General features: G+C 36.0%; 5 protein-coding genes, 1 long non-coding RNA gene and 1 pseudogene across 11 annotated transcripts; all 7 read right to left on the reverse strand.

The window, feature by feature from the left end:
- Window positions 1-2,518: 2,518 nt before the first annotated feature.
- Window positions 2,519-3,171, reverse strand: LOC137836581 (FBD-associated F-box protein At4g10400-like). The gene is made up of 2 exons (XM_068645243.1): window positions 2,761-3,171; window positions 2,519-2,671 (listed from the first exon to the last, which is right to left on the reverse strand). The coding sequence occupies exons 1-2, from the start codon at window positions 3,169-3,171 to the stop codon at window positions 2,519-2,521; spliced, it is 564 nt and encodes a 187-aa protein (XP_068501344.1).
- A 2,454-nt stretch (window positions 3,172-5,625) lies between these two features.
- Window positions 5,626-9,286, reverse strand: LOC137836582 (putative disease resistance protein At3g14460). The gene is made up of 4 exons (XM_068645244.1): window positions 9,281-9,286; window positions 8,499-9,131; window positions 6,145-6,309; window positions 5,626-6,051 (listed from the first exon to the last, which is right to left on the reverse strand). The coding sequence occupies exons 1-4, from the start codon at window positions 9,284-9,286 to the stop codon at window positions 5,626-5,628; spliced, it is 1,230 nt and encodes a 409-aa protein (XP_068501345.1).
- On the reverse strand, window positions 7,470-13,592 carry LOC137836758 (putative disease resistance RPP13-like protein 1). 2 transcript variants are annotated; one of them, XM_068645484.1, is made up of 4 exons: window positions 9,987-13,592; window positions 8,431-9,563; window positions 7,837-7,965; window positions 7,470-7,736 (listed from the first exon to the last, which is right to left on the reverse strand). In XM_068645484.1, exon 1 carries the CDS (start codon window positions 13,414-13,416, stop codon window positions 10,051-10,053), a length of 3,366 nt encoding a protein of 1,121 aa, XP_068501585.1. In that variant the 5' UTR covers window positions 13,417-13,592; the 3' UTR covers window positions 7,470-7,736; window positions 7,837-7,965; window positions 8,431-9,563; window positions 9,987-10,050. The 2 variants fall into 2 exon arrangements, with proteins under 2 accessions (XP_068501585.1, XP_068501584.1); XM_068645483.1 differs by having other exon boundaries at window positions 8,431-9,544; window positions 9,987-13,591.
- Window positions 13,593-15,437: 1,845 nt separating this feature from the next.
- On the reverse strand, window positions 15,438-20,004 carry LOC137836761 (putative disease resistance RPP13-like protein 1). 5 transcript variants are annotated; one of them, XM_068645489.1, is made up of 4 exons: window positions 16,580-20,004; window positions 16,244-16,313; window positions 15,966-16,146; window positions 15,438-15,832 (listed from the first exon to the last, which is right to left on the reverse strand). In XM_068645489.1, exon 1 carries the CDS (start codon window positions 19,540-19,542, stop codon window positions 18,205-18,207), a length of 1,338 nt encoding a protein of 445 aa, XP_068501590.1. In that variant the 5' UTR covers window positions 19,543-20,004; the 3' UTR covers window positions 15,438-15,832; window positions 15,966-16,146; window positions 16,244-16,313; window positions 16,580-18,204. The 5 variants fall into 5 exon arrangements, with proteins under 5 accessions (XP_068501590.1, XP_068501589.1, XP_068501591.1 ...); XM_068645488.1 differs by having other exon boundaries at window positions 16,244-16,340; XM_068645490.1 differs by lacking the exon at window positions 16,244-16,313.
- LOC137836583 (putative disease resistance protein At3g14460) lies at window positions 16,647-18,057 on the reverse strand. Its single transcript, XM_068645246.1, has 2 exons — window positions 17,972-18,057; window positions 16,647-17,877 (listed from the first exon to the last, which is right to left on the reverse strand). Exons 1-2 carry the CDS (start codon window positions 18,055-18,057, stop codon window positions 16,647-16,649), a joined length of 1,317 nt encoding a protein of 438 aa, XP_068501347.1.
- A 2,525-nt stretch (window positions 20,005-22,529) lies between the features above and the next one.
- LOC137836763 (uncharacterized) lies at window positions 22,530-23,532 on the reverse strand. Its single transcript, XR_011085343.1, has 3 exons — window positions 23,111-23,532; window positions 22,945-23,019; window positions 22,530-22,744 (listed from the first exon to the last, which is right to left on the reverse strand). It is a non-coding gene; the product is annotated as an uncharacterized lncRNA (long non-coding RNA).
- Window positions 23,533-48,964: 25,432 nt separating this feature from the next.
- Window positions 48,965-54,271, reverse strand: LOC137836759 (putative disease resistance RPP13-like protein 1; annotated as a pseudogene).
- Window positions 54,272-59,157: the final 4,886 nt, after the last annotated feature.

The raw sequence follows: 59,157 nt of genomic DNA on the forward strand, positions 1-59,157 counted from the left end.
CTAATGATTGGATACCAATTTAAGAACTATTATTAATAATATAAACTAGTTTAGATATCAATAATTTTTTTTAGTTTATAAAATGATATCTAATTTAATCAAATAATAATTAATTATTTTGGGAAGCCTTTGGGTAGCAGTATTATGGAGTATTTGGAGTCAAATGAATAATGTTGCTTTCAGGGAGGAGAAAGTGAATACTGAAGACATTTTTAACCTAGCAAGCTACAGGCTTGGTCATGGATGAGGAGGAAAATTAAATCCTTTAGCTGTGCATACACTGACTGGGTTTCAAGGTAGTGGTATAGTTGTGGTTAATCTTTGCAAGTATGTTATACAAGGGTATGTGTGTGTATGTGCAGGATAAACGCAAGGTTGCAGGAGTATGTTATGCGGAGGAAGGCTTCGAATATCAAGTAACCTTGGGAAGCCGAACACGAGAAGCACATAAGTGCAAGATCATGGGCTCGGTCAATGATATGGTTGAAGTTAGAAGGAGAATTTTGAAGGAGGATGTTAGGCGAGATGTTAGGAAAGGAAAGAGAGCTTAAGATGCATAACTCGGCAACATGCTTGATGACTGTTTGTAAAGTTCTTTTGTAGGTATGATTTTGCTTTTGTTTTGTCTTAAGGATTATGAGTGTTATTTTGCAGGTTTCTTTTATCTGTAGTGTAGGACATGTTTAAATAACAGCAAAATGGTTCTCTATAATATAATCTAAAACAGAATTTAAAACACTCATAAATGAGCTAGGTTAGTTGTTTTTATCTTTTATGAATAGCCTAATAGATTGGCAATGATCTTGGCTAGAAGCTAGGAAGGTTTGTTGTCTATCTCAAATGCAGGGAGAGCTGGAATGCCAGGATTGTTTTGGAGAAGCCTCTTTGAAGTTTTACCCCTAAAAGATGATGCAAAAATCTGTAGAAAAGGAACCATGTGCAGAATGTCATCCAGGAGTAGAAAGAGGACTTGGTACATGATACAGGGATGAGGAAGTTAGCACATCACAACAAATTACTTCTGAGGAATATCCTGCATCAGTTGTGGAAGCTCTTTCACTCAATCGAAGCACTTTTCCACATGACTTCGGTTTCGGGAATATGTACTCTTTCACTCAATGGAAGTTTTGTGATGGGAGTATAGCAGGAGAATATGTACAAAGGCAATACTGCTGTCTTATGCTTTTATGCTTCATAATCTGCATAAATTCTGCAGATTTGGTGCATAAGGCACCAATGCTGTCTTATGTAAAAACTGCAGTTTTGGTACATAATTGATGCAAGTTTGTGGAGCCTAGGCAATGGTGTACTTATGTCCAGCAGCTTCTAACGCACTGGTAGATTTAGTTTTGCCTAGTTTTTAGGCGGAAGAAAGGAATGCACGAAAGTGGATGTTCTTATGATTGCTGCAACCCATAGTAAGTACAAAGGCACCACTGCTGTCCTAGGTTTTTTTCTGCTGCATAATCTGCAGTGTTGGTGCATAATTGGTGCAAGATATGGAGCCTAGGCAGTGCTGAATCTTTGTCCAGCAGCTGGTTCTAATACCATAGCTTCATGCCATTTGTTTTTTAGGAGCACTCCTTGACTTAAGATACAATTATGTTACGTTAAAGCAAGTGTCTAAGCCTACGCTTTTGTGCTTGTTATTTTTTTCGGTTTGTATTTTTAAAGATGAGTTTTGTATATAAGGTTTGGGATATCATGTCCCTATTAATTCATTTATTAATTGCTAAAAAAAATTGCTAATTACCCATTGCGCATACCAATTATTAGTAACAAATGCATCATAGTTAAAAGATTTCACTGTTCACAATGACAGAAAAGTAGGATCACATTGGAATTCTATGCCAACCAAATCAACCTAATCAATCTATCAGTAAATATCAGTACATTTTAAGACTAATACTTCTAATTGAGACTAAATAATGTTTCTACCTATTTCTAATATTCCATGATAGAACATTGTGGTTTCTTAAAAACCTTCATCACTGAAATATGAAAATCCCTAAAACAACAACAAAAAAACCGGTAAAGTGCAGCAAAATTTTGATTAATTGAAACAAAGTAGATTCATTTGATAAGCAAAGCCACATTCTTGCAGTTACTACAGGAAATAAAAACAAAAAGAAACCATCACTTGCTCAGACCTTAACTACTCAAACGAAAGCGTACAAGTATCAGAACTCTTCATGCATGAGGATATATGACTAGTCAAATCATGTCTTCTCAAAGAATTACAAGCATAGCGGAACTTCATGGTCCGTAAATAATTTGCATTCTTCATAATGTATTCAGCAAATTGAAGATGGACTACAGAACCCCTGAAATTGTTAAGACGACAGGTTTTAAGGTGTAATGAAATGCATGTAGGAATAGGATCGGGGCATGGCAAAAGCGCTTCATTGCCTTCAGCAACTAATTTTTTTTTCCTGTTAAAAACAATTATAATACTATATTAATCCTAATGTTTTAAGAAAATATAACAAGAAGATTAATAATTGAAAAACTTAAATCATTAAACCTCATAAATGTCAATGACAAGAGCTTTGAGTTTTGGACAATGCTTGAGCAATTCCAAGACCTCAAACCATTTCGTACTAAGATTGAAACGGGTCAACTCAAGTTGAAGTAAATTATGAAGATCAAAGACAAGGTCATCTTTATATATCTGCAAGAGATACAAAATAATATCAAAACATCAGATGTTTTTTCCTTAAAAATGAAAAGTAAATAATAAAGAAAGTTTACACGGATTACCCTATCAGTGACCAAAACTTCAACATTCTTAATTAACTCCAATGGAACTAAATGTGTATGGATGTTAGCTCTTTTCAACTTGAGCAATTTTGGAAACTTTTCTGAAGTATTAGCGGCCGATTTCGGGGCTAATCCAGACCCAACTTCCAAATCCTCTAGATTAAGACACCCAGAAAGAAAACGTTTAAGATCTTCACATTTAAATGAACGAACAGATTTCAAATGCAAGATTTTAAGCAAGGGCAAATCAACTAAAGAAATATTTTTCGGTGCTATGATGGCCAACTTGAGAACTACAAGAGTTTTGCAGCTAAACACTGCAGAGGGCAGCTGAACAAACCAATCCAGATTGATATCGAGGTGTTCAAGTCTACCACTTATTTTCAATGCAGTCTTAATGCATGTCTCCATACTAAGAAAATCGTATAAACCGCAACTTGTAAAGCGTAATCTATGGAGGGGTTGATAAGTTTCACAGAAATTTAAAAAATAGTACACTGAGAAAATAAGGGAAGAGGAGATCAATTTTCGTAAGTCACAATCCATATAATCTATATATGGCGTACCGAAGTGGAAATCCAAAGAGGGAACAAAACGCCATAGAAGTTTCCAGCGCTTGGAGAGAACACTGGTTGCAACAACTTGTTTGGTTGGGAGAAAAGAGAGAATGAAACAAAGGATTGAGTCTGGAAAATTACTGATGATATCAACCATGGTTGAGATGCAAAGTATGCAAGGATGCTTCACTTTCTTATAGGAATAACTCATTGCTGAACGTGTCAAATGGGTTAACGAGACTTTATGTGTGCATTGGAATTGATGTGGATGCCATGGGAAATCTAATCCTTGGGGAGTGAAAGGAAAAGCTTTGAGAATTTCAATAGTCTCACTCTATATTGTATTAATTTGTATTCATTTTTTCTGGATTACGCTCTGATAGATTTCTATTAATATTTTTTACACATTTTTTTTACTCAAATAGGTAAATTTATATTTTTATTCGTGTTTTATTTGATAGGTAACAAATATATATTTTTAACATAATTCAAGGCCCTATTTAATATCTAGAGTCTTAAATTTTAAACTTATGACTTCTACAGTGAAATTAGTTTTTTATCAGTAAAAAATAAAATAACTTGACTACTTTTTTTAAGTGATACATTAACTATTGATGAAGACTAATACGAATATTTTCTTTTAATAAATTTGTATGTAGTGTTTTTGGTCCTAAATAAAATTTTCAAATTTCCTTATAATTTTTATTTATTTCAGTGTTGACATATTTTAAGTGATAAACATAATTTTCCTTCAGTTACATTTTGCATCCATTACCTTTTAATATTCCTTATTTAAGTGGTAAATGAAAGAATAAAAAGAAAATGTATTGGGTATGTTTTTAATGGTTAAGTAAATTTCAGTTATTATGAACAAGTAATATAAATTTAGAATATAAAGAGTGGCTAGAAAATTCAGTTTCTTATAGGAATAACTCATGGTTTGATAATGCATTGGCATTGATGTGCATGCCATAGAAACCTAAAGTTTGGGAAGTGTAAGGAAAAGCTTAGATATAATTATAAGATTAACGTTAAATATACAATATAAAAATATATAGCAATTGAAAACTAAAATAAATATAATTAAAATAATATATCCAAAAATAAAAGGTGGATTAAATATGATTTCTATCATATTGAAGTTGAGGTTGTTTATGTTCCATAATAGTATTTTTTTCTGCTTTGGTCCTTAGTAAAATATTTTTTGTTTTGGTTTCATTTACATTACTTTTTGGTTTTATTATACTTTACTTTTAAAGCATCTTTGTCTTTTTTCTACAATTGAATTTTTTTTAATAAGACTTATACTCTAATTAATATATTATTTGGTGGTTGAATTAACTCGTGAACAGATTTTCAATTGTTATACAAAAGAATCCAGATTCTCATTGTTTCTGGACAATAATTAAGTTAGATTAATATCTTTTATTTAGGTATAAAATTTGTTATTGCTCATTGCCCATTGTGCATACCCATTGTTTATGTGTTGTATTAATCTAATTGTTATCCATCTAAGAGGTTTTTAGAACTGGTTCATAGACATTTTTTTTTGTTAGGAATAACCTCATAACAGCAAAGCCAGTGTGTGCATTCTGTTCTGCATAATTCTGCAGACTAACTAGCCACTCTTAGTAGTGATTTTGTTGGGGTCTGAACTAAGATTTGAAAATGTTTAATGCAGTTAGCTAAATGGATATGACATTTGGGGTTGGAATATTTTGGAAAATGGAAAGATATTCTAGAATCTATGGAGGATGTAGTGGATAATAAAGCTATTAAGGATTCTTGGAAAGACATTAAGGTGATAAGAACATCTTCGTTCTTCACTTTCCCTCTTCTTTAGAGTTCTTCTGTTCGTGCTCTTTTTCTTACTCTGTTTACAGAGAGCATTTCACAGTGTTGTGTGCTTGGTCTTTTCGTTTGCTAAGGGTGTTTTCATCATTCTTCACACACGGTTCTTCATCATAGATCCATCACAGCAATTGTATTAAGATATATTATAATTCTAACTTGACAATATTGTAATTGAGTGATAGTAGGTAAATAGTTTCATGGGGATTGTACTACTTTCTATAATAATTACCACAAAATAACCAATACTAATTACTATTTTTCCAATGAATTTCTTTTACATTTTACAGTTATTCATAGAATTTAAACTATTCAAGAATGAAAAGTACAACCATGACAACATCCACTATTGGGTAAGAACATTATGAAACAATCTATTTAGAGACATTCGACAAAGAAGAAAATTAGATTAATTTGATAAATATACTCACTAATAGAAAAGTCACACGTTAACTTTTCAAATTGTTTTTTCAAATGATTGTGTACAAGTATCCGAAGTCTTGCTGCATGAGGATAAATCTCTTATCATATTCTGTCTTCTCATAAGATTTTTATATTCGTATCTGCGAATGCGGAATTTCATGATCTGTGAATAATTTGCATTCAGCATAATATATTCCGCAAATTGAAACTCAAATGCAGAACCACGGTAGTATTTAAGGCAACAGGTTTTAAGGTGCAATGAAATGCATGTAGGAACAGTAAGTGGGTATGGCAAAACTGATTCTTCTTCATTGCCTTCAATGCAAATGACAAGAGTTTGAAGCTTTGGACAATGCCTGAACACTTCCAAGACATGAAGCCATCCCTCACTACACTCCAAGGTGGCAAACTCAAGTTGAACTAAATTCTGAAATTCACAAACCAGATCTTCTTTATATATCTGCAAGAGAAACAAAATAATATCTAAACATCATAAATCACATTTTTTCCCTATAAATGGAAAGTAAATAAGAAACAAATTTTATAGAATTACTCTATCTGTGACCAAAAATTCAACATTCTTAACAATTTCCAATGGAACTGAACATGAATCGATTTTAGCTCTGACCAACTTGGGAAAACTGTGGAATTTTTCTCGAGTAATATAACCCACACACTTGACTTCCAAGTCCTCGACATTAAGACACCCAGAAAGACACTGTTGAAGAAGATCACAGTGAACTAAAATAAGAGAATACAAATGCAAAATTTTAAGCAAGGGCAAATCAACAAAAGAAATATTTTCCAGTAATGATGTGTCCAACTTGAGAACTACAAGAGTTTTGCAGATAAAAACCACTGAGGGCACCGCAGTGAACCAACCCATTTGGAGGTGGATGTGTTCAAGACTAGAACTTCTTCTCAATACATCCTCAATGCATATCTCGATACCAGTATGTCTATCCAAATCATCGAAAGGATCGAAAGAGGAACATATAAAGCGTAAGCTATGGAGTTTGGTCCATATCACGACCACGCAGAAAAAAGTTCACTGAGAGAAGGTGAGAAACGATCTCATTATTTTGGAACTCGAAATCCAAAGAGGGAACTGAACGCCATAGAAGCTTCCAACGCTTGGAGAGAGAACTGGTTGCAACAACTTGTTTGGTTGGGAGAAAAGAGAGAATGTAACAAAGAACTGAGTCTGGAAAATCACTGATGATATCAGCCATGGTTGAGAATGCAAAGTGTGCATGGATGCTTCCCTTTCTTATAGGATTAACTCATCGTTCAACGTATCAAATTAACGAGACTTTATGTTTGCATTGGAATTGATGTGCATGCCATGCCAAATCTGAACCTTGGGAAGTGAAAGGACAAGCATAGAGAATTTCAACAGGTATCATATTCAATAGTGTATTAATTTGTATACATTTTTTCAGCATTTTGCTCTGTTAGATTTCTTTTAATATCTTTAAATATAATGATTTTTTGTAATTCAATATTTTTGTGTTATTTTTTATATTGGGTTATATTTCTTTTAATATATTTTTTCACAACTTTTACTCAAACAGGTAAATTCAAATTTTTATTTATGTTTTAATAAATTACAAGTTACTAACTACTTATACGTCTAATAAAGATCATTGCAAATTAGTTATGTGAAAATACCTAAAGAAAACCGATAATGTGCAGCAAACTTTCATTAGATGGAAAAAAGTAGATTAATTTGATAAACACAACCACATTCTTCTAATATGTCAATTTGTCTGCCACTTCAACAGGTTCTAATTCTGCACAATATCTTTGTACCTTTACGATTACAATTTTCTTAGTTGCAAACGGTAACCCTATTATTGCTGATAATAAATAAATAAATAAATAACAAGTCTTCTAATAATATTATGATAAGCTTTAATGCAGATTTTCATGATCCGTAAATATTTTGCATTCTGGATAATATATTAAGCAAATTAAAACTCAACTACAGAACCACTGTATTTTTTAAGACAACAGTTTTTTTTTTTTTTTAATCAGCAATAAGACAACAGCTTTTAAGTTGTAATGAAATGCATGTAGGAACAGCTTGTGGTATGACAAAATTGCTCCTTCAACATCGCCTTCAGAATCTTAGTGAAAAGAGACCTGTGAAAAAACAATTATAAAAATATATTAATCATAATGTTTGAAGAAAACATAACAAGAGGATTCAAACTTCATACTTGAAAAGCTTAAATCATTAAACCTTGCCCATGACAAGAGTTTGAAGCTTTGGACAATGCCTGAAGACCTCAACCCATTTCTTATTATGCACGCGGTTCAACTCAAGTTGAACTAAATGATAAAGATCAAAAACCAGATCTTGTAGTTATTTCTGCAAGAGATACAAAATAATATCAAAACATTAGAAATCACATTTTTTCCCCTTAAAAATGGAAAGTAAATAAGAAACTCTTTTTTGAAACTTGTTAACTAAACTATAAACTAGCTTTTCTCACTTGAACTTTTCCTCTTCTTAAAAAGCTTTATGCACACTCAACACTCAAAGTTCTGTTTGAAAACATTGTCCTTTTCTTAGTTCTCCAACTACTGATGAACGACCTAATTTTAAAAAAGGGGTGAAATTGAACTAATGAGGTAAATGGAAGGTAAAGAGAAGTTTTAGAGAGGAAAAAAAGGAATTTGCAAGAGAGTGATAATTGAGAGGATGAATAAATTGAGAGAAAAAAGGGTTCATACCTAAAGGGTGATATTTTATTTTATTTGAAATTTAAGTATAAATATTATAAGATATAATATAAGATTAACAAAATACATATTTCTGGTCAAGAATTAGCACCTCTTGAAGTGGCAGACAAATGGAAATAGATCTGCATCTAATTTTGAACTTGTGTCTCATCTTATTACTGAACATCCAGTGAGCAATCTTTCCCCAGCCGAGATGAATTTGGGCAGACCCTCCGCTGGTAAGCATTCAAACCTGGGACAATCATAAAGTGCGAGAGAGGAGAGGTGGCAAAGACCCTTGTAGTCCAACGTTTTAAGATTTGGGCAATCATAGATGTGAACAGAGGTGAGAGAGTTTGGCAGCAAAACTTCACCAGGAAAACACTCTACGTCCAAATTTTCAATAGACAAGCGTTCAAGACATGTGTTGGAGTCCAAGGTCTCTCTCAGGGAAGCAATAAGTTTAAAACTTGAAAGACACAAATGTTTTACATTTAATGGCAAACCTTCATCTAGGTACATCTCCACTTTTGGACAATCAACTATCCCCAGCAGAGTAAGGGACGGAAACAGGACTTGCATGAGTTTCAGCAACAACTTTAAATTCTCAGCTCCCACTAATGATGCAGATGATCCTTCACTCAGGAATGATTCAAATTGAGGGCAATGAACAATAAATAGTTCCATGAGATGATTATGAGTCTGCTCCTGTGAAATTCTTCTTAGGTTTTGGCACCTTACAAGTTCAAGTGGATGGAGCTTTGGAAAGAAATCTAGCGGAAAGATTGTGAGAGAGTCGCAACCACCCTCAATCTTCACATATTCAAGGAAATCGCAATGAATTATGGGAATATTCACAAGTGGACATAAATGAAACTTCAAGCGACGATGTGTTTCCGCTAATCACGAGCTTATCACAGAAATAAATTTGTAGATCCTTTAAATGAAGAAGTTGGTCTGACAGGCATTTCAGCTTTTGACACTGAGTAATACAAAGACGCTGAAGACGTGGAAAAGAAGTGGTTTTACATTCCTATTCTTCCCATTCCTTCATCTTGTCGAATTCCAATCTCTTCAATGATGGAAATGAAGAGTTGCTCCCATAAAATTCAGCGCCAATGCTCACTATTTCATCCAATCCTATAATATCTAGGGACTTCAAAGATGAAAAAAGTCCAAGGGGAGGCCAACATAGGCAGTATTTACAATCCTGCAAGTCTACAGTCCTGCAAGTGTAGCATGAAACTGTAGAAACATGAAATAAGAAGATAGAAGAAAAAATGCGGCTACGAAAACAAATATACTCAGAAAGCTAGATAAATGAAGATGATGCCGCCATAATTTCCAACTACAGAATACTCTGTTCGGAATGGATGGCAAATGCCAGACCACCTTCACGATTTTCACAGTATTCTAAAAATAGGAAACACATTTGGTTGGAATTTAATTTCAACAGAAGAATTGAAATAATTTTGCACGAAAATAAGAATAAAATAAAAGTAATTGATTCATGAAAAACGTAGCTGAGCCATCCTCCTTTAATAAATATCATCAGTTTAAGTATAACATGTGGTACTCTTGTTTAGAAAATGGCAATTATAGAGTTACCGTTTGCAACTAAGAAAAATGTAATCGAAAAGGAACAAAGATATCGTGGAGAATTCGAACCTGTTGAAGTGGCAGACAAATTGAAATAGGTGCACGCCTGATTTTGAACTTGTGACTCATCGTATCACCAAACATCTAGATTTTGGATGTGAGCAATCTTTTTCCAGTCTTCTCCATCTGGACTCCGACAACGCTCCCTCAGCAATGGACAATTCGAGATTGTAAGAGAAGAGATGGATTTGGGGAGACCCTCCGCTGGTAAGCATTGAAGGCTGGGACATTCAGAAAGTGTGAGAGAGGAGAGGTGGCAAAGACCCTTGTAGTGCATCTTTCTAAGATTTGGGCAACATTGGATTTCTAGAGAGGTGAGAGAGCTTGGCAGCAAAACTTCATCGGGAATACACTCCATGTCCGAATTTTGAATAAGCATGGTTTCAAGACATGTGTTGGGATCCAAGCTCTCTCTCAAGGAGGCGATAAGTTTTAAACATGAAAGAGTCATATCTTTTATATTTAATGGCAAACCTCCATCTGGAAACAACTCCACTCGTGGACAATTAGTTATATGCAGCCCGGTAAGGGACGGAAACAGGATTTGCATGGGTTTGGGGAATGATTTAAATTGAAGGCAATCATGAATATCTAGATACATGAGATGATTATGAGCGTATTCCTGTGAAATTCTTCTTATGTTTTGGCATCTTTTCAGTTCAAGAGAACGGAGCTTTGGAAAGAAATCTAGCCGAAAGATTGTAAGAGAGTCACCTTCTCCATCAATATGTTGGATTTCAAGCGGCGATGTGTTCATACTGTTTCCGCTAATTGTGAGCTCATCACTAACAACTTCTTCCTTTAAATGAGTACCTTTCAGTTTGGGACATTCATCCACATAAAGCCATTTAAGACGTGGAAAAGAAGTAGTTTCACACTCCCATTCTTCCCATTCCTTCATATTGGAGAATGCCAGATTCTCCAAGCATGCAAATGAAGAGTTGCTCCCATAAAATTCAGCACCAATGCTCACTATTCCATCAAACCCTACAATTTTGAGGGTCTTCAGTAATGACAAAAGTCCAAGGGAAGGAAAACATAGGCAGTATTTACAATCCTCCAACTCTAAGAACACTAGATTTGATAACGAATTATTGAATAGCCAATTTGGGAATTCTGTACCGCTGTAGTTCCTGATTGACAAACACTCCAAGTGATTGGAAGGTTGTAGATTCTCAAGTACTTCCCTTTCTTTCCTTGGATCATCAGGGATGTTGTTCGACTTCCATTCTAACTCTAGCTTCACAAGGTGTTGTTTAGTTTTCAAATTTGTTTCTAATGCATCCAAAGGATTCACAATATTCTGCAACTCCTTAATTGATAGACTTCCATGAAGATTAAGTCCTCCAATCTGCTTAGTACTTAGCTCACTATTTCTATCGATGAAAAACATACTCAATACTTGAAGATTCTTCAATTGTCCAAAAAGCATTGGCATCTTTGTTAGTTTCGTATGTTTAAATTCCAGGCAACGCAATTTGGTAAGTTTATGAAAATTTAAGGGCAACTCCTTTAACCTTAAACAATAGTTCAACTTCAGTATTAGTAAGTTATAGAGCAAACATATAGAGTCTGGTAGTTTTTGTATATTAGTATACGAAAGATCTAATGAGTGGAGATGTTTAAGATCACCTATAGAATCTGGGACCTCTCGAAGATTTGAACAAAAAGAAAAAGATAAGACGCGTAAAAACTTAATCTTGGAGAATAAATCATGTATTGAAATCTTGAAATGCCATTGAGATCTCTCATATTGTGAGATAGGAAGAAATGAACGAAGTCTTTTAGCATCAATTAAACCCTCAAAACCATAAAAACTTTTGGCATCACATAATTCAAATGAAAAATTACGGGTTGTTTTCGGTATACATTGGCCTTTATCAATATTCAACCTGAAGCAGAAATCTGAAAAGACATATTTTGCCAAATCATTCAGAAGGTCATGCATTACGAAAATCCCTACGAAACTTGATTGTTGAAAAAAAGACCTTGACAATAGATCATTGAAGTACTGTTCACCAACTTCTTCTGGATGTCTAATCTGTTGTGGACTCTGTAGAAAATTTTGGGCCATCCATAACAAAATTAACTCCTCCTTCACAAATCCATAATCTTTGGGGAATAAGGCACAATAAGTAAAGCACTTTTTAAGATGAGAAGGAAGATAGCGATAACTCATAAATAGCGCTGGAATAATTTCATTTTTTTCTTTTGGTAACTCCCATATCTCACTTTCCAATATGCTTTTCCAATCTGAAATTGATGACTTTGTGCGTAAAAGACATCCAATTGTTTTCAAAGCTAAAGGTAATCCCTTGCACTTCTCAACTATCCTTCTACCAATCTCCTTTAGCTCATCATTCAATTCAAGATCATTATCCTTTAATGCGTGATTTTCAAAAACATTCCAGCATTCATCCTCTCCTAATTGCTCTAGAAGATGCACTTTAGACCTCATGTTAGAAGCAACGTTCTCACCTCGAGTTGTGACAAGAATTCTACTTCCTGGAGCCCCATAGCTAAGAGGAGTTCGCACAACTTCCCATTCTTCTCGTCTTTCGTTCCAAACATCATCCAAAACAAGAAAAAATTTTCTTCCTGACAATTTTTCTTTCAGTTTTTTGTGAACCATTTCTAAGTTCTCACTATCATCTTTTTGATTTGTGATTGCCTCAAGGATTGTTCTTGTCACCGTCAAAACATGAAAATGATCAGAAACACATACCCATGCTTTGATATCAAATTTTGCATCATGGATCTTTGGGTCATTGTACACATGTTGGGCGAGTGTGGTCTTACCCAACCCACCCATGCCCACAATGGAAAGTATTGATGGCTGCTTAGAATTGTGGGTTTCAGATTTGAGCCAATTAATGATTATATCTTTGTCAGCATCTCTGCCATAAATAACACTTTCAACCATCAAAGAAGATGATGGCAATTTCTGTGAAACTTTACTACCAAATCCATCACCAGAATAAGTACCCTCCTTCAAACCAAGAGCACCCTTTTGTTTTGCAAGATATTCTAGTTTCTCCAATACTTCTTTCATCTCTGATTCAATTTTCTTGTTAAATGAAGTGAAAGTAGAGTTGAAGAAATTTGATACCTTGGAAGTAAAGGTTTGAGGTTCGGATTGAGCTTGGACTTGGCATCTGGTGAGTTCATAGTCTATTTCACCCAAAAGATCCTCTGCATCAAAGACAGCCTCTTTGACAGCAAAAAGCCATGCTTTGACGTGTGGATCTGTGAACTGCTTTAGTTCAGCATCATCCGCGAGAGCATTGATGGAGTGCAACATGATGTTCAAATTTCCAAGGAGCTTCTCATCAAGTTTTCTTCCACGAAAGAAGTCCAGAAATTGAGGAGAAGCGAGCCTATCGAATGCAACCTGAAGAAAGGCCGAAAGAAGAGCACCACCAACAAGTTCTGCTGCCATGGTAATGATGGGAAGAATGGTAAAGAGTAAGTTGAAATGCAGTTTGTGAGAACTATTCAGCCGATGGATGCAATATGTATTGATAGGATGAGTTGACTTTAAGGATGGTGGAACATACTTTTCTTTGAATCTTTCTTAAAGCTTAATTCCACAATTATTCGTTGCATTCACACATTCATCCAATCATAAAGAGTGATTGATGGTTGGGTTTTAAACATTCGATTACATATTTTATGTTTGATTAGTTTTATATTCAATGGTTTTGGTGAGTTGATAAAGGTCGATAGACCCAAAGTGAAGCAATAATTGTTTATTTTCTGATATGATATCACAAACTTATTTAATGAATAAAAGTCTGATAATAATGGTGTGTCATACGTCGTTATTTATTGTTTTATCTGTAGCTTCAATCAGTGGAAAGAAGATACCCTTAAATATCGATCAAATTTTTAACAGTTTTTTTTTATGAATTTCAAGTTTTAAAATATTACTTCTGGATCAGAAATACAATTTTTTTCAGAATGTATACAGACTTTTAACATAAATCAATGTCTAGTTGTACATCAATCATAATAAAAGACTCATTCCTTCTACAAGAGTTATTGGAAATTTGAGGATCCATGGTGGAAGAGAATAACGCCACAAAGTATCAATTGACAGTGCAACAATGAGTTGAAATTGTCAATTGCATGAACTGATGTCTCCTGTTAAGAGTCCAAGAGGTGACAGTTTGAATATGTAAGATTTTTAGAAAGGTGTTGGCTCCCCAACATGGCTAAGAAGAAACTTCACACTTTTGTTAGTTGATGTTAGAGTCTTTGCACTTGTATGAACAATTTTTCGGTTGTAGGAGAGTCTTGAGATTGTGGAGTAACCAGAGGTAATAAAACAGTAAAACATAATTATTATAACTTTTTGAATGGGAAGAGAGATTACAAGGATTTGAAATAAAACAGGAGACATGGATTTTTTTTCCAAAGAATCAGAATTGATTGAGAATGGATACTTAATGAGATGCAATCTATTAAAATATGCTGAAGATTGAAAAGTGATTTCTTAAATACCTGTCATGCAGATTTTCAAAAAATCATGAGAGAAGCCAGCCTATAAAATGCAATGAGATTTTGAACAGTTAAATGTGTAAATGTGTGAATGCTGACAACACAACCATTCAGTCTCGAACCACATGCAGCACTGAGAACCACCCATAGATTCAATTAACAGTTGTACTTTGTGCCACCATCTTGGCAACAGTTTCCTCTTTATCCTCTGTGTGAGGAAGAGACTGATATCTAAGCTTAAGAAGTGGAATGGATGGTGATCTTCAATTTCTTTCATTCATATTTTATATATGGCTTCAAATCTTTAATTTCATCTAGCTTTTCTTTCTGTTAGAGGGTTAATGGCATATAAAGTGCTTGGGAAAAAGTTCATTTATCTTACTTTGATGGTTAGTTTCCAAAACTGAAAGTAGCATAATTAATTGAAACAGTGGCGTGCATTGCAGAAAAGTGCGTTCTGTTTTGTTCCTTGAAAACCAAATTTAGAAGCAAATAGACCCACAAAGAGGTTCAGCAAAACAGTTTAGTTAGAAAAATGAAGTTTAGAAGTCTCTAATAGTTCATTTCATTTTTTTAGTACATAACTAGTTCGCTGAACTAATCAATAATAGTTCACTGTTGACGATGATAAATTTGTTTTGTTTTATGCTGCCACAGGTAAAGCATGTATAATTTCAAGTTCTAAGAATGGATGGTTAGAAAAGCCTTTACATGTCACAATTCCTATTGCTTCAATCTCTCTCTCAGATGTAGTAATTTTCCTGGACTTGTTTAGGTACTCATCATCTCATGATCCAATTTCAAACCCCTCTACTAGTTTTCTCTTAATCATATCTTTACACATTGGTAGAAACAGATTATAATTTTCTCCTAAAGCAGATGACAAAACCGTTTATATATATATTGGAAGATAAATATGAATAAAGTGAAATATAATCTCTATTTGCCACATCTAAAATATATTGTAAAATATCTAATGTTGCTTCCATTAACAAACACGTATACCTTTTACAGTTTAATAATTACACAAGCTTTACATACCTAATCTACATGTCAGGTGACAGGTTACACAATCCTGCTTCAGCAAATTTTATAAATAAATGAAAATCTGAGGAGGAAAATCTAATGTCAGAAGTAAAAGGTATTTGCAATGCTCACTGCTTCAATGCCACTCCCAACACAGCATGAGGACAAATATAACTTCAAGTTCTATGAAAGGAAGTTTAAAAGTATTTACATTTCACAACTCCCTTTGCCTCAATTTCCCTCTCTCATGTAGGAGTCACAATTTCAAACCCTTTTACTTGTTTTCTCTGTATTTCATCGTCCAATGGTACAAACAGACTTTGAAAGGCCTGTGGAAGAAAACAGGTTACCATTAATTAGTTCTGAAGGTTTAGTAAATGCCGATTACAGAGTGAAATATTTGCAACTTAAGAAAATTGTAATTGAAAAGGCACAGAGATATTGTGGAAAATTAATTAGCACCTGTAGAAGAGGAAGACAAATGGGATTTCCTCCACATCTATTTCTGAACTTGTGCTTCATCTTAATTGAGACTTGAAACTTGAAAGAGACACATGTTGAAAATTCCACATCGAATGTCCTTCATGTGCACTCAAAACCCGCAACTTCATTTTTGGAATATTTCTACTCCAGTTTCAGTGATCTATTATTAAGTTTAAGTTCATTTTTTTTTGTCAGAAACTGTAGTAGCATGAAATAAGAAGATAGGAGGGAAAATGTGGCTATGAAAACAGATATACTTAGATGATGATGCCATAACCTCCAACTACAGACTACTCTATTCGGAAAGGATGCCAAATAGCAGACCACCTTCACGATTGTCGTAGTATTAGTATTCTAAAAATAAGAAACACATTTGATTGGAATTTAAATTCAATAGAACAATTGAAATAATTTTGCACAAAAATAAGAATAAAAGAAAAGTAATTGATTCATGAAAAACGTAGCTGAGCCATCCTCCTTTAACAAATATCATGTGCTGCCCTTGTTTGGAAAATGGCAATTACAGGTTTACCGTTTGCAACTAAGAAAATTGTAATCGAAAAGGTGCAAAGATATTGTGGAGAAATTAGAACCTGTTGAAGTGGCAGACAAATTGAAACAGGTGCACGTCTAATTTTGAACTTGTGACTCATCTTATGATCAAACATCTAGTTCCAGTTCTTGGATGTGAGCAATCTTTCCCCAGTCTTCGCCATCTGGATTCTGACAACGCTTCTTCAGCAATGAACAACGCCAGATTGAGAGAGAAGAGATGGATTTGGGCAGACCCTCCTCTGGTAAGCATTGGAGGTTGTGGCAATGTTGAAGTGAGAGAGAGGAGAGGTGGCAGAGACCCTTGAAGTGCATCTTTTTAAGATTTCGACAAAAATAGATTTTTAGAAAGGTGAGAGAGCTTGGCAGCAAAACTTCATCGGGAAAACACTCCACGTCCAACTTTTCAATAGACAAGCTTTCAAGACATGTGTTGGGATCCAAGGTCTGTCTCAGGGAGGCGATAAGTTTTAAACTTGAAAGAGACAAATCTTTTACTTTTAATGGCAACCCTCCATCTGGGAACATCTCCACTTTTGGACAATCAATCATATGGAGCCTGGTAAGGGACGGCAACAGGATTTGCATGGGTTTCGGTAACAACTTCAAATTCTCATTTCCTATTAATGTTGCAGATAACCCTTCACCCAGGAATGATTCAAATTGAGGGCAATCATTAATATATAGATACATGAGATGATTATGAGCGTACTCCTGTGACATTCTTCTTAGGTTTTGGCAGCTTCTTAGTTGAAGAAGGCGAAGCTTTGGAAAGAAATCTAGCCGAAAGATTCTAAGAGAGTCGCAGCCACCAACAATACACATTTCTTCAAGGAAATCGTAATGGGTCATGGGAATACTCACAAGTGGACATGACCAAATTTCGCTTATGACGACCTTATCACAGTAATTAATAAAGAGTTTCTTTAAATGAAAAAGTTGCTCTGACAAACCTTTCAGCTTTGAACAATAGTTCAACTTCAATATTAGTAAGTTATAGAGCAAACATATCGAGTCAGGTAACTTTTGTATCGCAGTACACCATGAAAGATCTAGTGAATGGAGATGTTTAAGATCACCTACAGAATCTGGGACCTCTCTAAGGAATGAACAACGACAAAAAGATAACATGCGTATAAACTTAATCTTGGAAAACAAATCATGTATGGAAATCTTGAAATGCCATTGACGTTCCCAAAATTGTGAGATAGGAAGAAATGAACGAAGCCTTTTAGCATCTGTTAAACTCCCAAAATTATCAAAACTTTTGACATCACAGAATTCAAATGAAAAATGACGAGTTGTTTTCGGTATACACTCGCCTTTATCAAATTTCAACCTAAAACAGAAATCCACAGACATATTTTGCCAAATCATTCAGAAGGTCATGCATGACGAAACGTCCAACAACGGTTGACTGTTGAAAGAAAGACCTTGATAGTAGATCATTGAAGTACTCTTCACCAACTTCTTCTGGATGTCTCATTTGTTGTGGACTCTGTAGAAAATTTTGGGCCATCCACATCAAAATTAACTCCTCCTTCACAAACGTATAATCTTTAGGAAACAAGGCACAATAAACAAAGCACCTCTTAAGATGAGAAGGAAGATAGCGATAGCTCAAAAATAACGCAGGGATAATTTCACTGTGTTCTTTTGGTAACTCTCATATGTCACTTTTCAATATGTTCTTCCAATCTGAAATGGATGACTTTGTGCATAAAAGACATCCAATTGTTTTTAAAGCTAGAGGCAATCCGTTGCATTTCTCAACTATCCTTCTACCAATGTTCTTTAGCTCATCATTCAATTTAAGATCATCATCTTTTAATGCATTATTTTTAAAAATATTCCAGCATTCATCCTCTCCTAATAGCTTTAAAAGATGCACTTCAGACCTCATGCTAGAAGCAACTTTCTCACCACGAGTAGTGACGAGAATTCTACTTTCTGAAGCCCCATAACTAAGAGGAGTTCGCACAGCTTCCCATTCTATTGGTCTTTCGTTCCACACATCATCCAAAACAAGAAGAAATTTCCTTCCTGACAATTTTTCTTTCAGCTTTTTGTGAACCATTTCAAGGTTCCCACTATCATCTTTTATACCAGTGATTGCCTCAAGAATTGTTTTTGTCACTGTCAAAACATGAAAATGATCAGAAACACAAACCCAAGCTTTGATATCAAATTTTGCATCGTCAATCTTTGGATCATTGTACACATGTTGGGCGAGTGTGGTCTTACCCAAACCACCCATACCCACAATGGAAAGTATTGATGGCTGGTTAGGATTATTTGTTTCAGATGTGAGCCAATTAATGATTATATCTTTGTCAGCATCTCTACCATAAATAACACTTTCAACCACCAAAGAAGATGATGGCACTTTACCACCTGATCCATCAACAGAATAAGTACCCTCTTTCAAACCAAGAGCACTCTTTTGCTTTACAAGATATTCTAGTTTCTCCATAACTTCTTTCATCTCTGATTCAATTTTCTTGTTAAATGAAGTGAAAGTAGAGTTGAAGAAATTTGATACCTTGTAAGTAAAGGTTTGAGGTTGGGATTGAGGTTGGACTTGGCATCTGGTGAGTTCATAGTCTATTTCACCCAAAAGATCCTCTGCATCAAAGACAGCCTCTTTGACAGCAAAAAGCCATGCTTTGACGTGTGGATCTGTGAACTGCCTTAGTTCAGCATCATCAGCTAGAGCATTGATGGAGTGCAGCATGATGTTCAAATTGCCGAGCAGTTTCTCATCAAGTTTTCTTCCACGAAAGAAGTGTAGAAATTGAGGAGAAGCTAGCCTGTCGAATGCAACCTGAAGAAAGGCCGAAAGAAGAGCACCACCAACAATGGTAGGAGTTGGAAATGAAGTGAATGGATTCAGTGCAGGAATGAAAGCTATAGTAATGAAATGATCAGTCAGAAAGGATGACTTGACTTTAAGGACAGAGGAACATCTTTTTTCTTTAATGGCTATAGTGATGTATTGATTCATCGGTTGTGATGAATGAAAGTATGAAGGGAAGACAGTTGTGGGCCCCAGTGAAGCAGTAATTGTTGATTGTTTATAAGAAAAGTGTTAACAGCTGTAATTCTTGAATGGATGTCTGATAATAGGATGAAATAAATGATCAGTGAAATCTGACAGTATTTCGAAACCAAAATTTTAATTGCTTGGTATAGTGATGAGAAGAGTAGTTAGGAAGGATGACTTGACTTTAAGAACATATTTTTCTTTAATGGCAACTCAACCAATATAAAATGTGAGCTGTTGGATATTCATTCAACGGTTGTGATGAATGAACAAATGGGAAGAGGGTTGTGGGCCCAGTGAAGCAATAATTGTTGACTGTTTCGGATAAGAAAAGTCCATGAATGACTGTAATCCATGAATGTATGTCTGATAATAAGATGAAACAAATCATCAGTGAAATCTGACAGTAGTTCTTGAATAATATCTGAGTTCAAATAATATCTTTTATGCAACAATTATATTATATTCATCAAATTTAGTTGATGTACTAATTCGCATCCTTTCGTTATTCACTTAATTTGGTATCTTTATCTCTTTATTTATCACTTAATATACCTTAAAAACATAAAAGATATATGATATGGAGGAGTTTGATTTATTTATTCATATACTCTATATACAGAGTAAAATATAACAAAATATCAAATATTAACAATTTCTCAATCTGAATTTTCTTAATCTAAATAATAAATGAATATATTTTTATCTTTATGTAAGAAATATTTTTAAAAAACTTAAGATTTCCTAAAAATATATTAAGCAAATATTTTCAATGTTGCTTTTCTGAAATGGTGCCTGATGTAAAGACATTATAAATGTATAAAATTTGGAGAGTTGAAGTCACAATCTTGCAAAGCATTTCCTAAGAATTATTTTAATCTACTTGTTCACTAGATCTACAACTTAAGATTATCTTTTAAGTTATTTTCTACATTTAAAAGGTTAGTGTAGTTTTTTGCATTTATTTGAATAATGTCGTGGTGTTTTCAATGTATAATAGTGTGATTAAAATACTATGCAAACAAGGTTTGTTTGTTTCTAGTAATTAATTATATAGTTTCGTGATTTTAGAATATTTTATAATATTGATAACTTTGTTTGAGTTTATTAAGACTTTTTTAGTCATCGTATGCCTATTTTTGTTGTTGTTAATGATCCATTATTTGTTTGTCAATGTATATTGTTCGATTTTATTTTATAATTTTGTTTATGAATTTTCTTATCCCGCAAGGTTATTTAGTTATTGCTTGTAATGTATGAGTGCTTTTTTAGAAGAAAATGTGTAAATATAGAATGAAATATGATGGTGAGATACTTCTTCTAAGCTAGATAGATGGAGTTATTTTTGAGATATTATGTATTCTTAAAGAAATTAGATATGTTTTTGGTGGTGGAAGTATGATGTTCTATTGATGGAGATATTAAAGACATTGAAAAGATTTTACCTGCATCTCATAGGAAATTTTGTATTTCACATGTATTCAAATTTTAGGAAGAAATTTCTAGGAAAACGTTGAAGAATATAACATTAAAAAATTTGTAACATTTTCAGATACAGTAATAGATCGTCCAGAAATTTGTATTTATTTAAATATTTTTTAATGTATTGATTTTTAAAGTTTATTAATGGCCTCATTTTTTTCTATTACAAAATGAACTTTAAATCTAACTCAACCCTAACTCAACTCCATAAAATCAGCTTATAAAGTTGAGTTTTGCACCCACTTATATACAATGAAAGGCTCTAATCTCTAGTCGATGTGGGATGTCAACATTTTCTTTACAATCCTATCTAGAAAAAAGTTAGATGATAAGTTTCCAATGAGCAACATCTAAACTTTGATGAGCATATGAAATTAGTGGGTTGTGTGGATAGCTATAAATTATATAAAATGATTATTTACATTGGCCACCATAATGGTTTTCTTACCTTTAACATGAATCATGGCAGCATGAGACACCACATTCATAGGAATTAATGATGACACAACTTTCCCATGCAGTCTTACTCTTCTTTTCTGTCCTACTAACCCACTCTTGGAACTCTCTTTTGTGTACCATTGAAACAACTAAGAAACATCATCACTCACATGGGCACACACATATATATATACACACTACATATAGCTAATCTTCAGCAGGTGTCTGCTACTGATATACTCCTACCACCACTCATTTTATAAACAAACTACTACGTCAGTTTTTATATATTATATATAGAGAGAGAAACTAAATTGATATATACCTGTTTCATCCACATGGTTCATGACTGTTTTATTAAAAAGATGAATGAATGATTTCTTTCGTATATGGCTTCCATTAGAGAGAAGAAATTGAACACATATTAAACGTTGGATCCGTACTTTACATAAAACCATCAACGACAAAGATGAGAAAGAAAATAGTTGAGAAAAATTGTGAATGACAGGCAGCTAGAACCATGTAGGTAATAGTGAAGTACAGGAAAAATCAAGTCCTATGTCAAACAGAGAATGTTTGTTATGAATTCAGAGAATGTTTGTTATGAATTCAGAGAATGTTTCATAACTATAATTTTTTGATACCTCAAGCAATGACTATATTAAGGAATTTCTATTATTCATGACATATAAATTCAAAATTGAACTCCAGTAATACTCCCACATGCTTTTGTTTGGTTAAGATCAACTACATGTTTTGACAGAAGCACAGTATGATTTGCAACATACTAAGAAAGGACCTCTCCAAAATCATGTTCAGAGAATAATTGAAGGACTTCCTTTATTTTTATTAGAAATCTGTTTCGAAAATTTTATTTGCCAGATCCCCTTCTTAATTATTTCAGGTGCGGCCTAAGAAATCATTGTGTAAACATATAAAGCAGATAGAAAAATTATTTGAAAATAACTTTCAAGTTTACCTTTGCTGGACACTCCTTCTCCCTTGTTTTATAGGATACCTCAAGTATGAAGAGTAATTACTATTTCTTTAACGTCTTATCTAAAGTAATTCAAAAGCATACCTGTAAAAGGAAAAGGGAAAATAAAACTAGTTTATATTAAATACAAGTTCCTTAGAAACTGAATTCAGAAGAAGCCTTTCTTAGTGTACCCAATGTTCACAGCTGTTTCCATTCATCTTGTCTCCAGTCAATACATCATGGGATTTTCAATATATCATGAACCTGTATTTTCATTCAAAAAGAATTAAGAACATGAGAATTGGTGTGAATAACTGCATTCTATTAAGTTTGTTTTTTTTTTTCAGAAACTTCATTAATCTAACGTACGAAGCATGGATTAAGAAGAAAGATGGATAGGTGAGGACAAGAAAATAAATTTACCCAAGTAGCAAGCCAAAGGATGATGATGGATGGAACTATACCTTCCAACTACAGAGTAATCTTTCAAGAATAAATGCCAAAAGCCAGAACTTCTGCACTTCACAATTTTCAGTGTCCTAAACATAGGAAACATATTTAGTTGGATTTCAATTTGCAACAAACAACATTGCATTTCAAAAGCTGTAGAGATATTTGGAGAATTGGCACCTAATAAAATCGGTGGATGTCTAACTTTTTAACTGGAGCTTTCATTAAATCTTCAGGTCTTCAATGTGAGCAACCTTTCACCAGTCTTTGCCTTGGTTTGAGCAATGGACAACCCCAGATTTCAGGAGTTGAAATGGATCTAGTTATACCCTCTGGTAAGCATTGGAGGTTGGGGCAGTCTTCAAACTTCAATTCCTGGAGAGAGGAGAGTTGGGAAAGACCCTTGTTGTCCAGTTTTTTAAGATCCCAGCAATCATTGATTCTTAGATAAGAATTACTAAACAGAGTGTTTGAATATCTCTAAAGAATTAAGGATCTTGGCTTCCAATTATATTATTAATTAGTATATCCATGAGATGATTATGAGGGTGCTCCTGTGAAATTCTTCTTAGGTTTTTGCACCTTCTCAGATGAAGTAAGAGAGTCACAGTCACCGTCAATCTCCATTTCTTCAAGGAAATCGTAATGAGTCATGAGAATATTCACAGGTGGACATGAACAAATCATCAAGACTTCATGCGACGAGGTGCTAATGACGAGCTTATCACAGTAACGAATAACTAGTTTCTTTAAATGAAGAAGTTAGTTTGACAGACCTTTCAGCTTTGGACATTCAACCATAGAAAGATGTTGAAGACGTGGAAAAGAAGTAGTTTTACATTCCCATTCTTCCCATTCCTTCATCTTGTAGAATATCAATGTTTCCAAAGACATAAATGAAGAAGAGTTGTTTCCATAAAATTCAGCACCAATGCTCACTATTCCAAAGCTGTCCAATTTCAAGGGTCTTCAGAGATGACAAAATTCCAAAGGGGGGCAAACATAGGCAATACTGTAAGAATACCAAATTTGATAAAGAATTATTGAATAACCAACTTGGGAATGGTGTACCACCATAGCTACTGATTGACAAACTCTATCATTAGGGATGTGGTCCGACTTCCATTTTAACTCTAGCTTCTCAAGGTGTTTATTTTCAAATTTGCTTCTAATGTATCCTCTGCCGCAACTTGTGAAATTCCGTCCTAATTTCTGCAATTTCATTTCGGGTTTGTATTGCGCTGAAAAAATTCACACAGGTACTTTCATATGTTGTTTGCACCCAGGTAAGGAGACACGTCCATAAAAAAATCACAAAAAGAAGATACAGGGACAAAAAGCCAGGACGTTTTGTTTTCGGAAAACCAATTTTGTTCCCTCTCGGTCTAGGACTTACGAAGCCTTACTCCTTGGGTATTTTGCTCTGAAATTTTTACCAGACATTCGTCACTGTGTCTATTGAATTTTGGCTGAGATTTTGAGCCCCAGATTCGTCCCACAAGACTGGCAATAAATTTTAAATTCATCACTAACAGAGCTGAAAGGAAGGTTCGTTTGTGTGCAAAACTGTTTGATTTTATTCGTGGGTGAATACTCATCCGTTTGACCAGAAGTTTGTTGCGTTTTGTCCAAAATTCAGTGGAAATTCTTACGTGGAATTTCAGGCAAAAATTATTTCGGGAGAATTTTTTAGAAATTTTGTGCAAACAAAGACTATCCTCTACAGAAACTTGTGAAATTCCGCCCTAATTTCTGCAATTTCATTATGGGTCCGTATTGCGCTGAAAAAACTCACACAAGTGCTTTCATATGTTGTTTGACCCAGAGAAGGAGGCACGTCCATAAAACAATCACAGAAAGAAGATACGGGGAAGAAAGGCCTGGACGTTTTGTTTTCGAAAAACCAGTTTTGTTCACTCTCGGTTTGGGACTCACTACGGCTTACTCCTTGGTATTTTGGTCTGAAATTCTAACCAGATATTTGTCACTGTATCTATTGAGTTCTGGCTGAGATTTGAGCCCCAGCTTCGTCCCACAAGACTGGCAATAAATTTTTTATTCATCACTGTCAGGGCTGAAAGGAAGGTTCCTTTGTGTGCGAAACTATTTTTTTCGTTGGTGAATACTCATCCGTTTGACTTGAAACTTGTCGCGTTTTGTCCCAAATTCAGTGGACATTCTTACGTGGAATTTCAGGCAAAAACTATTTTGGGAGAATTTTTCAGAAATTTTGTGCAAAACAAGGCTATCCTCTACCGAAACTTATGAAATTCCGCCCTAATTTCTGCAATTTCATTCCGTGTCCGTATTGTGCTGAAAAAACACATACAAGTGCTTTCATATGTTGTTTGCACCCAGGTAAGCAGGCACGTCCATAAACAAATCACAAAAAGAAGATACGGGGAAGAAAAGCCAGAACGTTTTGTTTTCAGAAAACCACTTTTGTGCACTCTCGATTTGGGACTCACTAAGACTTACTCCTTGGGTATTTTAATCTAAAATTTTTACCATACATTCTTCACTGTGTCTATTGAGTTTTGGCTGAGATTTGAGCCCTAGATTCGTCCCACAAGACTAGCAATAAATTTTTTATTCAGCACTGCCAGGGCTAAAAGCAAGGTTCGATTGTGTGCGAAACTGTTCGATTTTTTTCGTGGGTGAATACTCATCTTTTTGACCTGAAATTTGTCGCTTTTTGTCCCAAATTCAGTGGACATTCTTACGCTGAATTTCAGGTAAAAACTATTTCAGGAGAATTTTTCATAAATTTTGTGCAAACCAAGCCTATCCTCTACCGAAACTTGTTAAATTTTGTCCTAATTTCTGCAATTTCATTATGGGTCCGTATTGCGCTGAAAAAACTCACAAAAGTGCTTTCAAATGTTGTTTGCACCCAGTTAATGAGGCACGTCCATAAACAAATCACAAAAAGAAGAGACGGGGAAGAAAAGCCAGGACGTTTGTTTTTGGAAAACCAGTTTTGTTCACTCTCGTTTTGGGACTCACTACGGCTTACTCCTTGGTATTTTGGACTGAAATTTTTACCAGACATTCGTCACTCTGTATATTGAGTTTTGGCTGAGATTTAAGCCCCAGATTAGTCCCACAAGACTGGAAATAAATTTTTTATTCATCACTACCAGAGTTGAAAGGAAGGTTCGTTTGTGTGCGAAACTGTTTGATTTTTTTCGTGGGTGAATACTCATCCGTTTGACCTGAAATTGGTCGCATTTTGTCCCAAATTCAGTGGACATTCTTATGTGGAATTTCAGGCAAAAACTATTTTGGGAGAATTTTTTAGAAATTTTGTGCAAACAAAGACTTTCCTCTACCGAAATTTGTGAAATTCCGCCATAATTTCTACAATTTCATTCCGGGTCCGTATTGCGCTGAAAAAACTCACACAAGTGTTTTCATTTGTTGTTTGCACCCAGGTAAGGAGGCACGTCCATAAACAAATCATAAAAAGAAGATACGGGGAAGAAAAGCCAGGACGTTTTGTTTTCGGAAAACCCGTTTTGTTCACTCTTGGTTTGGGACTCACTACGGCTTACTCTTTGGGTATCTTGGTCTGAAAATTTTACCAGACATTCGTCACTGTGTCTATTGAGTTTTTCCTGAGATTTGAGTCCCAGAGTCGTCCCACAAGACCGGCAATAAATATTTTATTCATCACTGCCATGGTTGAATGGAAGGTTCGTTTGTATGCGAAAATGTTTGATTTTTTCATGGAGGAATGCTCATCCGCTTGACCTGAAATTTTTCGCGTTTTGTCCCAAATTCAGTGGATATAATTACGTTGAATTTCAGGAAAAAACTATTTTGGGAGAATTTTTCAGAAATTTTGTGCAAACCAACGCTATCCTCTACCGAAACTTGTGAAATTTTGTCCTAATTACTGCAATTTCATTCCAGGTTTGTATTGCGCTGACAAAACTCACACAAGTGCTTTCATATGTTGTTTGCACCCAAGTAAGGAGGCACGTCCATAAACAAATCACAAAAAGAAGATACGGGGAAGAAAAGCCGCGACGTTTTGTTTCCGGAAAACCAGTTTTGTTCACTCTCGGTTTGGGACTCACTACAGCTTACTCCTTGGGTATTTTAATCTGAAATTTTTCCCTGACATTCGTCACTGTGTCTATTGAGTTTTGGCTGAGATTTGAGTCCCAGATTCGTCCCACAAGACTGGCAATATATTTTTTATTCATCACTGTCAGGTCTGAATGGAAAGTTCGTTTGTGTGCGAAACTGTTTGATTTTTTTCGTGGGTAAATACTCATCCGTTTGACCTAAAATTTGTCGCGTTTTGTCCCAAATTCAGTGGACATTCTTACGTGGAATTTCAGGCAAAAACTATTTCGGGAGACTTTTTCAGAAATTTTGTGCAAACCAAGGCTATCCTCCACCAAAACTTGTGAAATTCTGCCCTAATTACTGCAATTTCACTCTGGGTCCGTATTGCGTTGACAAAACTCACACAAGTGCTTTCATATGTTGTTTGCGCCAAGGTAAGGAGGCACGTCCATAAACAAATCACAAAAAGAAGATACGGGGAAGAAAAGCCACGACGTTTTGTTTATGGAAAACCAGTTTTGTTCACTCTCGGTTTGGGACTCAGTACGACTTACTCCTTGGGTATTTTAATCTGAAATTTTTACCAGACATTCGTCACTGTGTCTATTGAGTTTTGGCTGAGATTTGAGTCCCAGATTCGTCCCACAAGACTGGAAATATATTTTTTATTCATCACTGTCAGGTCTGAAAGGAAGGTTCAATTGTGTGCGAAACTGTTTGATTTTTTTCGTGGGTAAAATACTCATCCCTTTGACCTGAAATTTGTCGCGTTTTGTCCCAAATTCAGTGGACATTCTTACATCGAATTTAAGGAAAAAACTATTTCGGGAGAATTTTTGAAAAATTTTGTGCAAGCCAAGGCTATATCCTCTACCGAAACTTGTGAAATTTCGCCCTAATTTGTGAAATTTAATTCTGGGTCCGTATTGCGCTGAAAAAACTCACACAAGTGCTTTCATATGTTGTTTGCACCCAGGTAAGGAGGCACGTCCATAAAGAAATCACAAAGAGAAGATATGGGGAAGAAAAGCTAGGACGTTTTGTTTTCGGAAAACCAGTTTTGTTCACTCTCGGTTTGGGACTTACTACGGCTTACTCCTTGGGGATTTTGGTTTGAAAATTTTACCACACATTCGTCACAGTGTCTATTAAGTTCTGGCTGAGATTTGAGCCCCAGCTTCATCCCACAAGACTGGAAATAAATTTTTTATTCATCACTGTCAGGGCTAAAGGGAAGGTTCGTTTGTGTGCGAACTAGTTTGATTTTTTTCGTGGGTGAATACTCATCCGTTTGACCTGAAATTTGTCGCGTTTTGTCCCAAATTCAATGGACATTCTTACTTGGAATTTCAGGCAAAAACTATTTTGGGAGAATTTTTCAAAAATTTTGTGAAAACCAAGGCTATCTGTTACCGAAACATGTGAAATTCCGCCCTAATTTCTGCAATTCCATTCCGGGTCCGTATTGCGCTGAAAAAAATCACACAGGTGCTTTCATATGTGTTGTGCACCAAGGTAAGGAGGCACGTCCATAAACAAATCACAAAAAGAAGATACGGGGAAGAAAAGCCAGGACGTTTTGTTTTAGGAAAACCTGTTTTCTTCACTCTCGGTTTGGGACATACTACGGCTTACTCCTTGTGTATTTTGGTCTGAAATTTTTACCAGACATTCGTCACTGTGTCTATTGAGTTTTGGCTTAGATTTGAGCCCCAGATTCCTCCCACAAGACTTGCAATAAATTTTTTATTCATCACTGCCAGGGTTGAAAGGAAGGTTCGTCCGTGTTCGACCTGTTTAATTTTTTTTCGTGGGTGAATACTCATCCGTTTGACCTGAAAGTTGTTGCGTTTTGTCCCAAATGCAGTAGACATTGGTAAGTGGAATTTCAGGCAAAAACTGTTTCGGGAGAATTTTTCAGAAATTTTGTGCAAACCAAAGCTATCCTCTACCGAAACTTGTGAAATTCCACCCTAATTTCTGCAATTTCATTCCAGGTCCGTATTGCGCTGAAAAAACTCTCACAAGTGCTTTCCTATGTTTTTTGCACCCAGGTAAGGAGGCACGTCCATAAATAAATCACAAAGAGAAGATATGGGGAAGAAAAGCTAGGACGTTTTGTTTTCGGAAAACCAGTTTTGTTCACTCTCGGTTTGGGACTTACTACGGCTTACTCCTTGGGTATTTTGGTCTGAAATTTTTACCAGACATTCGTCACTGTGCCTATTGAGTTCTGGCTGAGATTTGATACCCAGATTCGTCCCACAAGACTGGCAATAAATTTTTTATTCATCACTGTCAGGGCTGAAAAGAAGGTTCGTTTGTGTGCGAAACTGTTTGATTTTTTTTCTTGGGTGAATACTCATCCGTTTGACCTGAAATTTGTCGCGTTTTGTCTCAAACTCAGTGGACACTCTTACGTGGAATTTCAGGCAAAAACTATTTCGGGAGAATTTTTCAGAAATTTTGTGCAAACCAAGGCTATCCTATACCAAAACTTGTGAAATTCCGCCTTAATTTCTGCAATTTCATTCCAGGTCCGTATTGCACTGAAAAAACTCACACAAGTGCTTTCATGTGTTGTTTACACCCAGGTAAGGAGGAGCGTCCATAAACAAATCACAAAAAGAAGACACGGGGAAGAAAAGCCAGGACGTTTTTTTCTCGAAAAATCAGTTTTGTTCACTCTCGGTTTGGGACTTACTACGGCTTACTCCTTGGTTATTTTGGTCTGAAATTTTTTCCAGACATTCTTCACTGTGTCTATTGAGTTCTGGAAAAGATTTTAGCCCCAGATTCGTCCCACAAGACTGGCAATATATTTTTTATTCATCATTGTCAGGGCTGAAAGGAAGGTTCCTTTTTGTGCGAAACTGTTTGGTTTTTTTCGTGGGTAAATACTCATTCGTTTGACCTGACTTTTGTCGCGTTTTGTCCCAAATTCAATGGACATTCTTACGTGGAATTTCAGGCAAAAACTATTTCGGAAGAATTTTTCAGAAATTTTGTGCAAACCAAGGCTATATCCTCCACCGAAACTTGTGAAATTCCACCCTAATTTCTGCAATTTGATTCCGAATCCGTATTGCGCTGAAAAAACTCACACAAGTGCTTTCATATGTTGTTTGCACCCAGGTAAGGAGGCACGCCCATAAACAAAGCACAAAGAGAAGATACGGGGAGGAAAAGCCAGCACGTTTTGTTTTCGGAAAACCAGTTTAGTTCACTCTCCGTTTGGGACTTACTACGGCTTACTCCTTTGGTATTTCAGTATGAAATTTTTACCAGACATTCGTCACTATGTCTATTGAGTTCTGCCTAGGATTTGATCCTCAGATTCCTCCCACAAGACTAGCAATAAATTTTTTATTCATCACTGCCAGGGCTAAAAGGAAGGTTCATTTGCGTGCGAAACTGTTTGATTTTTTTTCGTGGGTGAATACTCATCCATTTGACCTGAAATTTGCCTCGTTTTGTCCCAAATGTAGTGAACATTCTTACTTGGAATTTCAGGAAAAAACAATTTCGGGAGAATTTTTCAGAAATTTTGTGCAAACCAAGGCTATCCTCTACCGAAACTTGTGAAATTCTTCCCTAATTTCTGATATTTCATTCCGAGTGCGTATTGCACTGAAAAAAATCAAACAAGTGCTTTCATATGTTGTTTGCACCCAGGTAAGGAGGCATGTCCATAAAGAAATCACAAAGAGAAGATATGGGGAAGAAAAGCCATGACGTTTTGTTTTCGGAAAACCAGTTTTGTTCACTCTCGGTTTGGGACTTATTACAGCTTACTCCTTGGAGATTTTGGTTTGAAAATTTTACGAGACATACGTCACTGTGTCTATTAAGTTCTGGTTGAGATTTGAGCCCCAGCTTCGTCCCACAAGACTGGCAATAAATGTTTTATTCATCACTAGCAGTGCTGAAAGGAAGGTTCTGTTTGAATTTTGTTGTGGGTGAATACTCATCCTTTTGACCTGAAATTTGTCGCATTTTGTCCCAAATTCAGTGGACATTCCAACGTGGAATTTCAAGCAAAAACTATTTCGGGAAAATGTTCAGAAATTCTTCCCTAATTTCTGCAATTTCATTCCGTGTGCGTATTGCACTGAAAAAACTCAAACAAGTGCTTTCATATGTTGTTTGCACCCAGGTAAGGAGGCACGTCCCTAAAGAAATCACAAAAAGAAGATACGGGGAAGAAAATTCAGGACGTTTTATTTTCGGAAAACCAGTTTTGTTCACTCTCAGTTTGGGACTTACTAAACCTTACTCCTTGGGTATTTTGGTCTGAAATTTTTACCAGACATTCGTCACTCTGTCTATTGAGTTCTGGCTGAGATTTGAGCCCCAGCTTCGTCCCACAAAACTGGCAATAAATTTTTTATTCATCACTTCCAGAGCTGAAAGGAAGGTTCGTTTGTGTGAAAAACTGTTTGATTTTTTTCGTTGATGAATACTCATCCGTTTGACCTGAAATTTGTCGCGTTTTTTCCCAAATTCAGTTGACATTCTTACGTGGAATTTCAGGCAAAAACTATTTCGGGAGAATTTTTCAGAAATCTTGTGCAAACCAAGGCTATCCTCTACCGAAACTTGTGAAAATCCGTCTTAATTTCTGCAATTTCATTCCGGGTCCGTATTACGCTGAAAAAACTGACACAAGTGCTTTCATATGTTGTGTGCACCAAGTTAAGGAGGCATGTCCATAAACAAATCACAAAAAGAAGATACGGGAAGAAAAGCAATGACGTTTTGTTTTTGGAAAACCAGTTTTGTTCACTCTCGGTTTAGGACTTACTACGGCTTACTCCTTGGGTATTTTGGTCTGAAATTTTTACCAGACATTCGTCACTGTGTCTATTGAGTTTTGGCTGAGATTTGACCCTAGCTTCGTCCCAAAAGACTGGAAATAAATTTTTTATTCATCACTGTCAGGGCTGAAAGGAAGGTTCGTTTGTGTGCGAAACTGTTTGATTTTTTTCGTGGGTAAATACTCATTCGTTTGACCTGAAATTTTACGCGTTTTGTCCCAAATTCAGTGGACATTCTTATGTGGAATTTCAGGCAAAAACTATTTTGGGATCATTTTTCAGAAATCTTGTGCAAACCAGGGCTATCTTCTACCGAAACTTGTGAAATTCCACCATAATTTCTACAATTTCATTCGGGTCCGTATTGCACTGAAAAAACTCACACAAGTGCTTGCATATGTTGTTTGAACCTAGGTAAGGAGGTGCGTCCATAAACAAATCACAAAAAGAAGACACGGGAAAGAAAATCCAGGACGTTTTGTTTTCGGAAAACCAGTTTTGTTCCCTCTCAGTTTGGGACTTACTACGGCTTACTCCTTGGGTATTTTGGTCTGAAATTTTTACCAGACATTTGTCACTGTGTCTATTGAGTTCTGGCTGAGATTTGAGCCCCAGCTTCGTCCCACAAGACTGGCAATATATTTTTTATTCATCACTGCCAGGGCTGAAAGGAAGGTTCGTTTGTGTGCGAAACTGTTTGATTTTTTTTCGTGGGTGAATACTCATCCGTTTGACCTGAAATTTATCGCATTTTGTCCCAAATTCAGTGGACATTCTTACGTGGAATTTCAGGCAAAAACTATTTCGGGATAATTTTTCAGAAATTTTGTGCAAACGAAGGCTATCCGGTACCGAAACTTGTGTAATTCCTCCCTAATTTCATTCCGGGTCTGTATTGCGTTGAACAAACTCACACAAGTGCTTTTATATGTTGTTTGAACCCAGGTAAGGAGGCACGTCCATAAACAAATCACAGAAAAAAGATACGGGGAAGAAAAGCCAGGACGTTTTGTTTTAGGAAAACCTGTTTTCTTCACTCTCGGTTTGGGACATACTACGGCTTACTCCTTGTGTATTTTGGTCTGAAATTTTTACCAGACATTCGTCACTGTGTCTATTGAGTTTTGGCTTAGATTTGAGCCCCAGATTCCTCCCACAAGACTTGCAATAAATTTTTTATTCATCACTGCCAGGGTTGAAAGGAAGGTTCGTCCGTGTTCGACCTGTTTAATTTTTTTTCGTGGGTGAATACTCATCCGTTTGACCTGAAAGTTGTTGCGTTTTGTCCCAAATGCAGTAGACATTGGTAAGTGGAATTTCAGGCAAAAACTGTTTCGGGAGAATTTTTCAGAAATTTTGTGCAAACCAAAGCTATCCTCTACCGAAACTTGTGAAATTCCACCCTAATTTCTGCAATTTCATTCCAGGTCCGTATTGCGCTGAAAAAACTCTCACAAGTGCTTTCCTATGTTTTTTGCACCCAGGTAAGGAGGCACATCCATAAATAAATCACAAAGAGAAGATATGGGGAAGAAAAGCCAGGACGTTTTGTTTTCGGAAAACCAGTTTTGTTCACTCTCGGTTTGGGACTTACTACGGCTTACTCCTTGGGTATTTTGGTCTGAAATTTTTACCAGACATTCGTCACTGTGCCTATTGAGTTCTGGCTGAGATTTGATACCCAGATTCGTCCCACAAGACTGGCAATAAATTTTTTATTCATCACTGTCAGGGCTGAAAAGAAGGTTCGTTTGTGTGCGAAACTGTTTGATTTTTTTTCTTGGGTGAATACTCATCCGTTTGACCTGAAATTTGTCGCGTTTTGTCTCAAACTCAGTGGACACTCTTACGTGGAATTTCAGGCAAAAACTATTTCGGGAGAATTTTTCAGAAATTTTGTGCAAACCAAGGCTATCCTATACCAAAACTTGTGAAATTCCGCCTTAATTTCTGCAATTTCATTCCAGGTCCGTATTGCACTGAAAAAACTCACACAAGTGCTTTCATGTGTTGTTTACACCCAGGTAAGGAGGAGCGTCCATAAACAAATCACAAAAAGAAGACACGGGGAAGAAAAGCCAGGACGTTTTTTTCTCGAAAAATCAGTTTTGTTCACTCTCGGTTTGGGACTTACTACGGCTTACTCCTTGGTTATTTTGGTCTGAAATTTTTTCCAGACATTCTTCACTGTGTCTATTGAGTTCTGGAAAAGATTTTAGCCCCAGATTCGTCCCACAAGACTGGCAATATATTTTTTATTCATCATTGTCAGGGCTGAAAGGAAGGTTCCTTTTTGTGCGAAACTGTTTGGTTTTTTTCGTGGGTAAATACTCATTCGTTTGACCTGACTTTTGTCGCGTTTTGTCCCAAATTCAATGGACATTCTTACGTGGAATTTCAGGCAAAAACTATTTCGGAAGAATTTTTCAGAAATTTTGTGCAAACCAAGGCTATATCCTCCACCGAAACTTGTGAAATTCCACCCTAATTTCTGCAATTTGATTCCGAATCCGTATTGCGCTGAAAAAACTCACACAAGTGCTTTCATATGTTGTTTGCACCCAGGTAAGGAGGCACGCCCATAAACAAAGCACAAAGAGAAGATACGGGGAGGAAAAGCCAGCACGTTTTGTTTTCGGAAAACCAGTTTAGTTCACTCTCCGTTTGGGACTTACTACGGCTTACTCCTTTGGTATTTCAGTATGAAATTTTTACCAGACATTCGTCACTATGTCTATTGAGTTCTGCCTAGGATTTGATCCTCAGATTCCTCCCACAAGACTAGCAATAAATTTTTTATTCATCACTGCCAGGGCTAAAAGGAAGGTTCATTTGCGTGCGAAACTGTTTGATTTTTTTTCGTGGGTGAATACTCATCCATTTGACCTGAAATTTGCCTCGTTTTGTCCCAAATGTAGTGAACATTCTTACTTGGAATTTCAGGAAAAAACAATTTCGGGAGAATTTTTCAGAAATTTTGTGCAAACCAAGGCTATCCTCTACCGAAACTTGTGAAATTCTTCCCTAATTTCTGATATTTCATTCCGAGTGCGTATTGCACTGAAAAAAAATCAAACAAGTGCTTTCATATGTTGTTTGCACCCAGGTAAGGAGGCATGTCCATAAAGAAATCACAAAGAGAAGATATGGGGAAGAAAAGCCATGACGTTTTGTTTTCGGAAAACCAGTTTTGTTCACTCTCGGTTTGGGACTTATTACAGCTTACTCCTTGGAGATTTTGGTTTGAAAATTTTACGAGACATACGTCACTGTGTCTATTAAGTTCTGGTTGAGATTTGAGCCCCAGCTTCGTCCCACAAGACTGGCAATAAATGTTTTATTCATCACTAGCAGTGCTGAAAGGAAGGTTCTGTTTGAATTTTGTTGTGGGTGAATACTCATCCTTTTGACCTGAAATTTGTCGCATTTTGTCCCAAATTCAGTGGACATTCCAACGTGGAATTTCAAGCAAAAACTATTTCGGGAAAATGTTCAGAAATTCTTCCCTAATTTCTGCAATTTCATTCCGTGTGCGTATTGCACTGAAAAAACTCAAACAAGTGCTTTCATATGTTGTTTGCACCCAGGTAAGGAGGCACGTCCCTAAAGAAATCACAAAAAGAAGATACGGGGAAGAAAATTCAGGACGTTTTATTTTCGGAAAACCAGTTTTGTTCACTCTCAGTTTGGGACTTACTAAACCTTACTCCTTGGGTATTTTGGTCTGAAATTTTTACCAGACATTCGTCACTCTGTCTATTGAGTTCTGGCTGAGATTTGAGCCCCAGCTTCGTCCCACAAAACTGGCAATAAATTTTTTATTCATCACTTCCAGAGCTGAAAGGAAGGTTCGTTTGTGTGAAAAACTGTTTGATTTTTTTCGTTGATGAATACTCATCCGTTTGACCTGAAATTTGTCGCGTTTTTTCCCAAATTCAGTTGACATTCTTACGTGGAATTTCAGGCAAAAACTATTTCGGGAGAATTTTTCAGAAATCTTGTGCAAACCAAGGCTATCCTCTACCGAAACTTGTGAAAATCCGTCTTAATTTCTGCAATTTCATTCCGGGTCCGTATTACGCTGAAAAAACTGACACAAGTGCTTTCATATGTTGTGTGCACCAAGTTAAGGAGGCATGTCCATAAACAAATCACAAAAAGAAGATACGGGAAGAAAAGCAATGACGTTTTGTTTTTGGAAAACCAGTTTTGTTCACTCTCGGTTTAGGACTTACTACGGCTTACTCCTTGGGTATTTTGGTCTGAAATTTTTACCAGACATTCGTCACTGTGTCTATTGAGTTTTGGCTGAGATTTGACCCTAGCTTCGTCCCAAAAGACTGGAAATAAATTTTTTATTCATCACTGTCAGGGCTGAAAGGAAGGTTCGTTTGTGTGCGAAACTGTTTGATTTTTTTCGTGGGTAAATACTCATTCGTTTGACCTGAAATTTTACGCGTTTTGTCCCAAATTCAGTGGACATTCTTATGTGGAATTTCAGGCAAAAACTATTTTGGGATCATTTTTCAGAAATCTTGTGCAAACCAGGGCTATCTTCTACCGAAACTTGTGAAATTCCACCATAATTTCTACAATTTCATTCGGGTCCGTATTGCACTGAAAAAACTCACACAAGTGCTTGCATATGTTGTTTGAACCTAGGTAAGGAGGTGCGTCCATAAACAAATCACAAAAAGAAGACACGGGAAAGAAAATCCAGGACGTTTTGTTTTCGGAAAACCAGTTTTGTTCCCTCTCAGTTTGGGACTTACTACGGCTTACTCCTTGGGTATTTTGGTCTGAAATTTTTACCAGACATTTGTCACTGTGTCTATTGAGTTCTGGCTGAGATTTGAGCCCCAGCTTCGTCCCACAAGACTGGCAATATATTTTTTATTCATCACTGCCAGGGCTGAAAGGAAGGTTCGTTTGTGTGCGAAACTGTTTGATTTTTTTTCGTGGGTGAATACTCATCCGTTTGACCTGAAATTTATCGCATTTTGTCCCAAATTCAGTGGACATTCTTACGTGGAATTTCAGGCAAAAACTATTTCGGGATAATTTTTCAGAAATTTTGTGCAAACGAAGGCTATCCGGTACCGAAACTTGTGTAATTCCTCCCTAATTTCATTCCGGGTCTGTATTGCGTTGAACAAACTCACACAAGTGCTTTTATATGTTGTTTGAACCCAGGTAAGGAGGCACGTCCATAAACAAATCACAGAAAAAAGATACGGGGAAGAAAAGTCAGGACGTTTTGTTTTCGAAAAATTAGTTTTGTTCACTCTCGGTTTTGGACTTACTACGCCTTACTCCTTGGGTATTTTGGTCTGAAATTTTTAACAGACATTCATCACTGTGTCTATTAAGTTTTGCCTGAGATTTGAGCCCCAGATTCGTCCCACAAGACTAGCAATAAATTGTTTATTCATCATTGCCTGGGCTGAAAGGAAGGTTCCTTTGTGTGCGAAACTGTTTGATTTTTTTCGTGGGTGAATACTCATCCGTTTGACTTGAAATTTGTCGCGTTTTGTCCCAAATTCAATGGTCATTCTTACATGGAATTTTAGGAAAAAATTATTTCGGGAGAATTTATCAGAAATTTTGTCCAAACCAAGGCCTCTACCGAAACTTATGAAATTTCGCCCTAATTTCTGCAACTTCATTCTGGGTCCGTATGGCGCTGAAAAAATTCACACAAGTGCTTTCATATGTTGCTTGCACCCAAGTAAGGAGGCATGTCCATGAACAAATCACAAGAAGAAGATACGGGGAAGAAAAGCCAGGACGTTTTGTTTTCGGAAAACCAATTTTGTTCACTCACGGTTTGGGACTTACTACGGCTTACTCCGTGGGTATTTTGGTTTGAAATTTTTACCAGACATTCGTCACTGTGTTCATTGAGTTTTGGCTGAGATTTGAACCCTAGATTTGTCCCACAAGACTGGCAATAAATTTTTTTCGTGGGTGAATACTCATCCGTTTGACCTGAAATTTGTCGCATTTTGTCCCAAAATCAGTGGACATTCTTACGTGGAATTTCAGGAAAAAACTATTTCGCTAGAAATTTTTAGAAATTTTGTGCAAACCAAGTCTATCATCTACCGAAACTTGTGAAATTCCGCCCTAATCTCTGCAATTTCATTCCAGGTCCGTATTGCGCTGAAAAAACTCACACAAGTGCTTTCATATGTTGTTTGCACCCAGGTAAGGAGGCACGTCCATAAACATATAACAAAAATAAGATACGGGAAAGAAAAGCCCAGACGTTTTGTTTTCAGAAAACCAGTTTTGTTCACTCTCGGACTGGGACCCACTACGGCTTGCTCCTTCGGTATTTTGGTCTGAAATTTTTACCAGACATTCGTCACTGTGGCTATTGAGTTTTGGCTGAGATCTGAGCCCCAGATTCCTCCCACAAGACTTGCAATAAATTTTTTATTCATCACTCACAGGGCTGAAAGGAAGGTTCGCTTGTGTGCGAAACTGTTTGATTTTTTTCGTGGGTGAATACTCATCCGTTTGGCCTGAAATTTGTTGCGTTTTGTCCCAAATTCAGTGGAGATTCTTATGTGGAATTTTAGGAAAAAACTATTTCGGGAGAATTTTTCAGAAATTTCAAGGCTATCCTCTACCGAAACTTGTGAAATTCCGCTCTAATTTCTGCAATTGCATTCCGGGTCCGTATTGCACTGAAAAAATTCACACAAGTACCTTTATATGTTGTTTGCAGCAATGCAAGAAAGCACGACCATAAAAAGATCACAAAAAGAAGATACGGGGAGGAAAAGCCGGGACGATATATTTTCAGAAAACCAGTTATGTTAGCTCTCGGTCTGGGATCTACTACGGCTTGCTCCTTGGGTATTTTGGTCTGAAATTTTTACCAGACATTCGCCACTGTGTCTATTGAGTTTTGGCTGAGATTTGAGCCCAAGATTCGTCCCAAAAGACTGGCAATAAATTTTTTATTCATCACTGCCAAGGCTGAAAGGAAGGTTCGTTTGTGTGCGAAACTGTTTGATTTTTTTCGTGGGTAAATACTCATCTGTTTAGCCTGAAATTTGTCGCATTTTGTCCCAAATTCAGTGGATATTCTTACGTGGAATTGCAGGAAAAAACTTTTTAGGGAAAATTTGTCTGAAAAATCAAGGCTATCCACTACCGAAACTTGTCAAATTCCGCCCTAATTTCTGCAATTTTATTCCAGGTCCGTATTGCGCTGAAAAAATTCACACAAGTACTTTCATATGTTGTTTGCACCAAGGTAAGGAGGCACGTCCATAAAAAGATCACAAAAAGAAGATACGAGGAAGAAAAGCCATAATGTTTTGTTTTTGGAAAACCAGTTTTGTTCACTCTCGGTCTAGGACCTACTACGGCTTGCTCATTGGGTATTTTGATCTGAAATTTTTACCAGACATTCGTCACTGTTTCTATTGAGTTTTGGCTGAGATTTGAGCCCAAGATTCGTCCCACAAGTCTGGCAATAAATTTTTTATTCATCACTGTCAGAGCTGAAAGGAAGGTTCGTTTGTGTGAGAAAATGTTTGATATTTTTCGTGGGTGAATACTCATTCGTTTGACCTGAAATTTGTCGCGTTTTTTCCGAAATTTAGTGGAGATTCTTACGTGGAATTTCAAGAAAAAACTATTTCGGGAGAATTTTTCCGAAATATCAAGGCTATCCTCTACCGAAACATGTGAAATTCCGCCCTAATTTCTGCAATTTCATTGCGGGGTCGTATTGCGCTGAAATAATTCACACAAGTACTTTCATATGTTGTTTGCATCCAGGTAAGGAGGCACGTCCATAAACAGATCACAAAAAGAAGATACGAGGAAGAAAAGCCATAACGTTTTGCTTTTGGAAAACCAGTTTTGTTCACTCTCTATCTAGGACTAACTACGGCTTGCTCCTTGGGTATTTTGGTCTGAAATTTTTAGCAGACATTCGTCACTGATTCTATTGAGTTTTGGCTGAGATTTCAGCCCAAAATTCGTCCCACAAGACTGCCAATAAATTTTTTATTCATCATTGTCAAGCCTGAAAGGAATGTTCGTTTCTGTGCGAAACTGTTTGATTTTTTTCGTGGGTGAATACTCATCCGTTTGGCCTGATATTTTTCACGTTTTGTCCCAAATTCAGTGTAGATTCTTACGTGGAATTTCAGGAAAAATCTATTCCGGGAGTATTTTTCATAAATTTTAAGGCTATCCTCTAATTTATGCAATTTCATTCCGGGTCCGTATTGTGCTAAAAAAATTTACAAAAGTACTTTCATATGTTGTTTGCACCTAGGTAAGGAGGCACGTCCATAAACAGATCACAAAAAGAAGATACAGGGATGAAAAGCCAGGACGTTTTGTTTTCGGAAAACCAGTTTTGTGCACTCTCAGTCTCGGACCTACAACAGCTTGCTCGTTGGTTATTTTGGTCTGAATGTTTTACCAGACATTCGTCACTGTGTCTATTGAGTTTTGGCTGAGATTTGAGCCCCAGATTCTTCCCACAATACTGGCAATAAATTTTTTATTCATCACTGCCAGGGCTGAAAAGAAGGTTCCTTTGTGTGCGAGACTGTTTGATTTTTTTCGTGGGTGAATACTCATCCGTTTGACCTGAAATTTGTCGCATTATTTTCCAAAATCTGTGGAGATTCTTACGTGGAATTTCAGGAAAAAATTATTGCGGGTGAATTTTTCATAAATTTCAAGGCTATCCTCTACCGAAACTTGTGAAATTCTGCCCTAATTTCAGCAATTTCATTTCGGGTCCGTATTGCGCTGAAAAAATTCACACAAGTACTGTCATATGTTGTTTTCACCCAGGTAAGGAGGCACGTCCACAAAAAGATCACAAAAAGAAGATATGGGGAAGAAAAGCCAGGACGTTTTGTTTTCGGAAAACCAGTTTTGTGCACTCTTAGTCTCAGACCTACGACGACTTGCCCCTTGGGTATTTTGGTCTGAAAGTTTTACCAGACATTCGTCACTGTGTCTAATGAGTTTTGGCTGTGATTTGAGCCCCAGATTCATCCCACAAGACTAGCAATAAATTTTTTATTCATCACTGCCAGGGCTGAAAAGAAGGTTCCTTTGTGTCTGACACTGTTTGAGTTTTTTCGTCGGTGAATACTCATCCGTTTGACCTGAAATTTGTCGTCTTATTTCCCAAAATCAGTGGAGATTCTTACGTGGAATTTTAGGAAAATACTATTGCGGGAGAATTTTTCAGACATTTCAAGGCTATCCTCTACCGAATCTTGTGAAATTCCGCCCTTATTTTTGCAATTTCATTCTGAGTCGGTATTGTGCTGAAAAAATTCACACAAGTATCTTCATATGTTGTTTTCACCCAGGTAAGGAGGAACGTCCATAAACCGATCACAAAAAGAAGATACGGGAAAGAAAAGTCTGGACGTTTTGTTTTCGGAAAACCAGTTTTGTTCACTCTTGGACTGGGACCCACTATGGCTTGCTCCTTCGGTATTTTGGTCTGAAATTTTTACCAGACATTCGTCACTGTGGCTATTGAGTTTTGGCTGAGATTTGAGCCCCAGATTCCTCCCACAAGACTTGCAATAAATTTTTTATTCATCACTGCCAGGGCTGAAAGGAAGGTTCGTTTGTGTGCGAAACTGTTTGATTTTTTTCGTGGGTGAATACTCATCCGTTTAGCCTGAAATTTGTCGCATTTTGTCCCAAATTCAGTGCATATTCTTACGTGGAATTGTAGGAAAAAACTATTCCGGGAGAATTTGTCAGAAATTTCAAGGCTATCCTATACCCAAACTTGTGAAATTCCTCCCTAATTTCTGCAATTTCATTCCGGGTCCGTATTGCGCTGAAAAATTCACACAAGTACTTTCATATGTTTTTTGCACCAATGTAAGGAGGTACGTCCATAAAAAGATCACAAAAAGAAGATACGGGTAAGAAAAGCCCGGACGATTTATTTTCAGAAAACAAGTTTTGTTAGCTCTCGATCTGGGACCTACTACGGCTTGCTCCTTGGGTATTTTGGTCAGAAATTTTGACCAGACGTTCGCCACTGTGTCTATTGAGTTTTGGCTGAGATTTGAGCCCTAGTTCGTCACAAGACTGGCAGTAAATTTTTATTCATCACTGACAAAGTTGAAAGGAAGGTTCGGTTGTGTGCAAAACTGTTTGATTTTTTTCGTGGGTGAATACTCATCCGTTTGGCCTGAAATTTGTCGCGTTTTGTCCTAAATTCAGTGGAGATTCTTACGTGGAATTGTAGGAAAAAAATTATTCCGGGAGAATTTGTCTGAAATTTCAAGGCTATCCTCTACCGAAACTTGTGAAATTCCGCCCTAATTTCTGCAATTTCATTCCAGGGCTGTATTGCACTGAAAAAATTCACACAAGTACTTTCATATGTTGTTTGCACCAAGGTAAGGAGGCACGTCCATAAAAAGATCACAAAAAGAAGATACGAGGAAGAAAATTCAGGACGTTTTGTTTTCGGAAAACCAGTTTTGTTCACTCTCGGTCTAGAACCTACTACGGTTCCTCCTTGGGTATTTTGATATCAAATTTTTACCAGACATTCGTCACTGTTTCTATTGAGTTTTGGCTGAGATTTGAGCCCAAGATTCATCCCACAAGACTGGCAATACATTTTTTATTCATCATTGTCAGGGCTGAAAGGAAGGTTCGTTTGTGTGCGGATCTGTTTGATTTTTTTCGTGAGTGAATACTCATCCGTTTGGCCTGAAATTTGTCGCGTTTTGTCCCAAATTCAATGGAGATTCTTCCGTGGAATTTCAGGAAAAAACTATTTCGGGAGAATTCTTCATAAATTTTAAGGCTATCCTTTACCGAAACTTCTGAAATTCCGCCCTAATTTATGCAATTTCATTTTGTGTCCGTATTGCGCTAACAAAATTTACACAAGTACTTTCATATGTTGTTTTCACCCAGTTAAGGAGGAACTTCCATAAACAAATCACAAAAAGAAGATACAGGGATGAAAAGCCAGGACGTTTTGTTTTCGGAAAACCAGTTTTGTGCACTCTCAGTCTCGGACCTACGACGGCTTGCTCCTTGGTTATTTTGGTTTGAATGTTTTACCAAACATTCGACACTGTGCCTATTGAGTTTTGGCTGAGATTTGAGCCCAAGATTCTTCCCAGAAGACTGAAAATAAATATTTTATTCATCACTGCCAGGACTGAAAAAAAGGTTCCTTTGTGTGCGAGACTGTTTGATTTTTTTAGTGGGTGAATACTTATCCGTTTGACCTGAAATTTGTCGCGTTGTGTCCCAAAATCAGTGGAGATTCTTACGTGGAATTTCAGGAAGAAACTATTGCGGGTGAATTTTTCATAAATTTCAAGGCTATCCTCTACCGAAACATGTGAAATTCCGCCCTAATTTCTGCAATTTCATTCCGGGTCCGTATTGCGCTGAAAAAATTCACACAAGTACTTTCATATGTTGTTTGCACCCAGGTAAGGAGGCACGTCTATAAACAAATCAAAAAAAAAAGGAAGAAAAGCCAGGACGTTTTGTTTTCGGAAAACTAGTTTCATTCACTCTCGGTCTGGGACCTACTACGGCTTTCTCCTTTGGTATTTTGGTCTGAAATTTTTACCAGACATTCGTCACTGTGTCTATTGAGTTTTGGCTGAGATTTGAGCCTCAGATTCATCCCACAAGACTGGCTATAAATTTTTTTTTCATCACTGCCAGGGCTGAAAGGAAGGTTCGTTTGTGTAAAAAACTGTTTGATTTTTTTTGTGGGTGAATACTCATCCGTTTGACCTGAAATTTGTCCCATTTTGTCCCAAATTCAGTGGTGATTCTTACGTGGAATTTCAGGAAAAAACTATTCCAGGATAATTTTTCAGAAATTTTGTGCAAACCAAGGCTATCCTCTACCGAAACTTGTAAAATTTTGCCTACTTTCTGAAATTTTATTCTGGGTCCGTATTATGCTGAAAAAAATTCAGGCAAGTACTTTCATATGTTGTTTGTACCTAGTTAAGGAGGCACGTCCATAAACAAATCATAAAAAGAAGATACAGGGTAGAAAAACCAGGTTGTTTTTTTTTCGGAAAACCAGTTTTGTTCACTCTCGGTCGGGGACTTACTACGCCTTACTCCTTCGGTATTTTGGTCTGAAATTTTTACCAGACATTCGTCACTGTGTCTTTTGAGTTTTGGCAGAGATTTGAGCCCAAATTCGTCCCACAAGATTGGCAAGAACTTTTTTATGCATCACTGCCTGGGCTGAAAGGAAGGTTCATTTGTGTGTGCAACTGTTTGATTTTTTTCGTGGGAGAATACTCATTTGTTTGACCTGAAATTTGTCTCGTTTTGTCCCAAATTCAATGGATATTCTTACGTAGAATTTCAGGAATAAAAACTATTTTGGAAGAATTTTTCAGAAATTTTGTTCAAACCAAAGCTATCCTCTACCAAAATTTGTAAAATTTCGCCCTACTTTTTGCAATTTTATTTTGGGTCCGTATTGTGCTGAAAAAAAATCACAAAAGTACTTTCATATGTTGTTTACACCCATGTAAGGACGCACATCCACAAACAAATCACAAAAAGAAGATATGGGGAAAAATAGCCAAGACGATTCGTTTTTAGAAAACCAATTTTGTTCACTCTCGGTCTAGGATTTACTACGCCTTATACCTTGGGTATTTTTTTCTGAAAGTTTTAGCACACATTCGTCACTCTGTCCATTGAGGTTTGGCTAGGATTTGAGCACCAGATTCGTGCCACAAGATTGGCAATAAAGTTTTTATTCATCACTTCCAGGACTGAAAGAAAGGTTCGTTTGTGTGTGAAACCTTTTGATTTTGTCATGGGTGAATACTCATCCGTTTGACCTGAAATTTGTCTTGTTTTGTCGCAAATCCAGTGGAGATTCTTACGTGGAATTTCAGGAAAATAACTATTTATGGAGAACTTTTCAGAAATTTTTTACAAACCAAGGTTATCCTGTACCAAAACTTGTAAATTTCGTCGTACTCCCTACAAATTTATTGTGGGTGAATACTCATCCGTTTGACCTAAAATTGGTCACGTTTTGTCCCAAATTCAGTGGAGATTCTTACATGGAATTTCAGGAAAAAACTATTTTGGGAGAATTTTTAAGAAATTTCAAGGCTATCCGCTACCGAATCATGTGAAATTCTGCCCTAATTTCTGCAATTTCAATCCGGGTTCGTATTGCACTGACAAAATTCACACAAGTACTTTCATATGTTCTTTGCACCCAGGTAAGGAGGCACGTCCATAAACAAATCACAAAAAGAAGATACGGGGAAGGAAAGCCAGGACGTTTTGTTTTCCGAAAACCATTTTTGTTCACTCTCGGTATGGTACGTCCAACGGCTTGCTCCTTGGGTATTTTGGTCTGAAATTTTTACCAGACATTCGTCACTGTGTCTATTGAGTTTTGACTGAGATATGAACACCATATTCATCCCACAAGATTGGCAATAAATTTTTTATTCATCACATCCAGGGCTGAAAGGAAGGTTCGTTCGTGTGCGAAACTGTTTGATTTTTTTCGTGGGTGAATACTCATCCTTTTGACCTGAAATTTGTCGCGTTTTGTACCAAATTCCGTGGAGATTCTTACGTGGAATTTCAGGAAAAAACTATTTCGGGAGAATTTGTCAGAAATTTCAAGGCTCTACCGAAACTTGTGAAAATACGCCCTAATATCTTCAATTTCAATCCGGGTATGTATTGCGCTGAAAAAATTCACAATAGTACTTTCATATGTTGTTTGCACCCAGGTAAGGAGCCACGTCCATAAACGAATCCAAAAAAAAGGAAGAAAAGCCAGGACGTTTTGTTTTCGGAAAACTAGTTTTGTTCACTCTCGGTCTGGGACCTACTACGGCTTGCTCCTTGGTATTTTGGTCTGAAATTTTTACCAAACATTCGTCACTGTGTCTATTGAGTTTTGGCTAAGATTTGAGCCCCAGATTCGTCCCACAAGACTGGCAATAAATTTTTTATTCATCACTGCCAGGGCTGAAAGGAAGGTTCGTTTGTGTGCGAAACTGTTTAATTTTTTTCGTGGGTGAATACTCATCCGTTTGACCTGAAATTTATCGCGTTTTGTCCCAAATTCAGTGGGGATTCTTACATGGAATCTCGGGGAAAAACTATATCTGGAGAATTTTTGAGAAATTTCAAGGCTATCCTCAACCGAAACTTGTGAAATTTCGCCCTAATTTCTGCAATTTTATTCCGGGTCCGTATTGAGCTGAAAAAATTCACACAAGTACTTTCATATGTTGTTTGCACCCAGGTAAGGAGGCACGTCCATAAAAAAATTACAAAAAGAAGATACGGGGAATAAAAGCTAGGACATTTTGTTTTCGGAAAACTAGTTTTCTTCACTCTCGGTCTGGGACCTACTACGGCTTGCTCCTTGCGTATTTTGGTCTAAAATTTTTAGCAGACATTCGTCACTGTGTCTATTGAGTTTTGGCTGAGATTTGAGCCACAGATTCGTCCCTCAAGACTGGAAATAAATTTTTTATTCATCATTGTCAAGGCTGAAAGGAAGGTTCTTTTGTGTGCGAAACTATTTGATTTTTTTCGTGGGTGAATACTCATCCGTTTGACCTGAAATTTGTCGCGTTTTGTCCCAAATTCAGTGGAGATTCTTACGTGGAATTTCAGGAAAAACCTATTTCGGGAGAATTTTTCAGAAATTTCTAGGCTATCTACCCTCAACCGAAACTTGTGAAATTTCGCCCTAATTTCTGCAATTTCATTCTGGGTCCGTATTGCGCTGAAAAAATTCACACAAGTACTTTCATATGTTCTTCGCACCCAAGTAAGGAGGCACGTCCATAAACAAATAAAAAAGAAAGGTAGAAAAGCCAGGACGTTTTGTTTTCGGAAAACTAGTTTTATTCACTCTCGATCTGGGACCTACTACGGCTTTCTCCTAGGGTATTTTGGTCTGAAATTTTTACCAAACATTCGTCACTGTGTCTATTGAGTTTTGGCTGAGATTTGAGCCCCAGATTCATCCCACAAGACTGGCTATAAATTTTTTTTTCATCACTGCCAGGCTGAAAGGAAGGTTTGTTTGTGTGTGCAACTGTTTAATTTTTTTCGTGGGAGAATACTCATCCATTTGACCTGAAATTTGTCGCATTTTGTTCCAAATTCAGTGGTGATTCTTACGTGGAATTTCAAGAAAAAACTCTTCCAGGAGAATTTTTCAGAAATTTTGTGCAAACCAAGGTTATCCTCTACCGAAACTTGTGAAATTTTGCGTTACTTTCTGAAATTTTATTTTGGGTCCGTATTATGCTGAAAAAATTCACGCAAGTACTTTCATATGTTGTTTGCACCTATGTAAGGAGGCACGTCCATAAACAAATCATAAAAAGAAGATACAGGGAAGAAAAACCAGGATGTTTTTTTTTTCGGAAAACCAGTTTTGTTCACTCTAGGTCGGGGACTTACTACGCCTTACTCATTGGGTATTTTGGTCTGAAATTTTTACTAGACATTCGTCACTGTGTCTATTGAGTTTTGGCAGAGATTTGAGCCCAAATTCGTCCCACAAGATTGGCAAGAACTTTTTTATTCATCACTGCCTGGGCTGAAAGGAAAGTTTGTTTGTGTGTGCAACTGTTTAATTTTTTTCGTGGGAGAATACTCATCCATTTGACCTGAAATTTGTCTCATTTTGTCCCAAAATCAATGGATATTCTTACGTAGAATTTCAGGAATAAAAACTATTTTGGAAGAGTTTTTCAGAAATTTTGTTCAAACCAAAGCTATCCTCTACAAAAATTTGTAAAATTTCGCCCTACTTTTTGCAATTTTATTTTGGGTTCGTATTGCGCTGAAAAAAATCACAAAAGTACTTTCATATGTTGTTTACATCCATGTAAGGACGCACATCCACAAACAAATCACAAAAAGAAGATACGGGGAAAAATAGCCAAGACAATTCGTTTTTAGAAAACCAGTTTTGTTCGCTCTCGGTCTAGGATTTACTACGCCTTATTCCTTGGGTATTTTTGTCTGAAATTCTTACCACACATTCGTCACTGTGTCCATTGAGGTTTGGCTAGGATTTGAGCACCAGATTCGTGCCACAAGATTGGCAATAAAGTTTTTATTCATCATTCCCAGGGCTGAAAGAAAGGTTCGCTTGTGTGTGAAACCTTTTGATTTTGTCATGGGTGAATACTCATCCGTTTGACCTGAAATTTGTCGTGTTTTGTCCCAAATCCAGTGGAGATTCTTACATGGAATTTCAGGAAAATAACTATTTATGGAGAATTTTTCAGAAATTTTGTGCAAACCAAGGTTATCCTGTACCAAAACTTGTAAATTTCGCCGTACTCCCTACAATTTTATTGTGGGTGAATACTCATCTGTTTGACCTAAAATTTGTCACATTTTGTCCCAAATTCAGTGGAGATTCTTATGTGGATTTTCAGGAAAAAACTATTTCGGGATAATTTTTCAGAAATTTTGTACAATCCAAAGACTATCTCCTACCAAAACTTGTGAACTTTCGCCCTACTTTCTGCAATTTTATTCTGAGTCCGTATTGCGCTGAAAAATAAAATAAATGAATGGGTAGTTTTCAGATGTGTTTAATTTCATAAGTTAATTCATTTTTTGACAAATTTGGGTACTTTTAAAATCAATCAAATTTCATAAGAAGATATAAGTTCGGTAAAATTCCAATTGTAAAAATTTAAACTTAATTTTATTTGGACATTGTTCAGTCTTCTGCTGAGAAACGGATACTGTAAACAAGATAGTGTGATTAGCACGGGATCTCTTTCTTCCATTTAAATCATTAACTTAAAAATCAAGAGTCGACGAAAGAATGAGTGTATCCATCATAATAACATTAGCATACGAATTTTATAGAGCTGCATGTTTAGATTTTTCCAAATTCACTAATAGAAAAGAAAAAGCTGAATTTCAAAAAACAGATTTAATAACACTCATAGATGTGTGTGCACAGTTAAGAATAAGCAAGTAGTGAATTTGGTTAAATTTATACGGATTTCATTTGCTATAAGTGTTGCAAAATTTTCGTTACTTTAACAGTGACTTTATCTTTATATGGTTTATGATACACACATCCACTGGATTCATGTAAACTGTCAAAATTCTCAAACATTGTTGATTGCAAATGATAAATGACAAGTCATTTTTAGTAAACATCGTGTTTTATCAACTTCTAAGTTGAAGAATATTTCTCCACAAACATATTTTATAAATTTTAGCGTTTTGAAGATCATTAGAAAAATACATTAAAGACGCTGAGAGTCTTGTGACTGCATTGTCTGTGACTACTGGTTGGAAGGAAGCAATACGAGGTGCTGGTGGGGTTGATGTTACTGATTCGAAGATGATTCACCAACATTTTAGCTGTAGAATGGAATAATACTTGGTCAACAAGAAACTTTACACTTCTGTAAATGCATTCACAATAACATGCATTTAGCAATGTGAGAGGGAGTGAAAGAAAATCTTTATCGGTAAAAGACTCTAAATCCTCTCTTTGAATATACAAGAATACAGTATATGCATTTTGGTGAGATAGAAGAAAATATTCATTTGTTCATCAAATATGTTGATTGGTCATAACATGATATTCAATGTTGGAATATTTGTTAATTATCTCAGAAAGACTACAATCATATTGCCAAAGTATCGTATAAAAGATGCTTTAAATTAGTAATTAAAATTAAGATATTTCTAACCCCAGGTATTTATATTATTTAGTTGAACTCATGCATTAAATGAACTAACTAGCAGTGTATGAATCAAATAATTTATAAAATATCAAGTTGAGTTTTATCTTACTGAGGGCTAAATATGATTTATTTTCTAATAGTAGGAATTGAACACAAGTAGCAGAAGGTTTTCAATAACTCACACTACTGAACCAATGGAGTATAAAGTTGTTGTTCTAATAGGCAGTAGTGTTACATTTATTTGCTTCTCTTTTTTCAAGATATTGAATCTTAGTACTCTTATAATACAAACACAAAACTATGGGATCAGTCTCAGCAGGAAAAGGTTGAAAATAAGAATTTGAGTCTCAAGATCAGAATATTAAGGAAACTAAAATTGGAGCATGACAAGGTTGTGTGGGTGAACACTAAAATGGATGGATGCATGACCTTACACATTAGACCCTGTTTTAAAAAGATTACTGAAATTTTCTCAGTTTAGGTTGTCACCAAAGAACTTCATGAGGGTTTGGCGGCTTAACACTCATACTCTGAACAATATTCAAGCTATTTCTATTACTATTTTTTCTGTAAAACTCAGTCTTGATTGAACACCATAAAACTTCTTTTAATGTTTAGAAATCTTGATGGAATATCCCAAGAGCTTTTTGATAAAGAAAAATGTGGTTTAGAAATACTTTTAAATTCCAATTACAAGTTTCTTAGATACAGAATGTCCCTTATGTCCTCCACTCAAAACCCATAACTTCATTCTTGTGATCATTTAGTTCCAGTGATCTATTAAGTTTAAGTTCATTTTTTTGTCAGAAACTGCAGTGGCATGAAATAGGAAGATAGAAGGAAAAATGTGACTACGAAAACAAATATACTGAGATACCTAGATAAAGGAAGATGATGCCGTCATAACTTCCAACTACAGAATACTCTGTTTGGAATGGATACCAAATGTCAGACATTTGGTTGGAATTTAATTTCAACAGAACAATTAAAATAATTTTGCACGAAAAGAAGAATAAAATAAAAGTAATTGATTCATGAAAAACGTAGCTGAGCCATCCTCCTTTAATAATGAATGTATTCATGAAAATAACAATTATAGGGTTACCGTTTGCAACTAAGAAAATTGTAATCGAAAAGGTACAAAGATATTGTGGAGAATTAGAACCTGTTCAAGTGGCAGACAAATTGAAATAGGTTTGAACTTGTGACTCATCGTATCACCAAACATATAGTTTTTGGATGTGAGCAATCTTTCCCCAGTCTTCGCCATCTGAACTCTGACAACGCTCCTCCAGCAGTGGACAATTCCATATTGTAAGAGAGGAGATGGATTTGGGGAGACCCTCCGCTGGTAAGCATTCAAGGTTGGGACAATTGAAAAGTGTGAGAGAGGAGAGTTGACTGAGACCCTTGTAGTGCATCTTTTTAAGATTTCGACAAGAACCTATTTGTAGAATGGTGAGAGAGCTTGGCAGCAAAACTTCATCGGGAAAACACTCCACGTCCAAATTTCCAATACACAAGCTTTCAAGACATGTGTTGGGATCCAAGTTGTCTCTCAAGGAGGCGATAAGTTTTAAACATGAAAGATACATACGTTTTATATTTAATGGCAAACCTCCATCTGGGAACAACACAACTTCTGGACACTTAGTTATATGTAGCAAGGTAAGGGACGGAAACATGATTTGCATGGGTTTGGGAAACAGGAATGATTTAAATTGAGGGCAATGATCAATATATAGCTGCTTGAGATGATTATGGGCAGACTCCTGTGAAATTCTTCTTAGGTTTTGGCACTTTTCCAGCGAAAGAAAACGGAGTTTTGGAAAGAAATCTAGCCGAAAGATTGGAAGAGAGTTGCAGCCTCCATCAATATGCAGGGTTTCAAGCAGCGATGTGTCTATACGGTTTCTGTTAATTGTAAGCTCATCACTAACAACTACTTTCCTTAAATGAGTACCTTTCAGTTTGGGACATTCATCCACACGAAGCTCACGAAGACGTGGAAAAGAAGTAGTTTTACACTCCCATTCTTCCCATTCCTTCATATTGGAGAATTCCAAAGTGTACAAGGATGCAAACGAAGAGTTGCTCCCATAAAATTCAGCACCAATGCTCACTATTCCATCAAGCCCTCTAATAATGAGGGTTTTCAGTGATGACAAAAGTCCAAGGGGAGGCAAACATAGGCAATGTTTACAGTCCTCCAACGTTAAGAACACCAGATTTGATAACGAATTATCGAATACCCAACTTGGGAATTCTGTACCATTGTAGTTCCTAATTGACAAACGCTCCAAGTGTTTGTGAGGTTGTAGATTCTCAAGTATTTTCTTTTCTTTCCTTGGATCATCAGGGATGTGGTCCGACTTCCATATTAATTCTAGCTCCACAAGGTGTTTATCTTTTACATTTGCTTTTAATGCATCCAAAGGATTGAAAATATTCTGCACGTCATTGATTGAGAGCCTTCCATGAAGATTGAATCCTCCCAATCCGCCCAGTTGCATAGTACTTAGCTCACTATTTCTATCCACGAAAAACGTACTCAGTACTTGAAGATTCTTCAATTCTCCAAAATGCATTGGCATCTTTGTCACTCTTGTATCTTCAAATTCCAGGCAACGCAATTTGGTAAGTTTATGCAAATTTAAAGGCAACTCCTCCAACTCTGAACAATAGTTCAACTTCAGTATTAGTAAGTTATAGAGCAAACATATCGAGTCAGGTAGCTTTTTTATCGCAGTATACGAAAGATCTAATGAATGAAGATGTTTAAGATCACCTACAGAATCTGGGACCTCTTCAAGGTTTTGAAAGCCATACAAAGATAAGACACGTAAAAACTTAATCTTCGAGAACAAATCATGTATAGAAATCTTGAAAGGCCATTCAAAATCAAGACATAATGAGATAGGAAGAAATGAACGAAGTCTTTTAGCATTAGTTAAACACCCGAAACCATCAAAACTTTTGACATCACCGTATTCAAATAAAAAATGACGGGATGTTTTCGGTATACATCGGCCTTTATCAAATTTCAACCTGAAACAGAAATCCACAGAGACATATTTTGCCAAATCATTTAGAAGGTCATGCATGACGAAAAGCCTTTTGGTGCTTGATTGTTGGAAAAAAGACCTTGACAGTAGATCATTGAAGTACTCTTCACCAACTTCTTCTGGATGTTTAATCTGTTGTGGACTCTGTAGAAAACAAAATTAACTCCTCCTTCACAAACTCATAATCTTTGGGGAATAAGGCACAATATGCAAAACACCTTTTAAGATGAGATGGAAGATAGTGATAACTCAAAAATAACGCAGGAATAATTTTACTATGTTCTTTTGGTAACTCCCATATGTCACTTTCCAATATGTTTTTCCAATCTGAAATGGATAACTTTGTGCGTAAAAGACATCCAATTGTTTTCAAAGCTAGAGGTAATCTGTTGCACTTCTCAACTATCCTTCTACCAATCTCCTTTAGCTCATCATTCAATTCAAGATTACCATCTTTTAATGAGTGATTTTTAAAAACATTCCAGCATTCATCCTCTCCTAATTGCTTTAAGCGATGCACTATAGACTTCATGTTAGAAGCAACGTCCTCACCACGAGTTGTGACAAGAATTCTACTTCCTGGAGCCCCATAGCTAAGAGGAGTTCGCACAGCTTCCCATTCTTCTCGTCTCTCGTTCCAAACATCATCTAAAACAAGAAAAAATTTCCTTCCTGACATGTTTTCTTTCAGTTTTTTGTGAACCATTTCTAGGTTCCCACTATCATCTTTTTGATTTGTGATTGCTTCAAGAATTGTTTTTGTGACAGTCAAAACATGAAAATGGTCAGAAACATAGACCCAAGCTTTGATATCAAATTTTGCATCGTCGATCTTTGGGTCATTGTACACATGCTGGGCGAGTGTGGTCTTACCCAACCCACCCATGCCCACAATAGAAAGTATTGATGGCTGGTTAGGATTGTTGATTTCAGATGTGAGCCAATTAATAATTATATCTTTGTCGGCATCTCTGCCATAAATAACACTTTCAACCACCAATGAAGATGATGGCAATTTTTGTGGCACTTTACTACCTGATCCATCACCAGAATAAGTATCCTTTTTCAAACCAAGAGCACCCTTTTGCTTTGCAAGATATTCTAATCTCTCCAGGACTTCTTTCATCCCTGATTCAATTTTCTTGTTAAATGAACTAAAAGTAGAGTTGATGAAATTTGATACCTTGTAAGTATAGGTTTGAGGTTCGGGTTGAGCTTCCACTTGGCATCTAGTTAGTTCATAGTCTATTTCACCCAAAAAATCCTCTGCATCAAAGACAGCCTCTTTGACAGCAAGAAGCCATGCTTTGACGTGTGGATCTGTGAACTGCTTTAGTTCAGCATCATCAGCGAGAGCATTGATGGAGTGAAGCATGATGTTCAAATTGCCGAGAAGCTTCTCATCAAGTTTTCTTCGACGAAAGAAGTCTAGAAATTGAGGAGAAGCGAGCCTGTCGAATGCAACCTGAAGAAAGGCCGAAAGAAGAGCACCACCAACAAGTTCTGCTGCCATGGTAGGAAGGAGTTGGAAATGAAGTGAAATGGATTGAATGCAGGAATGAATGGCAGAGTGATGAAAAGAGTAGTTAGAAAGGATGACTTGACTTTAAGAACATGTTTTTCTTTAATGGCAACTCGACCAATATAAAATGTGAGCTGTTAGATATTCATTCAATGGTTGTGGGCCCCAGTGAAGCAATATTGTTGACTGTTTCTGATACGAAGTGTTGACAACTGTAATCCATGAATGGATGAAATAAATAAATTTGAATATATCCTTTCATCATCAATTATATTACATTATATTATATCCTCTATAAACCAATTTATTTGATGTAATAATTCGCATCCTTTCGTTATTCACTTAATTGGCTATCATGAGTTTAGTATATGCAGTCACTAATATTTGGTTTATCGGTCTTTTCTTTGTCTCTTTATTTATCCTTTTTTTCCAATTTTGTTTAATAGTGATTTTTATATCTTTATTTATACTTTTTTATTTTATTTTATTTTATTATTTTTGAAAGGTCTCAAATTAGTTTCACTTTTATTTAAAATTAGTCAGAATTTTTTTTAATATATTGTTTCATTGACTAACTTTAGAGTGAGACTTAACATTGATTGGTATTATTGTAGTTACGTATTAAATTTGGATGATATTTTTATATGTGATTTTAGAAGAATACAGTGACGCTGTTATCCTCAAGTCATCGTGAATTGATGTACTTTGTTGGTTCTACATTTATTTGATAAGGTAAGTATAATTTTACAATTATTTGAATAATGTTGTGGTGTTTGTTTTATGTATAATAGTGTGATTAAAATACTATGAATAATGTTGTGGTGATTCAGAGCGTTGTTCATTGACTGTGGCCTCTTTTGATGTTTCCTTCTTTTGATTTCTTCTCTCAATAATATCTAAGATTATGTCTCACACCTCTTATTTAACTTAACTTAATTAGACTTGAACTAAATGACATATTTATTCATTTTTTATTAACAAAAATAATAAATATGAATTACTTCAGTAAGGAATAAATAAATTTAAGGGAACACTTCTATCTCAATCCTTTTAAAAAAAACACATACAAGCCTACCACCTAGCTTAAACACCAACAACATACACTGCATACCTAGCACAAGCATAGCACACCCCACAAAAAACTGCCCTGCTTAAAACTCCAGGGTACTGGTGCATTATGCAGCAACCACTAAAGAGAGAAAGCTTTTACAACCAAACCTCCAACTCTAGAACCAACATAACCTTAACTTGCTGCACCATGCTTAACAGGTTTATGGCCTCGTAAAGTCTTCACGTAAACAACATAGACAGGTTCCCAAGATACCCCATGCTCCCGGCACATCAACAGCTACTCCATACCTTGTGCAGTGATAGCTCCCAGTTAATGGAAGAGACCTTGGAAAATGTTGGTGAATATTTCTGCTGCTGCTACTACCATAAGGAAACACTGGGACACATGGCTCTTAGAAAGCATAAGTGATTGAGTAACTCACAGTTTATATTCATCACTTTTTTTCAATTTTCTTACTTTGATTGTTAATTTCCAAACTGAAAGTAGCATAATTAATTGAAACAGTGGCGTGCATTGCAGAAAAGTGCGTTCTGTTTTGTTCCTTGAAAACCAAATTTAGAAGCAAATAGAAGTTCAGCAAAACAGTTTATTTAGAAAAATGAAGTTTAGAAGTCTTTAATAGTTCAATTCAATTTTTTAGTACATAACTAGTTCGCTGAACTAATCAATAATAGTTCAGTTCACTGTTGACGAGGATAAATTGGTTTTGTTTTATGCTGCCACAGGTAAAATATATTGTAAAATTTCTAAAGCTTCTTCCATTAATAAATATATGTGCCTTGTTTGGTTCAATTACTCTAGCTTTACTAATCAGGTTACTTACTGAAATGTTTCCTCTGCTAATTTTACGAATAAATGGAAATCCAAGGTGGAAAAGCAAAAAGTAAAAGCTGTTAGCAATGCTCACTATTTCAATTCCACTTTCCCAATCAGCTAGAAAACCAATACATGTCCTACGAATTAATGTTTAACAGTATTTTCCTTTCACTCCTCCTTTATTCCTATTTCAAACCCCTCTACTTGTTTTCCCTTAAGCATATCTTGACACATTGGTAGAAACAGATTATAATTTTCTCCTAAAGCAGATGACAAAACCGTTTATATATATATATATATATACTGGAAGAGAAATATGAATAAGTGAAATGTAATTTCTATTTGCCACATTTAAATATATTGTAAAATATCTGTTGCTTCCAATAACAAACACGTATACCAGTTCAATATTTACACAAGCTTTACATACCTAATCTACATGTCAGGTGATAGGCTACACAATCCTGCCTCTGCAAATTTGGGTTGAAACACATGCATAACAGGTTACCATTACTTCTGAAGGTTTAGTAAATACCGATTACAGAGTTAAATATTTGCAACTTAAGAAAATTATAATTGAAAAGGTACAGAGATATTGTGTGGAAAATTAATTAGCACCTGTAGAAGAGGCAGACAAATGGGATTTGCTCCACATCTTTTTCTGAACTTGTGCTTCATCTTATTACCTAACGTCAGTTTCTGAAAGTGATCAATCTTTCCCCAGTCTTCGCCTTCTGGATTCTAACAACTCTGTTTGAGCAATGAGCATTCCCAAGTTGTAAGAGAAGAGACGGATTGTATACATTGTCAATCTTTGGGTCAATCTTTGGGTTTTGATTATTGGTTTCCGATGTGAGCCAATTACTGATTATATCTTTGTCAGCATCTCTGCCATAAATAACACTTTCAACCACCAAAGAAGATGATGGTACTTTACTACCTGATCCATCACCAGAATAAGTACACTCTTTCAAACCAAGAGCACCCTTTTCCCTTGCAAGATATTCTAATTTTTCTAGGACTTCTTTCAATCCTGAGTCAATTTTCTTGTTAAATGAACTGAAAGTAGAGTTGAAGAAGTTTGATACCTTGTAAGCGATGGTTTGAGGTTCAAATTCAGCTTCCACTTGACATCTGGTGAGTTCATAATCTATTTCATCCAAAAGATCCTCTGCATCAAAGACAGCCTCTTTGACAGCAAAAATCCATGCTTTCACTTGTGGATCTGTGAACTGCTTTAGCTCTGCATCATCAGCTAGAGCATTGATGGAGTGAAGCATGATGCTCAAATTGCCGAGCAGTTTCTAATCAAGTTTTCTTCTCCGATAGAAGTTTTCAACCTGAGGAGAAGCCAGCCAATCGAATGCAAACTGAAGGAAAGCCGAAAGAAGAGCATCACCAACAAGTTCTGCTGCCATGGTAGAAATTGGTGAGGGATAGGGTGAATGGAAATCAGTAATTTGAAGTTCAGTTAGTAACAATTATTGATGAGATGAGTAGTAAGGTGTTCTACAGAGGATGACTTGAGTTTAAGATGGTGGAACATCTTTTCTTTGAGTCTTCTTGAAAACTAGATTATTCTCAGTGTAGTTCCCTGATGCAGCCACGAATAAGAAACTAGATTATTCTGTTTTGATGTGTTTTATAACAGACCAATAGAAGCAGAGTGTATGCTGGTTCAGGGTTCTGTGTAAGTCGAAGTTGTAAACTCCAACCAATCTAAGTGCGAGATGGACCCTGGCAAGTAGGAAGTTGGTTTCTGATAAAAGTGAGCTTAAAAGGGGGAAGCCAAAGTCCAAAAAGGAGTGAATGGAAGATGCTGCATTGAAGTGATTAATTCTGTGACAAGTGCTACAATCGTGCCACTGCAAGCTAGGTAGAAGGAATGTCAATGAAGTGGTGGAGAAAACCAATATTTTGGTGTATTTTGATGGTTTTGTAGCTGCAGTTTGCAGTGTTTGTAGCATTCCAATATGAGCACGGTGATAGCTGGAATAGGATGTCTAGCTTATGCAGCAAACATTATCTATCTATTGCTTCTGGGATGTCTGTTCATCTCTTTATTCTTGGAGATTCTTAATGTGGTTTGATTTATGTAAAAGGGTTGGGATACCCTTTTGTATCCCTCTTAATTTAATTTCATTCTTTGCTGATAAAAAAAACGAATAAGAAAAGTGATAGTTGGATTAATTAGTAGTGAATGGTTCAAACTTCATGAATTCCCTGATCTAGCCACCAATAAGAAAGAGTGATAGTTGGATTAGTAGTTGATGGCTCAAACTTTAGCAGATTGACTTTTATTCAACGGTTTTGATGAGTTTGTGAGTGTATAAATCCATACTGTAGAAAATCTGCATCTAAAAAAGGTTGATGCCCCAAGCCAAGCAGTAATTGTTGAATTTTCTGATATGACAAACGTATTTAATGAATAAATCTAACTGTTGAATTTATCTAACTCTTACTTCAACTTGTGGAAAAATATACACCTAAACATCGATCACGTAAATAAATTTTACGAGTTTTTTTGAGTACTTTTAATTTTAATATATTATTTAAATAAAAAGAATAATTTTCTTATCATTTAGATATAAAATCTTGCTTTTAAAATGAAAATAATGTTAATATTTGAATCTTATGATAGAAATTTTGTACTTGGTTTATATATTTAGAAAGTTATGCTACATATAAAGTGTATAAATAAAAATTTAATGAAACTCTTTCCTATGATAAATCTTCTCTTCTTATATTTTGTACTGTACATGCACAATCACTTGCATTTAACAAAATGAGAGGGAGTGGAAGAAAATCATAGGGAAAAGGACTCTAAATCCACTCTTTGAATATAGAAGATTTGTAGAGACAATACTTGGTAAACAAGAAACTTTACACTTTTGTAAGTATTTGTTGTTGCTGTTCAGAGTCCTTAAACTTTTAGTGCAGAGCAAGAGTTTTTCTGTTGCAGCAGAATCTCGAAATTGTAGAGGAGAGGTAATAAAATAGTAAAATATAATTAAGTTTTATTTTTTAATGGAAAGAGAGATTAGAAGGATGTGAAATAAAACAGGAGAAACGATTTTTTATTGGAAGAATCAGAATTGTTTGAGAATG

The sequence above is a fragment of the Phaseolus vulgaris genome, chromosome 4 (assembly GCF_000499845.2).
Source record: "Phaseolus vulgaris cultivar G19833 chromosome 4, P. vulgaris v2.0, whole genome shotgun sequence".
NCBI lineage: Eukaryota > Viridiplantae > Streptophyta > Magnoliopsida > Fabales > Fabaceae > Phaseolus > Phaseolus vulgaris.

Bases quoted from the DNA above. Each gene is read 5' to 3' on its own strand.
- LOC137836581 (XM_068645243.1), bottom strand. From the start codon at position 3,171: ATGGAGACATGCATTAAGACTGCATTGAAAATAAGTGGTAGACTTGAA. The intron at 2,672-2,760 runs GTAATCCGTGTA...TATCTCTTGCAG, and splicing joins AAGTTTTGGTCACTGATAGG to ATATATAAAGATGACCTTGT.
- LOC137836761 (XM_068645490.1), bottom strand. From the start codon at position 19,542: ATGAATCAATACATCACTATAGCCATTAAAGAAAAAAGATGTTCCTCT.
- LOC137836582 (XM_068645244.1), bottom strand. The intron at 6,310-8,498 runs GTAATAAGATGA...CTTCTTCAACAG, and splicing joins GATTGCTCACTGGATGTTCA to TGTCTTTCTGGGTGTCTTAA. The intron at 6,052-6,144 runs GTAATTCTATAA...TTTCTCTTGCAG, and splicing joins AATTTTTGGTCACAGATAGA to ATATATAAAGAAGATCTGGT.
- LOC137836583 (XM_068645246.1), bottom strand. From the start codon at position 18,057: ATGGCCCAAAATTTTCTACAGAGTCCACAACAAATGAGACATCCAGAA. The intron at 17,878-17,971 runs GTCTTTCTTTCA...TTTCTGTTTTAG, and splicing joins TTCAATGATCTACTATCAAG to GTTGAAATTTGATAAAGGCG.
- LOC137836758 (XM_068645484.1), bottom strand. From the start codon at position 13,416: ATGGCAGCAGAACTTGTTGGTGGTGCTCTTCTTTCGGCCTTTCTTCAG.